Genomic DNA, 72,089 nt, shown 5'->3' on the forward strand with positions numbered 1-72,089 from the left:
GGATTATGATATCACCATTTTGTACCATCAGGGGAAGGCCAATGTGGTGGCCGATGCTTGAGTCGTCGGGCAGAGAGTTTGGGGAGTTTAGCATATCTACCAGCAGCACAGAGGCCATTGGCATTGGATGTTCAGGCCTTAGCCAGCCAGTTTGTGAGATTGGATATTTCTGAGTCGAGTCGAGTATTGGCTTGTGTGGTCTCTCGGTCTTCTCTTTATGATCGTATCAGGGAGCGTCAGTATGATGACCCCCATCTCCTTGTCCTTAAGGACACGGTCCAGCACGGTGATGCTAAGGAGGTCACTATTGGGGATGATGGTGCATTGAGGATGCAGGGCAGGCTATGTGTGCCCAATGTAGATGGGTTGCGTGAGTTGATTCTCCAGGAGGCTCACAGCTCGCGGTACTCTATTCATCCGGGTGCCGCAAAGATGTACCAGGACTTGAGGCAGCATTACCTGTGGAGGAGGATAAAGAAGGACATAGTGTAGTATATAGCTCGGTGTCTAAATTGCCAGCAGGTTAAGTATGAGCATCAGCGGCTAGGTGGGTTGCTTCAGAATTTAGAGATTCCGAAGTGGAAATGGGAGCGGATCACTATGGATTTCGTTGTTGGACGCCCACAGACTCACCGGAGGTTTGATACAGTTTGGGTGATTGTGGATAGGCTGACCAAGTCAGCTCATTTCCTTTCTATGATGAGTACCTATTCTTCCGAGCAGCTGGCTCAAATTTATATCCGTGAGATTGTCATGCTTCATGGCATACCGGTATCCATCATCTCTGACCGGGGTACGCAATTTACATCACGGTTCTAGAGGGCCGTACAAAATGAGTTGGGTACTCGAGTGGAGCTGAGCACAACATTTTACCCTGAGACATACGGACAGTCCGAGCGCACTATTCAGGTATTAGAGGATATGCTCCGTGCGTGTGTGATAGATTTTGGAGGTTCTTGGGATTAGTGCTTACCACTGCGGAGTTTGCTTACAACAACAGTTATCAGTCGAGCATCCAAATGGCAACGTATAAGGCTCTGTATGGTAGGTGATGTCGGTCTTCAGTGGGTTAGTTCGAGCCGGGCAAGGCTAGATTATTGGGTACAGACTTGGTTCAGGATGCCCTGGATAAGGTGGAGGTGATTCAGGATCGACTTCACAAAACCCAGTCCATACAGAAGAGTTATGCAGATACGAAGGTTCGGGATGTTACATTCATGGTTGGAGAGCGGGTCTTGTTCCGGGTTTCGCCTATAAAGGGCATTATGAGGTTCGGGAAGAAGGGCAAGCTGAGCCCCAAGTTTCATTGGTCCCTTTGAGGTGTTGCGGCATGTTAGGTAGGTTGCTTATGACCTTGCCTTACTTTCCAGTCTAGCAGGAGTTCATCCAGTATTCCATGTTTCTATGCTCCGGAAGTATCACGGTGATCCGTCTCATGTGCTGGATTTTAGCTCAGTCTAGTTGGACAAAGATCTATCTTATGTTGAGGAGCCAGTGGCTATTTTGGACAGGAAGGTCCGAAAACTGAGGTCCAAGAATATGGCTTCAGTGAAGGTTCAATGGAGGGGTCAGCCGGTCGATGAGGCGACTTGGGAGACCGAGCAGGATATGCGCAGCCGTTATCCCCATCTTTTCACCACTTCAGGTATGTCTCTATGCTCGTTCGAGGACGAACGACTCTTTTAAGAGAGGGAAGATGTAACGACTCGGCCGGTCGTTTTGAGAGTTATAGCCCCGATCCCCTGTTTACTGCTTTCCTTGCGTCATTTTCTGCTTATGTGTCTTGCCGGGAGGTGTCGGTTGTGTTTTCAGAGTGTTTTGGGACACTTAGTCCCTAAACGGAAGCTTAAGTCTTAGGATTTTTTTACCGTAGTTAGAACTATGTGAAGACGACTCCGGAATGGAGTTCCGTCAGTTTCTTTAGCTCCGTTTGGTGATTTTGGACTTAGGGGCATCTCTGGATTGTGTTTTGGATGTTTGTGGCTCATTTAGGCTTAAAATGGCAAAAATTGAATATTTGGAGATTTTGACTGGTAGTGGACTTTTTGATATCGGGGTCGGATTCCGATTCTGGAAGTTGGAGTAGGTCCGTAGGGTTGAATATGACTTGTGTGTAAAATTTGGGGTCAATCGGACGTAGTTTGATAGGTTTCGACATCGTTTGTAGAAACTGGAAGTTTAAAGTTTATTAAGTTTGAAACGGAGGTTGATTCGTATTTTTAGCGTTGTTTGATGTGATTTGAGGGCTCGACTAAGTTCGTATGGTGTTTTAGGACTTGTTGGTATCTTTGGTTGAGGTCCCGGGGGCCTCGGGTGTGTTTTGGATCATTATCGGATACGTTTTGGATTTTGAGAAATGGCTGAAGTTTTGTGATCTGGTGCATCTAGTTTCCTTATACGCAATCGCGTAGGCTTAACTGGGCAGAGAAAGTTTTGCTCTTCGTGTTCGCATGAAGAAGGATGCAAATGCGTAGTGGTGCTTCGCGAACACGTGGCCAAGGTCGCGTTCGCGTAGAGTTAATGAGGCTAAAGCTAGGCCACGCGCTTTGCTCATCGCGAATGCGTGAGGACGTTCGCGATCGCGTAAGTCTGAGATCCAGTACATCGCATTCACTTGGTGTTTTAAGCGTTCGCGTAGGGTTAAATCCTGGGGCAACGAAGTTGTTCTTCGCGATCGCGAGGCTATTTCCGCGATCGCGATTAAAGAATCGCTGGGCAGCCTTATATTATTTCAAAACGAGGGTTTGACCATTTTTATCAAAACTTGAGTTTGGGAACTCGGATTTGGAAGGGATTTTGAGGAATTTTCAGAGACATCGATTGGGTAATGATTCTACACTCCATTTTGGTTATATCCCACCAATCTATCATTAATTAATTCTTTAATTTCGGATTTGGGGTTGAAAAATTGGGGAAAATGGGAAGAAGTTCTTCAACAAAAATTTCGAGTTTTGAAAGGCGATCTGAGGTCGGATTCGAGTAATTCTTATGTGGTTGGACTCGTGAGTGAATGGGTGTTCATATTTTGTGACTTTTACCCGATTCCAAGACGTGAGCCCGGGGAGGCTTTTTGGGACAATTTCCTAATTTCTTACTTTAGCTTAGATTTCATTGATTAGATTAGTTTCTTATAGATATATTTATGGTATGTAACTGATTTTGGCTAGATTTGGGCCATTTAGAGTCGTATATTCATGGGAAAAGCATTGATACCGATTGATTGAGCTTGGTTCGAAGTAAGTGGCTTGCCTAACCTTGTGTGGAGGAAATCCCCTTAGGATTTGGTACTGTTGTGATATGTGAGCGCCGTGTACGTGAGGTGACGAGTACGTACACAGGCTATTTGTTATAAAACTCGATTTATTTTACTGAGTATCAACATGTTTTTCCTTTAATTTGAGTTATACCGTTTAAATGAGTATTAGTTTGTTTTCATTCTTAATTGAGCTATTCAAGTATGTGTAGTTATCTTGTTTAGTCTAGTATCGCATGTGTACGTGCTTTAACTGCTTATTTGAACTCTGTAAAGTATGCCTAGTTGATTTCCTGCTTTTCCTTGTTCTTTATCAGTATAACTATAGAAATTTTATTGTTAACTATTGTATTTATCGGTTTGAGCCGTGTATTTACTTTTGAGACTACGAGGCGGTTTCTCAGGAGTTCTCCCTGCACATTTACTTTTGAGACTATGAGGAAGTTCCTCGAGAGTTCGCCCTATATATTTACTTTTGAGACTACGAGGCGGTACCTCGGGAGTTCTCCCTGTATATTTACTTTTGAGACTACGAGGCGGTACTTCGGGAGTTCTCCCTGCATATTTATTTTGGGACTACGAGACGATATCTCGGGATATCCTCTGTTGTTTACCCGTGTGTGTTGTACTATTGCCTTGCCGTATTTCCTTTTGTTAAATTCTAGTCTCTTATTATACTGTATATATTCTCCTGCCTTATTTATTATTTACCAGTAGGCCTAACCTGACCTCGTCACTACTCGACCGAGGTTAGGCTTGGCACTTACTGGGTACCGTCGTAGTGTACTCATGCTACTCTTCTGCACATATTTTTGTGTGCAGATCCAGGTACTTCTTATCAGCCCCGCTATTAGCTGAGAGTGCTTGCTGCTATACGGAGACTTCCAGGTACATCTGCCGCATCCGCATACCTAGGATTCCCCCCTATATTCTCCCCTATGTCAAACATTTCCTGTATTCCTTTTATTAGACTCTGGTGTATAGAGATGTTATTTTCCTTCTGTAGCTTGTGACTTTTGGTGTTCCGGGTTTTGGGAAGATTGTGTATTTCTAGAGTATTGATGATTGTACATGCCGAGCGGCATTGTTACTAGTTATCCAGTTATCTACTGCTGTTACTTTCCAAGTTTTACTTTCATTTGTTTATTTTTTGCAATTTGTTAGGCTTACCTAGTCATAGAGATTAGGTGCCGTCACGACGTTATACAGAGGGAGTTTGGGTCATGACATTAAGTTCCTTAAGTTTGAATTAGGGTATGATTCGTGGTTTTAGTTCTGTTGGATGTGATTTGAGGTTTTGACTAAGTTCGTATAATGCTTTTGGACTTGTTGGTTTATTTGGTTGAGGTCCCGAGGGCCTTGGGTGAGTTTCGGATGGTTAACGGATTGAATTTTTGACTTGGAACTTTGCTGGAACTTTTCTGATGTAACGTATGGTTTCCTTCTTCGCGTTCGCGAAGAGGAAATAGAGGCAAACGAAATTTACTCTTCGCGTTCGCGAAGGGTAATGGGCAGTGCTCATCGCGAATGCGTGGGAGTGTTCGCGTTCGCTTAGAAGGGCGAGGCCTGGCTGGGTACCAGGCGATACGGCTTCGCGTTCGTGAATGGAAGACTGCATTCGTGAAGGCCAAGCTTGGCAAAGCATCACGTTCATGAGACTGCCCTCGCGTTCGCGAAGAAGAAATCTCTGGACAGTAGAACTTAAGTTCTGGAAATGGGATTTTGTCCTATTTTTCATTATTCACAATTTTGAGCTCGGGTAAGGCGAGTTTTGGGCGATTTTCACGGGTAAACATTGGGGTAAGTATTCCTTATCCTATATTGATTATATTTCATGATTCCATATTCATTTACATCATGAATCCTTGAATTTATGGAAGAAAAATCAGATTTTTATAAAATCTTCCAAAAATGTAAAATGAAGATTTTAAGGTCAATCCGATATCGAAATTCGATAATTTTTGTATTCTAGAACTCGTATCGAAACGAGTGTTCGGATTTCGTGAGTTTTTTCGGAATTTGAGACGTGGGTCCCACTATCGATTTTTAAAATGAATTTCAGATTTTAATCCGGAAAATTAGTAATTTCATATGAAATTAATTCCTACAATTCGTTTTGAGTATATTGAATTGTTGTGACTAGATTTGAAACTTTCGGACACAAATTCGCGAGGCAAAGGTTTATTGAAATCTTGAATTTGGTTGCAAAGTGAGGTAAGTGTCGTGGTTAACCTTGACTTGAGGGATAGAACCCTTGAATTAGTTGTTATGCGAAATTCATGTGAACAACGCATAGGCGAGGTGACGAGTGTCTATACGTCGTCAAATTAATTATTTATCTAATTATTTAAAAATCATAAATTATTTTAAATCATGAATTAATTATTATATTGATTGTTTTTCTCATATACCTTGCTCAATATTATGCATTGAATCCATGCTATAATTGCTACATGCTTATTTGATTTATGTGACTTAATTGCTACTTGACATTTAGTATACTAATTATTAAATTGCCTATTTCCTCCTTAATTTCCATAATTAATTGCTACTTGTCATCATTTTTTTCTAAATAAATCATAATTATTGTATACTTGTTGTCTTATAATTATATATTAATTATTGCATTTATTGGAGTAATTTTTTTTATAAGAATTGGTAAATTATATTATTGGAGGAGCGGGTTGCACGCCGCAACAGAATTGATTGAAATGAATATATTGGGGGAGCGGGTTACATGCCGCAAGAGAATTGATTGAAAAGATATATTGGGATCAGGTTGCACGCCGCAACGGAATTGAATATGAATATATTATGGGATCGGGTTGCACGCTGCAATGGAATTGAATATGAATATATTGTGGGATCGGGTTGCACGCCGTAACGGAAACTGATTGAAATAATAATTGGTTATGACTGCCGAGTTGGCTTCAACTGTTGAATTGAGTTACCTGTTTTTTTATTATTGTTGTTATTATTATTATTATTGTGCACAGGTTAATGTAAGTGACTTGCCTTAGCCTCGTCACTACTTCGTCGAGGTTAGGCTCTGCACTTACTGGGTACATGTGGTCGGTTGTATTCATACTACACTCTGCACTTCCTGTGCACATACCGGGGTTGGTCCCAATGGAGTATAGTAGATTTTCTCTTATTCAGCTATTCGCAGGAGACTTGAGGTATAACTGCATGACGTTCGCAGTTCTGAAGTCTCCTTCCACTTTATCATAGCTATATGTTTCTTTCCGACAACATCATTTTCATTCAGACCTTTATTTGTATTGTTCTAGTAGCTCAAGCACTTGTGACACCAGTTCTGGGATGGTAGTTAGACATCGCTATTATTATAGATTATTCACTATATTTCAGACTTTACTTCCGCATTTGTTTCTTTGTTATTGTCACGACCCAAAACCTAACCCGTCGTGATGGCGCCTATCGTGATACTAGGTAAGCCGACCTTTCCAAAATACTTTCAAAAATTAACAGAAATGAATTAAGACATTTAAAATAACCGGAGTTTTTCATAAAAACGGGGGTAAAACCCAAACAAAACATAAGCGTGGAAAAATAGCCCGATATCGGGGTGTCACTAAGCCATGAGCATCTAGATATCCAGTCTAATACAAACTGTGTCTAAGTATCAATACAGAAAAGAAAGAAAACATAGAAGGAGAGACAAGGTCTGCGGGTGTCGGCAGCTACCTCGTAGTCTCTGGTACTCGATCGCGCACGAACTCAACGACCTCCGTGATCAAACACACTTGGATCTGCACATGAAGTGCAGAGTATAGCGTGAGTACAACTAACTCAGCAAGTAACAGAAATAAATAAGGAACTAAGAAAGTAGTGACGAGCTATACAAATACAGTTCATTTTCAATAATTCCAGCAAAGAATAGACATGCTTTCAAATCCGATAGTTCAAATCAAATCAACCTTATACAATTACAATGAAGGTAAATCCAGATATAGAATCCCTTAGAAATTTCATGACGATGATAGATAGCAACTAAGTGCATCAATAAATAAAAAAGCAAGTACAACCTCTCAGGGCAACAGTCACTCAACTCATCACAACAGCTCAATCACTCGGCTCTCAACCCTCAATACTCACACTCAATAGGTACTTGCGCTCACTGGGGGTGTGCAGACTCCGGAGGGGCTCCTTCAGCCCAAGCGCTATATCGCTGCGGCATGTAACTCGATCCCATATAAATAGCCATAAGGCTCGTTGCGGCGTGCAACCCGATCCATATATATACACAACCCTGAGGCTCGTTGCGGTCTGCAACCCGATCCATATATACAGCCCTAAGGCTCTTTGCGGCATGCAACCCGATCCATATATACACATATAGCTCATAGCTCGGCACTCAGGACCTAACATAGTCACCAACCGCTATAGTCTCTCGGGCTCTCAGAAATCATAAAGATCAGCCTAAATAAAAATAACATAGTGTATCAACAAGAATCAAGAAGAGATTGAAATATGATACGCAAGTAAAACCATGACTGAGTACAAGACAACAATTAGCAAATACTTCAATAAGTACGAGACCTCTGCTGGTCCCAACAGTACCATCACATAGCCTAAGCATTATTTCTAATATGATTTGCAGTCAAATTTCTATAACACAGAGAGAACATGTAATTAACAATAGGCTATTCGACTTTACAGTCTCACGGGACAGACCAAGTCACAGTCCCCCACGGTGCACGCCCACACGCCCGTCACCTAACATGTGCGTCACCTCCAAAATAGTCACATCATACCAAAATCCGAGGTTTCGTACCTCACGACCAGATTTAAAACTGTTACTTACCTCAAACCGCACAAAATCCTACTCCGCAATGCCCTTGCCCCTCGAATGAATCCCCAAACATCCCAAATGTATCCACAAGTATTACAATACAATCAATATAGGCTAAAGGGATCAATTCCACAAAAAAGTACTAAATCATAGCCAAAAATCCGAAATCGGCTCAAACCGGCCTCCGGACCCACATCTCGAAATCTGACAAAAGTCACAACACCCGAAATCCCATTCACTCACGAGTCTAACCATACCAAATTTATCAAAATCCGACACCATTTGATCATCCAAATCCCCAAAATTTACTCTCCAATTCTCAAGCCCCAAACCCCCAAATTTCACTTCAAAATCTCACTAATTAGATGGGGGAAATCAGTTGGAAAACAAGTTTTATGATCCAAAATGAGTACAAGAAGTTTACCTCAATAATCACCTCAAAAATCTTCTCCAAAATCGCTTAAGTCCGAGTCCAAAATGTTGAAATAAGACTAAAATCGCGAACCCTTGCTTTTAAACCTTCTGCCCAGACTTTTCGCATCTGCGGACCTATTGTCGCACCTGCGATGCCACATCTACGGTGAAACTTCCGCTTCTGCGAAAGTCACTTGCACCTCTAGGGCCCGCACCTGCGCTCCAGGTTCCGCACCTGTGAACGTGCATCTGCGGCCCTGGCCTCACTTCTGCGGAGTCACGCTCTCCTAGTTGCCCCTGCACCTGCGTCCACTTGTCCGCATCTGCGCTACCGCAGGTGCGGGAAATTCTTCGCACTTGCGACCCCCGTCCTTCATGGCCTTGCCCGCATCGCGATTCATGCAACGCTTCTGCGTGCTCGCACCTGCGGTGCCCACTCCGCAGGTACGGTTACACCAGTAGCAGCAGCTCTTCAGCTGCTTCATCAACTTAAAAATCAAGTCCGCTAACCACCCAAAATCTACCCGAGGCCCTCGGGACCTCAACCAAATATGCCAACAAGTCATATAATCCAATACGAACTTAGTCGAACCTTCGAATCAGTCAAAACAATACCAAAACACTGATTACACCCGGATTCAAGCCTAAAGAACTTTTAAACTTTTGAATTCTACAAATGATGCCGAATCATACCAAACCACACCCGATTGAACTCAAATTGTGCACACAAGTTATATTCAACCTTACGCACATACTCCAATTGGAATCCGACCCCGATATCAAAAAGTCAACCCCTCGGTCAAACTTTTGAAAATTTGACTTTCGTCATTTCAAGCCTAAATCAGCTACAGACCTCAAATTCACAGTTCGGACACGCTCCTATGTCTACCCAACAGAGCTATCGGAACTAACAGAACTACATTCAGGAGTCATCTTTACACACTTCCTACTACGGTCAAAATTCTGAGACTTACGCTTCCGTTTTAGGGACTAAGTATCCCAAAACACTCCGAAACCAAAAATAAGACCTCCCGGTAAGTCACATAAGCAGAAATAGATACGAGAAAAATAGTAAATAGAGGACCGGGTCTAATACACTCAAAATGATCGGCTGGATCGTTATAATTATTAATTAATTTAAAATTATTTAAAAATAGCTAATATTATTCTAACGTTGACTTGCGTAGCAAGTGAAATGTTAGGCGCCGTCACGGTCCCGAAGGTAGAAATTTTGGGCCGTAACACAATCCCAATTTTAGTTGGTCTATTAATTAATGAGAACAAGCAACATAAGAGAATTCGTAAAGAACTTTCTAATTCTTTAATATTTACCCATGCGAATTCTCCTTTTTTTTTTGCACATCATACTTAAATTGATATAGCTAAACTAGTTATGCCAACTGGATAAATTATCAATATTGATAAACTTCAGGTTTATACCATGACGTGTGCAATTATCAATAATCTCTAAGTTTATTATGATATAGGTTTTCATATCAATAAACTTTTACTTTGTTGTTGCATACTTTTATTTGTGTAGTACAAACTGGAGAATAAAACAGGTAGTTTTTTACATACATATTAACCCGCTACAAGTTATAGTAATAGAAGATATTAAATATTTCTTATATTTATAGTCTCAATATAACCAACCGCTTTCGCGAATATTCTAGAAACTAAATAAGTTTCTTTGAGACTTACTACGACACAATACTTTATTGATAATCAATTTTATTTCTCCAAAATAGCATAATTGGCTCTTCCAGAGCTTTCAATTAATTTTGTACTACTACATATTCATCAACATCTAAATGGTGAATATCTCTTTCAAGGAGAAAGTTATACTATTATAGTCATGATCAAAATCATTATAGGCATGATATATCGCTTCTATTATTTTTGTCTTGTAATAATCACATTGCCATAATATTTCGGCATAATCACAATAGGTACGTGATCAATGACCAGTCATGCCATAATAATGAAATTATTTTCTTATTTCATCTCAAACCTCTTTCTAGAGGTTAGTGTAGTATATCCACTACTACTAGCACGTTCATATTCTTCCTAGAATGAATATGTATTCATAAATCACATGTTGTCACATTCACATCATGAATGGACCATAATCATCTATATGTGCTTTACAAAATCTCATGTCAATCAATTACAAATATTACTATCACAGAGTGAAGCATTATTTTGAGAATCCTTATTATTCTCATTACCATAATGACGACAATTATAATTTTATCTATTGCCACGTCCACATCCATTGATACCTTCACAGTAATAATTTTATCTTCTTTCAGACTTTTTACATATTGCTACCACATTCTCTTAAAGAAATGAGAATGAAGCAAATTCAATGGGTGGGTTTCCACTTCTTGTGCTCATAATCATACGTGAATTTGATCATGGCAAGACATATAAATTTTACCACTTCGGGCGGTTATAATTTCTCAAAAACTCTATTAGAATTATAATCAAAATTTATTGTCTTTGTTTGTATTTAAAATTAAATTATAGAATTTCAAGAATTTAAAAGAGAAAAATAAGGTAAAATACTTACCTTAAATCCAGAATTTATTCTTGAAAGAAGTTCATGGAACAATTGACAATCATTATGCTCAATATTATATACAAGTTGAGCACCATGCACACATCCCAAAGCCTGGCGACCAAAGCAGATACCTCTACTCAATTGGTTAGAGTCTCGTGTAGATAACGTGTTATAAAACAATAAAAGAAGAAGAAGAGTATTGTAGAAAAAAGTAGAGAGAGAAAATTCTTATTGAATTAGGATGATTTACAATGGAATAGAACCAAGGAAAGAGTGACTTAGTCATAAAGTAATAAACCCTAAAATCTCTCTAAAATATAGACATTCACCTTAAATATAATTCTATTTATAAGATTTTCTGTTTTCTTTGGAAATTTTTTAAATTTACCCTTTTACGATATATAACAATTTAATTTATCTTCCGTTATATTTTGAAATCATTCATATTCTTATAGTTAACAAATTGTCACGTACTTGTCCTTGACTTCATGAAGCTTCAGCGTAAGAGTTGGTGGATTCACATGCCAAAATAACTTGAAAAAGGTTCACATTTATTCTTCCACTTTCGATTATGAATGAAAATCACGCGTCATTATACTTCACTTTAGGGTCCAAATAAGAGTTTTGTTAGTATTAAGGACATATACGAAACAAAAGTATGAATTGAAAACAACGAATAAAATTAAAATATTTGTATAGTAGAAGGATTTTCTATCCTCGGTAACATTGTTGATGGTTATAGCAAATTCTAGCTCTGTTTCTCGATAAAGAGTACCACATATATATATGTATGAGGTAAAATTGGTTTATAATAAATGGTCGAATGATAGCATGACACGTGGAACCGAAGACAGATAAAAGGTATGTCAAGTAACATTTAGTATCGGGGTCAACAACTACAATCGACATCGGGCAAATCCCAAAGGTTGCGTAGTCAGTGGGAGCAGATCGAGTATTTGCCATCGGATAGAATTCAATGAAGAAATACTCACTAACAGTAAATGATCAACCGTTACAGAGAATATTTGCATTCATGGCATGCCGTTACATATTCATCAATGACTCCTTTATTATCATTTAAGTGGAGTTTTATCCTAGGATCTGATTTCCCTAGGTATAGATATAAATAGCATACTCAACAACCATTGTAAGACACGAAATTCTTGGCAAAACATATGCCATATTTTACTTTCGCTCTGAATTAAACAACTTTATTTACTCTTTATCATTGCTTTCATTTTTGTCCTCGGAAATATCACGCTCGAAGCCAGGCTTGTCATCTTCTTCAATTTCAATAACTAAGTCTCATTCTTAATCTTATTTCTTTATTATTTTTGGATCAAATCAGTTCACTTGTCTATAAAACACGTAACAAATTTAACTGTACCACTTTACGTATAAACAGTTTGGCGCCCACCGTGGGGCTTAGATAGTTGCATAATTACTTTGATCCTTATGTTTATTACTAACGTGTTTGACTTTTTCCTTAGAAAGAAATCACAAATGACAGCTAATGATGTCAACATCACACAAAACATTGAGGGACGCGAAGATTTGCCTTAGCATGAAGACTCGATCAGCGACTCCCGTAATGAAGGGGACGAAGCAACCCTAGTTCGTGAAGGGCAGTACCCCCGGCATGTGCGGGAGCCAACTCCTGATGATGCGAAAGAGGTACATGTCGTGGAAAAGGTGAAAATCTTAAGAGAACAACAAAAATCAATCATGAGTCACTTCTCAAGGTAGGCTCGGATAATGACGGAGTTGAAACAAGCATTGCCAGGCGCTTCCTATAATGCAGACGGAAGGGGCTCAGTTCCTCTCGGCGTTCTCGCAAATCAAACGGTTTAAAGAGTCGATAATAACACCCCAAGGGGTGAGGTAGGTTTTGACGGTGTCAGATGGATCGATAGCGGATCTGGTAATGACTGCGGGAATGATCCCTTCAAAACTGAGCTTATGAGGTTTATGAGAGAAATGAACGAACTAATGGATCAAAATGCGAAGGAGTTCTACGCTCGAATGGATCAGATTTTGGGGGTACCACCAATACTAAAAGGCCTAGATTCGAAAAAATACACACAATTGCCATTTAAACCGAGCGCAACACTAGAGTTAATTCCAAAGAGGTTCAAAATGCTGGAATACCAAAATACGATGAGACTTCGGATCCGCAAGAACACATCATGGCCTACACCACGATTGTGAAGGGGAGCGATTTGGCTCAACATGAGATTGAAGCGGTCTTACTGAAGAAGTTTGGTGAAACCCTCACAAAGGGGCCCCTGACATGGTATTAACTCTTGCCCGAGCATTCAATTGTCTCTTTTTAAATGCTTGTAGATTCATTCATTAAGGCCCATGCCGGGGCAAAAAAGGTCTAAGCCAGGAAGACTGACATATTCGGGATTGCACAAGGTGAGTCAAATTGTTGCAAGAATTCGTGATCCGGTTCCAGAAAAAGAGGATGTTATTACCGGTTGTACGATATGAGTGGGCAGTAGAGGCGTTCACAAAGGGTTTGAATCCACAAAGCTCCGACGCCTCCCCAAAAGTTGAAGGAAAGCCTGCTCGAATTCCAAGCAACCACATGGGCGGATGTCCATAACCGTTATAAGTCAAAAATAAGAATAGAAGATGATCAGCTCGGGTTCCCAACATCAACCAAGGGACGGGACCGAGACAAAAACTAGGACAAGTTTAGAACTGACTTCGATGCGGATCGAAGGTCTTCTAAAGGTCGTTACCTACCGTATGAAATAGACGAGGGACAGAGAAACAAAGGGTTTCAGTCCTCGGATAGGTTCACTTCCGATAGAAGAACCGACCTTAGCCAAAATAATAGGTCATTACAAGAAAAAGAGGTACCAGTAGCCTGTGACTCCACATATCCCAGGTTATCGGATTATAACTTCAACATCAACTTAGTGGATTTGGTATCGACGATGAGGAATATCAAAGAAGCAAGATTCCCAAAGCCAATCAGATCTAATCCCAGCCAGAGGGATCCCAATCTATAGTGTAAATATCACGGAACTCACGATCATAGAATTAGAGACTGCCAGCATCTACGAGAAAATGTAGCGACATTGTTGAAGAATGACCATCTCAGAGAATTTCTAAGTGAACGAGCTAAGAACAACTACGACCGAAGCCGGGACAATACAGAGCCATCGACGGCAGCAGAAGACTCCCCTCGGTTGACTATCAATATGATTTTGGAGGGAATGAAATTAACGGTATGACCTTCTCGGTGGCCAAGAAAATAAATATATTGGTTACTCACAATAAGAGACTCTGGGAAGTCACGGAAGATGATATCACCTTCACGAAGGAAGACGCCGATGGACTTCTTATGCCACATAACGACGCTCTGGTAATTTCTCTTAATGTTCTAGATTTCAAAATTAAGCGTGTTTTGGTTGACCCAAGAAGCTCAACCAACATCATCCAATGGAGAGTGTTAGAACAAGCAAAGCTGATTGGAAGCATCATTCAGGCGACAAAAATCTTAGCTGGATTCAACTTGACGAGTGTGACAATCCGAGGAGAGATCCAGCTACCCATAAATGCCAAAGAGGTAACCAAGACCACCTTATTTGAAGTGGTAAACGGCGACATGGGCTACAATGTAATCCTGGGAAGGCTGTGTATATACGAAATGAAGGTTGTGACCTAAGCATATCATCAACTATTGAAATTCCCAACCCCAGAAGGAATCAAGCAGATAAGAGGATATCAACCAACAATAAGGGAAATGAACGCAGTAACAATTTCCAGCAACAAGAGGAAGGAGCCCAACAAGTAGCAATTATAGGAAACAATGCTTTCTCCCTTGCCGAACCAAGAATATAAAGGCGAGGAGTCATTGGAAGCCCACCAGGTACCGAGATACTTTCAGGTACCGGAGAAGACGGATACGACCAAGTCCACTGCAGAAGAACTCGAGCAAGTGGCCCTATTCGAAGAGTTTTTGGAAAGAAAGTTTCACTTGGGAATATGACTTAATCCCCGAACTTAGGTTAGAATTTATGGATTTCCTTAAAGCTAACACATATTGCTTTGCATGGTCTCACTCAGATATGACAGGTATCCCATTAGAAGTGGCCATGCACAAACTAAGCTTGGGCCCAAACTTCCTACCGGCAAGGCAGAAAAAGCGTGCAATCGCCGAGGTTAGAAACATATTTGTTAAAAAAGAGGTAACTACTCAATATCGGTTCCATAGGAGAGGTAAAATATCCAAAATGGTTAGCCAATATAGTTGTAGTACCAAAAAAGAATAACAAGTTTAGAATGTGCGTAGACTATAAAGATCTAAATAAGGTGTTCCCTATAGACTTGTTGCTATTACCAAATATTGATCAAATTATTGATGCTACGGCCATGCACGAGTTAATGAATTTCCTTTATGCTCACTCCGGGTACAATCAAATCAAGATGAACCCGGAGGATCAGGAAAAAAACTTCGTTTATAACGAACTTTGGCATATATTATTATAATGTGATGCCACTTGGGCTTAAGAGCATCGAAGCCATTTACGAGAGACTCGTTAACAAAATGTTTGAAAATCAGATAGGCAAACGAAGGAGGAATACATTGATGACATGTTAGTCAAGTCTTTGAATACAAGAGATCATCTGAAACACCTTCAAGTGACTTTCGATGTCCTAAGGAAACATAACATGAAACTCGACCCAAAAAAATATGCGTTTGGAGTTGGGTCTGGTAACTTCTTGGGGTTCCTAGTCTAGCAAAGAGGGATCGAGGTAAGCCCCGACAAAATCAAACCATCAAAAATATACCGGACCAGTTGACGAGCATGAAGGAGGTGCATAGATTAACTCGAAGGTTAGCAGCCTTAAGCAGGTTCATCTCAAGATCCTCAGAAATTTGCCACCACTTTTTCTCACTTCTCAAAACGAAGAACAATTTCGAATGGACTCCGGAATGCCAACATGCCTTGAAATACTTTCAAAGGTACCTATCAAGTCCCCCGTTACTGTCAAAACCGGGGGAAGGCAAGCAGTTGCTACTATATCTAGCAGTCTCAGAAGTAGAGATAAGTGCGGTTTTAGTCGGGGAGGAAGAAGGACTTGAACTGGCCCGGGGACTTGGCTCTGCATCGAGATAAAATGCGATTTCCAGCAGGTAGTAAACCAAGTGTATGGGATTTTTGACACAAAGGAAGAACGTATGAAACAGTATGTGAACAAGGTTCAAGCGTTACTTGCACGATTCAGGGAATGGTCGATCATACATATCCCAAGGGAAGAAAATGTGGAAGCAGATGCATTGGCCTATTTAGGGTCATCTACGGAGATGAAAGGATCTGACTCCGGAAGTCGTTCAACTTTTACATTTGGTATTAGATGTGGATGGTTAAAGCGAGGTCAATTCAATCAACCTAGTTTGGGACTGGAAGAATGAGTTCATCTAATATCTTCGTCATGGCAAATTACCCGAAGACCCGAAGGCGTCCCGGGCACTACGAACCAAAGTGGCTCATTACTGCCTCATAGATGGGCAGTTAAACAGGATATCATATCAAGGACCATTGGCCCGGTGTCTAGGGGCCTCGGAGGCGGACTACGTGATAAGAGAAGTTCACGAAGAATTTGCAGAAACCATTCTGATGCAGATTCTTTAGTTCTAAAGCTGGTTAGGGCAGGTTAATATTGGCCTCAGATGGAGCAGGACTCAAAGGCATTCGTTCAAAAAAACGACAAATGTCAACTCTATGCACAATCGTTACACCAACCGACAGAACTATTGCATTCAGTACTGTCCCCATGGCCATTCATGAAATGAAGGATGGGCATAGTTGGTCCACTACAATCGAGTCTCAGAAAGGTAAGATTTCTTTTAATTTTAACTGACTACTTCACTAAATGGGTTGAAACATGTCCTTACCAAAAGACCGGTGAACGCGAAGTGGTCGACTTCATATGGGACCACATAATCTATCGATTCGGAATACAGAAGGAGATTTCCTGCAACAATGGACCATAGTTCATAGGCTCAAAAGTCACAAAATTTCTGGAAGATTTGAAAATCAAAAGGATTACATCCTCAGTGTATCATCTAAGTGCTAATGGATAGGAAGAATCAACCAACAAGGTAATTATCCAAAACCTTAAAAAGAAGTTAGAAGCTGCTAAAGCCAAATGGCCCGAAGAGATACCGGGTGTGCTGCGGGCATACTGGACGATGGCAAAATCGAGAAAAAGAGAAACACCTTTCTCTCTCGTATATGGTGCAAAAACTCTAATACTGGTAGAAGTGGAGGAACTGACTGTACGGTTTTCCTAATCAAACAATAAGGCGTTGGTGGTGAAGCTGGATTTTCTTGATGAACACAGGGACTTGGCGTATGTGAGGATGGTGGCTCAAAATCAAAGGATGGAAAGATATTATAATCGGAGGGCCAATCTGTACAACTTCAAAGAAGGAGATTTGGTTTTAAGAAAAGTGACTTAGAGCACTCACGAAGTCAACGCCCAAAAACTAGGTTCAACATAAGAAGGTCTTTACCGGGTTTCAGCTATCACCGGTAAAGGGTCGTACGAGTTGGAAAATCAAGATGGAGTCAAATTGCCCAACAATTGGAATGTGACTCACCTCAAAGATATTATTGCTGATGGATCCTATAAATACTGAAAGTATGTGCTGCACTATTTTTCCCTTCGACCAGTTTTTGTCTCAATCGGGTTTTTCTGGTGCAAGGTTTTTAGCGAGGCACCAACGGAAAGCATACTATGAAAGGAGGGCCATCGGCAAGGATAAGACCTTTAAATGACAAGGCATTGAAATCTTCACATCAATGATAAACCGCTATGGGGATGGTTAAATAATCTTTGGTTCGATGGCAAATCGCTGATGGGAATCAAAGCTTGCCATCGAACCAAAGACTATTTAACCATTCACAAGTTGTTCCCACTAACGAAGCAAGACTTCCAGTGTTCCAATTCGCATACTTCACATTCGAACACTGGGGGGAGGGGGACAGTATAAGATACAGCAACGAGAATGCCACGAAAAATCAGGGACTGCTAGAACCAGGAATAATAATGCCTTATCGGGACCGGGGACTACATGACCAGCCCCGTAGAAATAAGTTGTATAAGTTAACCACATGTATTGACAATTTCTTTTTTAATTTAGCAAATGAATGCTCGTGTACTTTTAAAGATAGAAGGAATAAAATAAAGTCCTTTTATTTTTATCTTGTTTCTTGTCCAAATGATGAGTCAATTTTATCATATGAAAGTTAACAAAAACATCAAATAATTATGCCGGAATGAATAGGAGACGTTCTCTTCAAGAGAGCCGTAAATATAAAAGGGCCCTCTCTTATGAAACCCTCATAGTAAAGGGTTGATTCCAGAAGAATTCATGCCCGAAATCAAAAGCTATAGGATGAAAGTATACCCGAAGCTTTAATTAACCAACACAAAAGGAATGTATTTTGCACAACACTTAAGCAAAAAATATTCTTTATTTATCAAAGTTCCAAACTCGATGAAAAGTTTGGCATAATTACAGAGTACAAAAATAAAGAGAAAAAAGAAACTAAGCATCATTACCACCAGAGCCCGAAGGGAGAGAGGGATCTGCGGTTCCCCCGGTGGAGGAAGGCAGATTAATTGCCGGTTCTTGGCCTTCATCGTCATATTCCTCTATCCCCCATTCGGTCCCCGAATACTCTGAACCAATACTCGAGGAATCGGTAACGGGGGGCCGAGCGGGAAGGCATTCCCGAGTTGATAACTCCAGTTCTTGGGCCTAGGCAATACAATCATCTATATTAGCAATGCCTATGCTGGCCTCTTCCAAGGTTTTCCTCCTCATATGATATATGTCATAAGTTTTTTCGAATACGAGGGAATCCCCTTGGTCCTGGATCTTTGCTTGGAGCCTATCAATTTCGGGTTGAAGGGCATCTCTTTCAGATCATAAGGCAGTAAGGAGAGAATCGAGCTCAACATTTGTAGTTGAGTGAATCCGATTTTGATCCATGACCCTCTTAAGACTCTCTTCCATATTGTCCATCTTCTCCTCGGTAACCTTAGCCTCATCGGTGTTTGGAGCTTAAGCATGCGTTCAAATTATTTATTTGCTCTTCGAAGGCAGACTCGCGCTAGGCAGCATCAAGCACAACGTCGTGGAGTTCAGCCCACTTAGCCTTAGCCTCTTGAAGTTGCTCGTGTAATTAAGTGGCTTCTTGGCTGTGGGCCATTATCTTGCTCACTCTGCTGCAACTGTGCCTCAAGCTCGCCCGTCTCAGTAATTTTTTCCTCCAACACCAGGAGGCGCGTGATAAGTTAGTTCCTTTCGGCCAATAGTTGATCCCGCTCAGAAGCTAGTCCTTGCTTATCGAGGATCAATATGTGCATGCCTTCAGAAGCAAGAAAGTTAGCATGTAAAAAAAAGTATCAAGATTAGGATTTCTATTGCAACAGGAAAGTAGAAAAGAAGTTGTAAGAGAACAAATGCGGTACTGCTGCCGCGTTGTGCATGTCATTGTTTAACAAGCATTCTCCCAAAAAAGAATGCAATTTCTTCCAGTCTTTTCTGAAGCCAGCAACTTCAGATAGTTCGCAAGCTCCACCAGCTTGGACAACAATTGGCACTCCTTCGAAATCGAAAGAGTAGCATTTCTCCTCCCCCGAGGATTTGGGGAAGGGGGTGAGTAATTGTGACCTAAATTCTCATGATTGGGAGACTGATAAGGAGAAGCAACCCTTTCTCTAATGTCTGTTGCCGGTGAAGGAGATGCAGTTGGTGCAAGTGGCGAAGGGAAAGCTGGTGTTGAGAGGCGTGATGTTGTTGGTGTGGAAGAATGAGAAGCAATTGCGGCAGAGGCAGTGCTGGTTGTTGTTTGCTCGGTGGTCGAAGGCAGAAGAGGCCTAGGTTATGAACTTCTTGGACCGGAGACAACAATAGGGACTGAAAAACGAGAATCAGCGTTTTCCACCAAGTCCATCTCGCCCCAAAGTGCGTGGGTTTCTTCTGCGGACGGGTTTTGAAGCTCCCCCGGATGAGCATCTGGTTGAGCTAATGAAGATCTTTTCCTCCTTTTAAGGGAAACCACTCCATCATTAGCTTCCCCTTCATCATCGTGGACCACTGTGACTGTGGCCGACTCGGTCGTTGTTTCCTTTATCTTCCTCTTTTGAGCCCCAGTTGAGGAAGAGCGTCTTTTTGGTTGCTTGTTATCGGGCTGGGGACTTCAAGAAGAGATGCCCTCACCGGAAGCAGATCCGCGGGCACCGCTTCGAGCAAGGGTCACTTTGCAGCACCCTCCGAGCCTCTTCGGGGTCAGCCAAAATGTCGACATCGGGGCAAGTGAAAAATCCCTACGGAAGTCCTGGATCAAGCAAGAAACGAACTTAGCAACTTTTCGTATAGTTACCTATGTTCAAGCAAAGATAAAAGGAAGAAGGACTCGGTTTATCATGATTCTTGGCCTTCCACCCATATTTGAGGGTCGTGTCCTTCCACCGGCGGGATTCCGATGTTGTGATTTTCGGAATTTTTTGAACTCACTGGTCCAAATCTTGAACCCGTGGAGATTCCCACCGTGTAGCTGGAACAAAAGAAACAAAAAGGCCAGCAACAACGAAAAATAATCTTTTCGCAAAGGAAGGAAATGAATATATCGTATACTTACAAAAGCGATTCCACGATTCAGGAAAGGGCAGAGTTGTGGCCGACATGATGTCCCTAATAGTGATGATGACAAATCGCTTCATCCACCCGCGGTCATTGTCATCATCCACGCTGGTGATGATGACAAATCGCTTCATCCACCCGCGATCTTGTTTTCCTAAGTATAGCTATAAATAGCAGGCTCAGCAGTCATTGTAAGACACGAAATTCTTGACAAAACATATGCTATATTTTACTTTCGCTCTGAATTAAACAACTTTATTTACTCTTTATCATTGCTTTCATTTTTGTCCTCGAAAACATCGTGCTCGGAGCCAGACTTGTCATCTTCTTCAATTTCAATTACTAAGTCTCATTTTTAGTCTTATTTCTTTATATTTTTGGATCAAATCAGTTCGTTTGTCTATAAACCACGTAACAAATTTAACTGTATCGTTTTACAGGTAAACAATACGTATTTAACGTAACTTAGAGTGAAATTTCTTTGACACAATATATTTCTCTTTGTTGAAATTTTGAGTTTGCCTCAACTTCATCACATTATATGTACCGTGACAAATCAAGAGAATAGGTTGTTATTTCATGTATGACATGTGCCAACAAAAGTAAAGCTCAAAAACTCGGTGATCTTTAATAGCAGTTAACGGATCAAAGTTTACTATTATAAAAAGGGTTGTAAGCATCTTCATGTCCTTTTCTTTTCTAATAGATATCCAATTTTTACCTGATGGGTTTTTTTGACAGTCAATAATGAGATGTAGAGAGTAGAGTTGTCTTGGGAAATAATTGGTGTAAAGTAATGGTAAAGCTACCATGGAAGCTACGGAGACCTAGGTGTTCTCGGGAATGAGTGTCTTTGACCAAAATTAGTGGGTTGCTTGACTATTCTTTTTCCATTTGTTACACAATCGATTAAGAAAATTATAGGCCTTATCAATTTAATTTGAATCAGTTATAGCACACTGTAATGCTAGACACAAAGTAGTTCAAGAATACCCCTCGTTATATTATTGATTATTTATATCTTTACAGTCATATTTTGGGTTCAAAACTTCAAATATACCCCTCATTTAAATGGAGGGACACGTGTCATCGTCATGTTGCTCAATTCTAAATATCTCATAATTAATTAAAAAGATCAATTATCCATACCCGAAAAATAATTATTTTTTTTGTAAAAACTAGAAAAAACTAAAAAAATATTTTTACTAAAAACTGGAAAAAAAACAAAAATATTTTTTTTCCAGTATTTACAAAAAACTGCTTTAAAAAAGCTGAAAAATATTTTCTAAAATAATATTTTTGTAAAAACTGGAAGAAAAAAAACTGAAAAGCAATTTTATAAAGCAATTAAAAACTGAAAAAAACTGAAATATTTTTAACTAAAAACTGAAAAAAAAAAAAAGAAAATATTTGTTTTTTCAGTTTTTACAAAAACACTGCATTGACTTTCAGCTTTTTGTTTTCAATTTTTACAAAAATATTGTTTTAGAAAATATTTTTCAGTTTTTTCTAAAGCAGTTTTTTTGTAAAAACTGAAAAAAAAATATTTTTATTTTTTTCAGTTTTTAGTAAAAATAATTTCAATTTTTACAAAAAATAATTCCTTTAGAAAATTGATTTTCAGCTTTTTTTCAGTTTTTTCAAAAATATTGTTTTAGAAAATATTTTTTTCAATTTTTTCTAAAGCAGTTTTTTTGTAAAAACTGAAGAAAAAAAATATTTTCTCTTTTTTCAGTTTTTAGTAAAAATAATTTTAGTTTTTTCTAGTTTTTACAAAAAAAATTGCTTTAAAAAATTGCTTTTCGGGTATGATTAATGAGTCTTTTTAATTAATTAGAAGATATTTAGAATTGACCAACAGGATGATGACACATGTCCCGCCGTTTAAATGAGGGGTATATTTGAACCCAAAGTATGACTGCAGGGGTATAGATAACCCAATAGTATAACGAGGTATATTCTTAGACCATTTTCGAAAGTAGAGGGTATATTTGGCCCTTTGCCGATAACTAAAAGCCTACAGTCTACAATAACCTACTCCCTCCGATACACTTTAATTGATATTTTGGATTTTTTTACATATTAAAAAAATTATTTTTTTGCATTAATTAACAATCCAAATAACCGTATTAATCTTAATTTGTTCATTGAAAATATAACAAATACTCTTATGCTCTTTACTCCAAGGACTACTTTGGAAGAAAAAAAGTTAATTCTTTTTTTGTATTTGAAAAAATCAAATATTATGGACCATAAGAAAAATGCCAAAAAATCAATTAAAATAGACCCGAGGAAGTAACTTTTTGAGGTAATGACAAAATTAAATATGATAAAAATTTTAGATAAAATTGCCACATCATTCAACATTTTGTTGATTATCGATATCTATTTATAATAGTTAATTATGATTTAAATAAAATAATTTGATAATGTGACGAGTTTTTAGAAAGTGCAATGTATAAAAGAGAATGACCCAAATAAAAGCTTGTAAGGAGTGAGCCATTTTAATAAATATTCAGTATTTTGTGTAACTTATATTGAAATATTTCTCATGCAAAAAATATGTGAGAATTAAAGATACTTGTTAGTTTTTTAGTAATATGGAAATAATAATATTCAGTAAATCCAAATTAGTCACTTTAACTGTTATATGTGGTTTAATCTATATTTAGTTTTTTTTTAAAAAATAATTTATTAGTTTTAGAAAGACCCTAGTTTTTGAAGTATGCATGACTCAAACAGTCAAATTCTGCTGTGAAAAATGATTTGACGTGAATACTAAGTAGGTGTTTGGATATAAAAAATTTAAATTTTTGAAAAAAAAAATAGTATTTCGAGTTAAGTTGAAAATTATTATTTGAAATTATGTTTGGACATGCATTTTACTTGAAAAAATATTGTAGTTTTGTGAGTGGGGAAACAATTCTGAAAATTTTGAATAAGTTTTGAAAAACTCATTTTCGAAAAATTTCCAAAATCTTGCAAATTTTATGGACAAATATATTTTTGAATTTATTTTGAAAAAAAAGAAAGAATTTATTTTATGGACAAACGGGGCCTAATTGTATCATCAGAGCTCTTTTTTTGTGGTATAACTATAGTAATTTGGTACTCAGAATTTACTTGTCCGGTTAATTAATATTTGCATTGCGTGTGATCCTTTAAAGGGGAAGAGTTTTCCATTTACATAATTCAAAGCACGAGACATCTAATTAAGGGTGAATACTGATACTAAAGTAAAGGGACTTTTTCCGTATATATACGAAATTTAAAATTTATTTACCCGGCTTATCTAAGTTTTTTTATATACAGAAAGTAACTAACTTTTTTTTTAAAAATATATACAAATTCGGTCAAAATCTATAATTTATCTACAGCTTACGTACAATTTTTTTTGTTCAGAATCCGTTCAAAAACTATAATTTACATACAATTTATAAACTAACCAAAACTACTTCGAATCTTCACCAAATTCTCTCAAAATTGAGATATAAACTCCAAAGGATATTTTTAATCATTTGCAAGAACGCTTAATCCAAACAAATAAAAATTTCTCATAATTCAATTTTCGAATTCAAAGCTTCGAAACTTTTTATTGTTGTCAATGGAGTTTAGACTCATGTCTTCACGTTTCGTTCGCCCTTAAACTAAACCGGCATCCAAATTAGCAAAAATTAGAGAAGATTTTGAAGGTCTATTTCATATTTTCTTATGAAAAACGGAAAATTCAAGGAGTGCATTGAATTATTCAAATAGCTAACACTGTTAATTAGTAGTTTGGCAAAATTAGTACATTAATATATTGTATTACTATTCACGAATATCCAATCTATTTTTTGCGGATAGATTTCATCTTGAAGCGACAACAAATTGACGGAGCAAAGGAAATTTGATAGCAAATAGCAAAGGCAAGAAAATGGGGAGGATTAGGGTCTACATTACTTTGTATATAAATGATAAATTGTATATTAACTTATAACTAAATTAAAACCTTAATATTGAGGGTAAATAAGTATCAAAAGTAGTATAGATAAATAAAAATCAATATCATTCTCTAAATATAGATTTCTATATATGTTATGCCATTAGTATTATCTATGTAGAATACAAAAGTCGAACTAATATTGTATTTATAATGCAAAATTGTGTATTAATTTTAATTACACGAAAAAATAATACGAGCTAGAACTTTGTGCTTATGTTCAATGAAACCATTCAAGGACGCGATGGGATTCTATGAAATCCTTCACCTTTAATTAATGATTTCAAATTTCAAAAGCCTTAAAATAAAAAAATCCCTTACAAGAAACACTTTCCTCTAAAACGATCCTAAGCAACAGAAATTTGATTGAGTCAAGCCATATGGTCAATGAATATAAGACTATTGTCACGGACCGTTTTCTAAGGGCTCCATGCGGACAACAAGATAGCCTGACTCCTACTATTGCTTCAATCCTACCCAAGAAATAAGCATAATGTTATGCTTGAATCAAGGCAATCACACAAACTCAAAGGTGGAAAGATAATGAAATGAAAGACACACAAAGATTGGGAGGTGTCACGACCCAAAACTAACCCCTGTCGTGATGGCGCCTATCATGGAACTAGGCAAGCCGACTCATTTCCAAAACAAAACGATATTTTCATTTCAAAGATAATTTCAAGGTTATTTAACATAAAACCTCCATTTAAAGAGTTCAAATTAAAGAAAAACAGAAGTGCGGAAAAGAAAAGCCCGACATCGGGGTATCACTAGTCATGAGCATCTACTATAATCTGTCTAACAATATCAAGGCTAACTCAGTCTGGAAAATAGCTAAATACTACTAGAGGAAGATAAGAGGGAGAAGAGCACGGGCTACGATCGCCAAACAGCTACCTTGCTATCTCCAAGAAAATCTGCAACCAGAACACTCAATAACCGCTATCGTGTCCAGCTACACCTGAATCTGCATACAAGGTGTAGGGAGTAACATGAGTACGCCAACTCAGTAAGTAACAACAATAAATAAAGACTGAGCAGTAGTGACGAGCAATAAAGCATATAACGTTCATACCAGGAAATCTTAATAAAATACCACATGCTTTTAAAAATCAGGATTTGAATCAAACATCTTGCTTAAAACCAGTTCGAGTAAAAATCATTTAAAGACATCTTTCCAACGGTTTTTCAAACGAAGGCTCAATGCAAAGGTGAGCAAAATGATGAAATCATAAACAGCCCCTCGGGTAAAACATCACTCATATACAGCCCCTCGGACAAACCTCACAGTCACTCGTGCCACTCGAGCATACCTCATAATTACTCTTGCCACTCGGGCATACCTCACAATCACTCTTGCCACTCGGGCATACCTCACAATCACTCTTGCATCCCAGTCACTCAGCACTCGCACTCAGTAGGTACATGCGCTCACTGGGGGTGTGTACAGACTCCGGAGGGGCTCCTTCAGCCTAAGCGCTATAATCTGCACGGAAAACTCACGTGCGATAATAATAAAGTATGCTGCAGGCGGACAGCCCCGATCCACACTCATCCTCACAAATCAGACCCTCGGCTTCACTCAGTCATAAAGTATGCTTCAGGCGGGCAGTCCCGATCCACACTCATCCTCACAAATCAGGCCCTCGGGCATTTCAGTAAAACAGGGCATTCGGCCCAAAATATTTATATGCATCAAAAGAGTCATAAAACTGAGTTATGCGGTAAACAAATATAAACATGACTGAGTATAGATTTTCAATCAAAAACAGTGAGAGGATAGTAAGAAACAACCCCTAAGGGTCCAAACAGCATTGGCGCAAGGCCCAAACATGGCATTCGGCCCAATTTACAGAAATTCTTTCTAAAACATATAAGTATCAAATGGTTTCAACAAAATATGCAACTTTACAGTTGCTACGGGACGGACCAAGTCACAAATCCCCAACAGTGCACGCCCACATGCCCATCACCTAGCATGTGCGTCACTTCAAAATAATAGAATGATACGAAATACGGGGTTTCATACCCTCAGGACTAGATTTACAATCGTTACTTACCTCAAACCGGTCAAATCTCTACCCTGCAATGCTCTTGCCTCTGGACTCCGCCTCCAAATGCTCCAAATCTATTCACAATTAGTATAATACCATCAATATACGCTAATGAAATGAATTCCACAAGAAAAGCTTCAAAATTAGTCCAAAACCCAAAATTAGCTCAAACATTGCCTATGGGCCCCACGTCTCGTAACCCGACAAAGGTTACAAAATCTGAAAGCCCATTCAACCACGAGTCTACCCATACCAATTTTACCAAAATCCGACCTCAACTCGACCCTTAAATCTACAAATCTTATTTCCAAATTTTCTAAGTTCCAATCTTTTATTTACACCTCAAAATCATGTAATCTAGTCGGATTATTCGATGATAATTCAATATTATGGAGTAGAAATGATCACAAGGGACTTACCTCAAGTTTTACTTGAAAATATATCAAAAATCGCCTCTCCCCAAGCTCCAATTTGTCAAAAATGGCAAATGGGACGAAGTCCCTATTTTTATAATTCTGCCCAGACATCCTCGGTTCTGCCTCGATCTTAGCCCTCGATCTTGGCCTTCGATCAAGGTCCTCGATCCTGGCCTTCGATCGAGGTCCTCGATCCTGGTCCTCGGTCCTGGGCTCGATCATGGCTTCAATCGTGGCCCTCGACCCTGAGCTCGATCATGCCTTCGATCGTGGCCCTCGACTCTGGGCTTGATCATGGCTTCGATCGTACCCTTCGACCCTGAGCTCGATCTGGGTTTCGATTGTGGCCCTCGACCCTGATCTCGATCTGGGCTTTGATTTCTGGGCAGAAGCAATTTCCAATAGAAGGAAATTGCAGCAGCTGTTCTAGTTTAATTTTTGATCCGTTAACCATCCGAGGCCCTCGGGACCTCAACCAAATATACCAACAAGTCCTAAAATATCATGCGAACTTAGTCGAATCCTCAAATCACCTCAAACAACGCTAAAACCATGAATTACACCCCAATTCAAGCCTAATGAACTTTGAAATTACTAATTTCTACAAACAACTCCGGAACCTATCAAATCACGTCCGATTCACCTCAAATTTTGCACACAAGTCCTAAATGACATAATAGAGGTATTCCAATTTTCAGAATCAGATTTCGACCATGATATCAAAAATTCAACCCCCGATCAAACTTCTCAAAAATAAAACTTTCGGCATTTCAAGCCTAATTCCTCTACGAACTTCCAAATAATATTCCGGACACGCTCCTAAGCCCAAAATCACCATACGGAGCTATTGGAATCATCAAAATTCAAATTCGAGATCGTTTACATATAGGTCCATATCCGGTTTACTTTTCTAACTTAAAATTTTCAATTATGAGACTAAGTGTCTCATTTCACTCCAAGTTCCTTCCGGACTTGAACCAACTAACCCGATATAACATAATATAGCTGAATAACACAAAAAGAAGTAGGAATGGGAAAAACAGGGTTATAACTCTCGAAACGACCGGCCGGGTCGTTACATCCTCCCCCTCTTAAACATCCGTTCGTCCTCGAATAGGCGTGGATATCTGCTCCGCATCTCCCGCTCGGTCTCCCAGGTGGCCTCCTCCACAGGCTGACCTCTCCATTGCACCTTCACTGAAGCTATATCCTTTGACCTCAACCTTCGAACATGCCGATCCAAAATAGCCACCGGCTCCACATCATAAGTCATATCACCCTCTAACTAAACCGTGCTGAAATCCAAAACATGGGACGGATCTCCAATATACTTCCGGAGCATGGAACCGTGAAACACTGGATGTACACTCGACAAGCTGGGTGGCAAAGCAAGCTTATAAGCCACATTTCCTATCCTCTGAAGCACCTCAAAAGGCCCAATGAACCGGGGGCTCAACTTGCCCCTCTTACCAAACCTTATAACACCCTTCATGGGTGATACCTTCAGCAAAACCTTCTCCCCAACCATAAAAGACACATCACGGACCTTCCTATTCGCGCAGCTCTTCTGCCTAGACTGCGCCGTGCGAAGCCGATCCTGAATCAATTTCACCTTATCTAATGTGTCCTGGACCAAGTCTGTACCTAGGAGCCTAGCCTCACCCAGCTCAAACCATCCAACCGGAGATCTACACCTCCTCCCATATAAAGCCTCGTACGGAGCCATCTGAATACTCGACTGATAACTGTTGTTATATGCAAACTCCGCGAGTGACAGAAACTGGTCCCATGAACCCCCAAAGTCAATGACATAAGCACGCAACATGTCCTCCAATATCTAAATAGTGCGCTCGGACTGCTCGTCTGTCTGAGGGTGAAAAGTTGTGCTTAACTCAACCTGAGTATCCAACTCTCGTTGCACGGCCCTCCAAAACTGCGATGTGAACTGAGTACCCCTATCTGAAATGATGGAAACTGGGACACCATGCAGGCGAACGATCTCTCAGATGTAAATTTCAGCCAACCGCTCTGAAGAGTAAGTAGTACCAAATGGAATGAAGTGCGCAGACTTGGTCAGCCGATCCACAATAACCCAAATAGCGTCTAACTTCCTCGAAGTTCGTGGGAGTCCAACTACAAAGTCCATAGTGATCCTCTCCCACTTCCATACTGGGATCTCTAACCTCTGAAGTAAGCCACCCGGTCTCTGATGCTTATACTTAACCTGCTGACAGTTTAGACACCGAGCCACAAACCCAACTATATCCTTCTTCATCCGCCTCCACCCATAGTGCTGCCTAAAATCCTGGTACATCTTCGCGGCACCTAGATGGATGGAATACCACGAGCTGTGGGCCTCTTCAAGAATCAGCTCTCGAAGCCCATCTATATTAGGCACACATATTCGGCCCTGCATTCTCAACACCCCGTCATCACCAATAGTCACATCCCTAGCATCACCTCTCCGAACCATGTCCTGAAGAACGAGCAAGTGAGGGTCATCATACTGACGCTCCCTGATATGGTCATAAAGAGAAGACCTGGAGACTACATAAGCCAATACCCGACTAGGCTCCGAAATATCCAATCTGACAAGCTGGCCTGCCAAGGTCTGAACATCTAATGCCAAAGGTCTCTCTGCTGCTGGAAGATATGCTAAACTCCCCAAACTCTTTGTCCGGCGACTCAAAGCACCGGCCACCACATTGGCCTTCCCCGGATGGTACAAGATAGTGATATCATAGTCCTTAAGAAGCTCCAACCATCTCTGCTGACGCAAATTAAGATCCTTCTGCTTTAACAGATACTGCAGACTCCGGTGATCCGTATAGATCTCACAATGAACTCCATACAAATAATGACGCCAAATCTTTAAGGCGTGAACAATGGCTGCTAACTCAAGATCATGGATAGGATAGTTCTTTTCATAGGTCTTCAACTGGCGCGAGGCATAGGCAATCACCCTACCCTCCTGCATCAAAACACAACCAATGCCTATCCTCAAGGAATCACAATACACGGTGTAAGAACCTGAAGCTGATGGCAAAACTAACACTGGAGCTGTGGTCAAAGCAGTCTTGAGCTTCTGAAAGCTCTCCTCACATTCATCCGACCACCTGAATGGAGCACCCTTTTGGGTCAATTTGGTCAAGGGCGATGCAATAGATGAAAATCCTTCCACAAAGCAACGGTAGTAACCTGCCAAACCAAGAAAGCTCCTAATCTCCGTGGCTGAGGATGGTCTGGGCCAACTCTGCACCGCCTCTATCTTCTTCGGATCCACCTGAATACCCTCACTGGACACCACGTGCCCCAAGAATGCTACTGAACTGAGCCAAAACTCATATTTAGAGAACTTTGCATAAAGCTTCTCCTCCCTCAATCTCTGCAATACAACCCTCAAATGCTGAGCGTGCTATTCCTGGCTACGAGAGTACACCAGGATGTCGTCAATGAATACAACGACGAATGAGTCCAAGTAGGACTGGAATACACTGTTCATCAGATACATGAATGCTACTGGGACATTGGTCAGCCCAAAAGACATCACCAAGAACTCATAATGGCTATATCGGGTTCTGAAAGCTGTCTTGAGAATGTCTTAATCCCGAATCTTCAGCTGGTGTTAACCGGACCTCAAATCAATCTTGGAGAACACCCTCGCTCCATGAAGCTGGTCGAATAAATCATCAATACGAGGCAAATGATACTTGTTCTTGACTGTGACCTTGTTCAACTGCCTATAATCAATACACATTCTCATGGAACCATCCTTTCTTTTTCACAAATAGAACAGGTGCACCCCAAGGTAACACACTAGGCTGAATAAACCCCTTATCAAGGAGTTCCTGAAGCTGTTCTTTCAATTCCTTCAACTCCGCCGATGCCATACGATATGGTGGAATAGAAATGGGCTGAGTGCCCGGAACCAAATCAATACCAAAGTCAATATCCCTGTCAGGCGGCATGCCCAGTAGGTCTGCAGAAAATACATCTGGAAAATCACGTATCACCGGAACAGAATAAATGACAGGAGTCTCTGCACTAACATACCTCACAAAAGCCAAATAAGATAGGCAATTGATGTTTGGCATATTTCGATATGTGTTGATGTTACTTTACCCATGTTTTAACCACTTCTTGATGTTATTTAATCTTTAAAACTCCCAACATGGTGTAATTATTGGTTTGATGACTAATTAAGTTATGTGTGACGATTTAAGGTGTTCGGAGTGCAAAATATGAAGAAAAGGTGGTTTAGCCAGAGGAAGAAGGGTTGGATGCGTCGCATCCAACCTAGGAAAACATCATCCTGCGTGCAACCTTAGCAGTGAAGTTGGGCCATAGCATTCGCCATCGCGTGCGAAACTGGGAAGTAAAAGAGAAGGCTGGATGCGTCGCGTCCACCCTAGCATCAATCCTTGAAGCTGATTTGGATTAGAAATAGGAGAACTTTGGCCCACGACTTTGGTACGCAATATATAAGCCAAAAATGCCTCTTTTAGGTCATCTAACATATTGGGAAGAGGAAAAAAGCCACGACAAAGCTGTGGAGGCCGGAATTCATCAAGTTCCATCTTTCTCCCACCAAACTTAGTAATTTTTATGTTTCTTTATATGATTTGTTGTTTGGCTACCATGTCTATGTGGAGCTAAACTTCACGTTCTAGGGTTGTGGTTCTTTCATGACTATTGTTATTCGGATATTGATTTTGACTTCTTGATTTATCATATTAGTTTATTTATTCAATCTTGCACTTAATTATTTAATTGCTTGATCACCAATTGAATATTATCTACGAATCTAGAATTGAACTCGAAAGTGGGAATTCTATATTGCATATAGGATTGAGTAGGGCAAGTTCTTGAACTCGGGCATCGGGGAACGGATTCGTAGTTAGGATAGACATATACCTAATTGCCTTGCTTGGTTGATTTACAGGAATTATAAATGCGTTCTTGTTGATTCTAACTCCATAGACATATAGGCGTTAGGTTAGCTTGAATAGGCGAGTAAGAACTCGACAGATTCTTATGAGCATTAACCCTGTCAACCAATAAGCTAGATAAATTAGTCGGTCAATTCAATTGAAGAATACAATAGGATTGTTAGATAGCCCATAACCCTAGATCGTTTTCATTACATTGATATCATTAAAATCTGCTCTTTCTCTGTTCAAAGTTTATTATTTATATTTTTCTTATTTAATTAGTTTAGAATAAAATATTTTTAAATTTAATTCTTGTTTAGATAATTGGGATAGTCTAATTTAGTTAATAGTTAATCATAAGTCCTCGTGGGTTCGACATCCGACTTTTAGTCACTTTATTACTTGACGACCGCGTATACTTGCGTGAGTGTGTTTGGTCGCAACAAGTTTTTGGCGCCGTTGCCGGGGACTTAGAAATTAACTATTTTTCTATAGTAGGCTTTTACTTTTATCTTTACAATTTTTTTTTTCCTTCTCTTTTTGTAAATATTTTATTTTTGTAACTATTTGATTTTTCTCTTAGTGTGTTTCTAGTTCTTTCACCATGACATCTGGGGATGAAATATATGGAGGTAAGGTTATTGAGGAAGACTCTTGGTTGACAGAAGACTTATATGGCCCGTCATTTTGGGCTTGTCATGACCTGAACTCTTGGAAAACTGAATTTGAATATGGGAGTAAGGGTTGGTATTGGGACGAATATTCTCGATTAAGGGAATATGCGGAACGATATTGTCTTTTGACAACGTTGGTGAATGATTGGTCTAAGGAGAGAGATGATCTTGCACATAAAATTGATAATTTTGGCTTGGCTGTGCATAACCAGGATGCAGATTTGAATGAAAAGTTTGATGCGTGTAATGGCCAACAATTTAATGATGAGTTATGTGAAGCTGAAAAAAATCTTCTAGACCAAATTGAGGAGCTAAAACGAGAATACCAATCATTAGACCATGTTTTTCTTGAGGATGCCAATGTTGAGAAGAATGCTCTAGAGTCATATGAGGGAATAGATAACATTACTTTGGGAGACTTGAGTGTGTGTATACATGAGGAATGTAAATAGTAGTACAATTCATGAGTTAAGGCGCATTAGACCTTATTCCAATATTTTTTCCATATTGTGTTTAGATAGTAAGATAGTAATCGAGCCATCTGAGCCAATGAGGGGGTCAAAGGGTGAGGATGAGAGTGCCTATATTCTTGAATTTGTCGTGCCAAAAAGCAAAAAATATATTCCTGGTCTAAAGGCCGAGAAGTGTAGAGTAAAAAATTTATTACTTGGCCTGGTTATCTTTGTAGCCCCACCACTGGAGCATAGCTGCAAACTGGATGCCATGTTAGGGGCTCAATTCATAAGTTCGAGGTGGAGGCAAAAAGTGATTCACATCGTGCCGCGACGTTAAATCAGGCGTTTGTTGGGAGGCAACCTAGCTTTACTGCTTTCTTTTATTTTTGTTTACTTTTTATTTTATTTTATTTTTATTATTTTGCAGTATTTATTTTTGTTTTGTAGGATTATGAGCATAGGAAGCAAAGCCATTAGAAGAGTGCAAAAGCGAGCTAGATGGTGAGGACTAAGTGTGGGGTGCCCACACAAAGGACGATGTCTGGGGAAAGTCTGAGTACCTCGTGAGCCGCTATTGCTTCGGCCTTTGGCCTACCAGGGAGTCTCGTTTACCCTCTTATTATTTATAATGTGCATTGAGGACATTGCAAAATTTTAAGTGTGGGGTGAGGAGATCGTTTGGATGAGTTTCTGTGCTATTTTAGCTTAGTTGTAGTACTCATTCTTAAGTGTAGTAGCTTTTGTGAAAAAAAAAAAAGAAATTAAAAAAAAAAGAAAAAAAAACGAAAAAAGTAGAAAAATTGGACTTTTCCCGACGATTGATCTCCTAGACAGTTTTCTTGAGGGATTAAAGTCTAAACAAAAATCCAAAATATGTCTTTTAGCTTTCTTTAGGTAGTAATAATCCCCTGTGGTTTTTCTTTGTGCCTCGGTTCTTTTCCATGGGATGTAGTTTGAACCGGGTAGTTTTTTTCTTTCCGAGTAGATTAGGAATTTAGGGAATAAAAGGAGCAAGAATGATGAACCTAGGCGCCCTTGACTTGTTTGATAGTAACATATTTATACTTTCGCATGTGTAGTATCTTCTGTATGATTTGAATTTATTGATGATGCCTTGTTAAATTGGATAGCATGTTTTGTGGCGCCTATGTCTCGTTTACATGACTTATGTTCACCTTGTGTTTAATACTTAATATCTCGTGGCTCCGTGAATACTTACATTGTTTGAGAGTCGGAATGTGATCGTCCTTAGTGAGTCATGTGCCATGTGTGGTGAGGTTTTTGTGTAGTCCATATATTGTACTTGTGTCTAGAACTTGCCCGGTATGTGAGTTGAAGCGAAATTTTAGGTGATGCTCGGTTTGAAAAATGATTTTAGGCTTTCTTTGATCTTTTTGAGCTTATTGCTTATCACAAATAAAATCTATCCCTAGTTAACCCTTTTGAGCCTGTAGACCTTTTATTTGGTACCCACATTACAAGCCTATACCCTTTTTATTTTTAATTGACATTGTTTTGATCCTTTTACCTCTTAAAGCACTTTAATTGTTAGATGAGCGCTAAAAGAAGTAAGAAGGGACTAAGTGTGGGGTGACTTTTGAGTGGAACCAATGAAAGAAAGAAGGGTGCACTTATTTTGTAAAATAATACACCACTAGCGGAAATTGAAAGAAAAAAAAAAGAGAGAAAAATCTGGAAAAAAAAGAAAGAAAAATATAAATGAATAAATTGTTATCTTGTTCTTGCTAGTGGGTATGAACTAAAGTAGTGCTTAAAGAAAAAGGGACTGTTTTGGGGGTGATATTGTTTGTGAAATTGAAGTGGGGTTGAAGAAAAAAAATGCTTAAAGTAATTTTGTGATGTATTAAAGTGCTTAGGAGGGTGAGTCACTATTCCTTAAATATATCCTACCCGTCCCTTAGCCCACATTACAACCATGAAAAAGTCCTAATTGATTTTAGATCGAGCGAGCTTACATTAGTAGAGATTTACATTAAGGGCAAGCCTATGGTACCAATTACATGCATGTGACTTCTTTTGTGAGAGTGAGCAATTTTCTTTGTGAGCATGAGATTCGAATGTGTGGATTGATTTTACTCTCTCTGCTTTTGTTGTGAGGGCACATGGTTTCACGAGGGATAGGTAACGTTATTAGACTTCTCTATGATGTTGGGTGTTCAAGCCATGAGTGCATAGTAATATTGAGTTGGTTTTTGAGGTTAGGATTGTTGTGAGCATGTTCTCTTTGTTCGAATATGTTTAAAGAAGGGCATAAGAAAAGGGAAGTGGGTTGATGCATAGTCTAGAGCCTAATTGTAGCAAATAACCATGGTCATAGATGTAGTGTGCTTTGAATGATAAGAGCTTAATTTTATTTTGTTTACTATAGTGATGGTTTGTTCGAGGACGAACAAAGGTTTAAGTGTAGGGTAGTGATGTTTGGCATATTTCGATATGTGTTGATGTTACTTTACCCATGTTTTAACCACTTCTTGATGTTATTTAATCTTTAAAACTCCCAACATAGTGTAATTATTGGTTTGATGACTAATTAAGTTATGTGTGACGATTTAAGATGTTCGGAGTGCAAAATATGAAGAAAAGGTGGTTTAGCCAGAGGAAGAAGGGTTGGATGCGTCGCATCCAACCTAGGAAAACATCATCCTGCGTGCAACCTTAGCAGTGAAGTTGGGCCATAGCGTTCGCCATCGCGTGCGAAACTGGGAAGTAGAAGAGAAGGCTGGATGCGTCGCGTCCACCCTAGCATCAATCCCTGAAGCTGATTTGGATTAGAAATAGGAGAACTTTGGCCCACGACTTTGGTACGCAATATATAAGCCAAAAATGCCTCTTTTAGGTCATCTAACATATTGGGAAGAGAAAAAAAGCCACGATAAAGCTGTGGAGGCCGGAATTCATCAAGTTCCATCTTTCTCCCACCAAACTTAGTAATTTTTATGTTTCTTTATATGATTTGTTGTTTGGCTACCATGTCTATGTGGAGCTAAACTTCACGTTCTAGGGTTGTGGTTCTTTCATGACTATTGTTATTCGGATATTGATTTTGACTTCTTGATTTATCATATTAGTTTATTTATTCAATCTTGCACTTAATTATTTAATTGCTTGATCACCAATTGAATATTATCTACGAATCTAGAATTGAACTCGAAAGTGGGAATTCTATATTGCATATAGGATTGAGTAGGGCAAGTTCTTGAACTCGGGCATCGGGGAACGGATTCGTAGTTAGGATAGACATATACCTAATTGCCTTGCTTGGTTGATTTACAGGAATTATAAATGCGTTCTTGTTGATTCTAACTCCATAGACATATAGGCGTTAGGTTAGCTTGAATAGGCGAGTAAGAACTCGACAGATTCTTATGAGCATTAACCCTGTCAACCAATAAGCTAGATAAATTAGTCGGTCAATTCAATTGAAGAATACAATAGGATTATTAGATAGCCCATAACCCTAGATCGTTTTCATTACATTGATATCATTAAAATCTGCTCTTTCTCTGTTCAAAGTTTATTATTTATATTTTTCTTATTTAATTAGTTTAGAATAAAATATTTTTAGATTTAATTCTTGTTTAGATAATTGGGATAGTCTAATTTAGTTAATAGTTAATCATAAGTCCTCGTGGGTTCGACATCCGACTTTTAGTCACTTTATTACTTGACGACCGCGTATACTTGCGTGAGTGTGTTTGGTCGCAACAGCAATCACAAACAAAAAAGGTGATAAAGGATCACCTCACCCTACTTGGTACATAATCTATAGAACCGTTCCACTCAACCCTCGGAATTCCCGGCATAGCCAACGTCACCGTCTTAGCGTGATAATCTAGAACAACATGACATAGAGATAACCAATCCATACCCAATATCACATCAAAGTCAACCATACTGTGCAATAATAGATCTACTCGGGTCTCCAGACCCCCAATAGTCACCACACATGACCGATATATGCGGTCCACAATAATAGTATCGCCTACAAGAGTAGATACATGTACAGATAAAACTAAGGACTCACGGGGCATATCCAAAAAATGGGCGAAATACGAGGAAACATATGAATATGTGGAACCAGGGTCAAATAATACTGAGGTATCTCTGTGGAAAACTGAGACAATACCTGTAATCATAGCATCTGAAGCAATAGCATCTGGTCTGGCAGGGAGAGCATAGAAACGGGCCTGACCACCCCCTAATCTGCCTCCCCCTCTAGGGCGACCCCTAGCTGATTGACTTCCACCCCGAGGTGACTGGGCGGATGGTGAGGTAGCTGGGGCTGTAGTCGGAGGCTGACTCCTCTGCTGAGATAGACCTCCATGACGATGAGGACACTACCTCCACATATGCCCAAGCTCCCCACACTCAGAACAACTCCCTGGTGCTGGCGATAGAAACTGAAGGGAACCCCTAGCACCGGGATGACTGGTAGAAGAACCTGGCATGGAAGAGCCCTGAACAGGTGGAGCACGGGACGAACTCTGAATTAGAAGGGCACTAAGTGATGAGTGGCCCTAATGAGAACTGTGAGAACAATGGCCAGATGATGCACCCCGATGAAATGGCCGAGCTGACTGAGCCTGTCTGAAATGACGACCTCTACCGTGCTGGAACTGACCCCCAAAAGGAGCACCGCTGAATCCACCCTGACCACGAGGCCTCTTGGCCTCCCGCTCAACCCTCAACTGATCTCAATCTGCCGATCAATGTCGACAACCTCATCAAAGGTAGCACCCGAAACTCGCTCCCTGGTCATGAGCAACTGTAGCTGATAAGTGAGGCCATCAATAAACCTCATGATCCTCTCTCTGTCCGTGGGAACCAACCAGATAGCATGATGGGCCAACTCGGAGAACCGCATCTCATACTGCATCACAGACATATCACCCTGGCGTAGCCGCTCAAACTATCTACGCAGCTCCTCTCTGCGGGATCGAGGCACGAACTTCTCCAAAAAAACCACGAAGAATTGCTGCCAAGTAAGGGGTGCTGCGCCAACAGGCCTATGCCTCTCGTAAGTCTCCCACCATCTGAGTGCAGCCCCAAAAAACTAAAAGGTAGTAAACGAGACCCCACAAGTCTCCAAAATACCAGCAGTACGGAGTATCCTCTGATACCTGTCCAAAAAGTCCTGAGTGTCCTCTCTCTCTGTGCCATTGAAATGTGGTGGCTGAAGTCTACCAACCTCTCCAACCTACGCTGATCATCCTCAGGCATAGCAGGAAACACATAATCCTGAGCAACAACAACTGGATGGGCTGGTGGTGCCTCTGGTGTCTGAAGTCCCTGAATAACCTACTCGGGTGTGCGAGCGACGGGAGTCTGAGTGCCTCCCCTGGCCTGAGAAGTGGTTGCGACAGTCGAAATAGAGACCGCCTGAGCAAGGCCAGTACACATTGTCAGAATCTGAGCTAGGGCCTCCTGAAGGCCTGGAATCACAATAGGCACAGGTAGTGCTTGAACTGGTGCATCAACTACTAGAACTTGGTCCTGATCTGGGACAACCGGTGGATCTGTAGGTACTGCCCCAACTGCTATATGGGCTGCACCTCTGCCCCTACCACAGCCTCTACCACGGCCTCGGCCTCTCGCGGCCCTGGCTGGTGGTACTGGTAGTTGGCCCTCCTGACCGGTAGCACAAGTCCTCACCATCTGTGAGAGAATGAAACAACAGATGTTTAGTTACTAGAATCAACAGATTCGCACGACAAGAATTCAAGAATGTGGAGTTTCCTAAAGGTTCTGCAGCTTCCTGAAGATAAGTACAGACGTCTCCGTACCGATCCGCAAGACTTTACTAAACCTGCTCATGACTCGTGAGACCTATGTAACCTAAGCTTTTATACCAATCTGTCACGACCCAAAACTAACCCATATCGTGATGGCCCCTATCGTGGAACTAGGCAAGCCGACTCATTTCCAAAATAAAATAATATTTTCATTTCAAAGATAATTTCAAGGTTATTTAACATAAAACCTCCATTTAAAGAGTTCAAATCAAAGAAATATAGAAGTGCGGAAAAGAAAAGCCCGACATCAGGGTGCCACTAGTCATGAGCATCTACTATAATCTGTCTAACAATATCAAGGCTAACTCAGCCTGGAAAATAGCTAAATACTACTAGAGGAAGATAAAAGGGAGAAGAGCAGGGGCTGCGATCGCCAAACAGCTACCTTGCTATCTCCAAGAAAATCTGCAACCAGAACACTCAATAACCGCTACCGTGTCCAGCTACACCTGAATCTGCACACAAGGTGCAGGGAGTAACGTGAGTACGCCAACTCAGTAAGTAACAACAATAAATAAAGACTGAGCAGTAGTGACGAGCAATAAAACATATAACGTTCATATCAGGAAATCTCAGTAAAATACCACATGCTTTTAAAAATTAGGATTTGAATCAAACATCTCGTTTAAACCCAGTTCCAGTAAAAATCATTTAAAGACATCTTTCCAATAGTTTTTCAAACAAAGGCTCAATGCAAAGTTGAGCAAAATGATGAAATCATAAACAGCCCCTCGGGTAAAACATCACTCATATACATCCCCTCGGGCAAACCTCATAGTCACTCGTGCCACTCGGGGATACCTCACAATCACTCTTGCCACTCGGGCATACCTCACAATCACTCTTGCCACTCGGGCATACCTCACAATCACTCTTGCCACTCGGGCATACCTCACAATCACTCTTGCCTCCCAGTCACTCAGCACTCGGCACTCGTCACTCGGCACTCGCACTCAGTAGGTACATGCGCTCACTGGGGGTGTGTACAGACTCCGGAGGGCTCCTTCAGCCTAAGCGCTATAATCTGCATGGAAAACTCACGTGCGATAATAATAAAGTATGCTGCAGGCGGGCAGCCCCGATCCACACTCATCCTCACAAATCAGGTACTCGGCCTCACTCAGTCATAAAGTATGCTGCAGGCGGGCAGCCCCGATCCACACTCATCCTCACAAATCAGGCCCTCGGGCATTTCAGTAAAACAGGGCATTCGGCCCAAAACATTTATATGCATCAAAATAGAGTCATAAAACTGAGTTATGCGGTAAACAAATATAAACATGACTGAGTATAGATTTTCAAAACAGTGAGAGGATGGTAAGAAACAGCCCCTAAGGGTCCAAACAGCATTGGCGCAAGGCCCAAACATGGCATTCGGCCCAATTTACAGAAATTCTTTCTAAAACATATAAGTATCAAATGGTTTCAACAAAGTATGCAACTTTACAGTTTCTACGGGACGGACCAAGTCACAAATCCCCAACAGTGCACGCCCACATGCCCATCACCTAGCATGTGTGTCACTTCAAAATAATAGAATGATATGAAATTCGGGGTTTCATATCCTTAGGACTAGATTTACAATCGTTACTTACCTCAAACCGGTCAAATCTCTACCCCGCAATGCTCTTGCCTCTGGACTCTGCCTCCAAATGCTCCAAATCTATTCACAATTAGTATAATACCATCAATATACGCTAATTGAATGAATTCCACAAGAAAAGCTTTAAAATTAGACCAAAACCCGAAATTGGCTCAAAAATTGCCTGTGGGGCCCACGTCTCGTAACCCGACAAAAATTACAAAATCCAAAATCCCATTCAACCACGAGTCTACCCATACTAATTTTACCAAAATCCGACCTCAACTCGACCCTCAAATCTACAAATCTTATTTCCAAATTTTCTAAGTTCCAATCTCTGATTTATACCTCAAAATCATGTAATCTAATCGGATTATTCGATGATAATTCAATATTATGGAGTAGAAATAATCACAAGGGACTTACCTCAAGTTTTTCTTGAAAATATATCAAAAATCACCTCTTCCCAAGCTCCAATTTGTCAAAAATGGCAAATGGGACGAAGTCCCTATTTTTATAATTTTGCCCAGACATCCTCGGTTCTGCCTCGATCTTGGCTCTCGATCTTGGCCTTCGATCGAGGTCCTCGATCCTGGTCCTCAGTCCGGCCCCTCACTCCTGGTTCTTGATCCTGGGCTCGATCATGGCTTCGATCGTGGCCCTCGACCCTGAGCTCGATCATGCCTTCGATCATGGCCCTCGACTCTGGGCTCGATCATGGCTTCGATCGTGCCCCTCGACCCTGAGCTCGATCTGGGATTCGATCGTGGCCCTCGACCCTGAGCTCGATCTGGGCTTCGATCGTGGCCCTCAACCCTGAGCTCGATCTGGGCTTCGATTTCTGGGCAGAAGCAATTTCCAACAGAAGGAAATCGCAGCAACTGTTCTAGTTCAATTTTTGATCCGTTAACCTTCCGAAACTCACCCGAGGCACTCGAGACCTCAACAAAATATACCAACAAGTCCTAAAACATCATACGAACTTATTCGAATCCTCAAATCACCTCAAACAACGCTAAAATCATGAATTACACCCCAATTCAAGCCTAATGAACTTTGAAATTTCAAATTTCTACAAACAACTTCGGAACCTATCAAATCACGTCCGATTAACCTCAAATTTTGCACACAAGTCCTAAATGACATAATAGAGATATTCCAATTTTAGGAATCGGATTCCGACCCCGATATCAAAAAGTCAACCCCCCCGGTCAAACTTCTCAAAAATAAAACTTTTGGCATTTCAAGCCTAATTCCTCTACGGACTTCCAAATAATATTCCGGACACGCTCCTAAGTCCAAAATCACCATACGGAGCTATTGGAATTATCAAAATTTAAATCTGAGGTCGTTTATATATAGGTCCATATTCGATCCACTTTTCTAACTTAAAATTTTTAATTATGAGACTAAGTGTCTCATTTCACTCTGAGTTCCTTCCGGACTCGAACCAACTAACTCGATATAACATAATATAGCTGAATAACACAAAAAGAAGTAGGAATAGGGAAAACAGGGTTATAACTCTCGAAATGATCGGCCGGGTCGTTATAGGAGGCCAAGGCCAATTTTTGAATTTACTTCATATACAAAAGAAGGAATTACAAGTGTATGAGATATGCCCTCTAACAAGAAATATACATGTCTATATATACAATGAATGTCCATTGCACAGTTGCTGGCAGTGGACCTGTCCAGCTGTGTAGTACTGCTTTATGCTGGCATCATATGATCTTCATGATTGTGTTGGCAGCCCATGTGCCAATGGTCTTGCCCAGCTATTGTGCCCCAGTTCTTGCTGGCAGATAGTTGCCTCCATGATTGCCCAGACATGCTGTGGTCCTACCCAGCTATGCAGCACATGCCTTTGCTGGCAGATAGTTGCCTCCATGAATGTCCTGGCTGGCTGGGGTCCTATCCAGTTGTGCAACATGTGTTCTTACTGGCAGAGTGTGGCCTCCATGAGGGCCCGGACAGCCTGTGGGATTGTTGCCTCCATGTGCAAAGACCTTTTAGTCTTTGGCAGCCAAGTTTGGCTCGACTTGCAGCCCTTTAGGCATGAAATTCGGTCAAAAACTATGCTCGGCGGTACACTCTCCACCACTTGAAATGGCGACGACCGTGGCGCCACAAAGTTTCAAGTAATTATGAACTTGATCTTTGAACGGCCATAGCGCCTCATATTTTTCCCATGATGCCTTCTCGGGTGGTTGTCCCTTCCACTGGAAAAGAAATTGGGTGCTTGAATTGCCCCGACCTACACCTTGTACCACTCGATGGTTGATAATGGCCTCAACTTCCTTATCGACGGCCGAAGGGGTTATGAAAACTTTTGGTCGGCTGGATTTGTCCCCGCTCCACATCACCCTTGTCTCCAAAGGGTACCTTTGACTGACTGAAATGCCCCGACTCAAGCAACTCTTCCGGTTGCTTCGTTGAATCCTCCAACTCTAAAGGTGCCATTTACGAACCCATGGCAGATGGCTTTTCCCCCGGTATGAAGTCCTTCTCCTTAATGACTCGTTGTTCCCGCGGAGGCAAGGCTTCGTCAACCTTGTCCTCCTTAGTCCCTGTCCTGACTGCCAAAACTGTGGCTTCTTCTTCCTTGAAGCCTTTCACGATTTGCATCGCGGACAACTAACTAACAACTTGTGGCACCCGAACTGTCGGTACCACACATGGACCCTTCGGGTCATAAGTGTAGATCTGCTTCAGATATGGGTAGATGAAGGCCTTCACTTCATCCCAATATTCCAGCCCTAGTACCAGATCAAACACATCCAGGGGAGCGATAAAGAAACTCACATTTCCCCGCCAAGCTCCTAAGTTGAGTTGCACATAGCGGGCAACTCCTTTCATGTTGGTGGTATTGGCGTTTACGGTCTTCATTACGGAACTGCTAGGACCAAATGCAAGGCCAAGTGACTTAGCCTTTGCTTCGGACACAAAGTTATGTGTCGCACCGATGTCCACCATGATACAGATAGACTATCCGTTCAATCTTGCATCCACAAACAGGGATTCTATCTCCCTCGATCGGGGCTCTTTGCCAATCACATCGTTGCCTAACGAGTGAACTAGTTTGGCAATGCCATGCTTCCCTTGGGCAGCAAGCTTTTATGCTACTACCGCGCCCAATATCATGTTGCCAAGATGAGCTGCTTCCCCGGCTTGTTTAGCAGCTTGGACTCTCTCCTCTATTAGCCTCCGCTCGGCCGCAATTAAGGCACCAAGTTTCTTTAAAGAAGGATAATCCTTGTAACCATGACTAGGGTCCTTGCAGATGTAACAACCATTGCGGGGACCAAATTCCTTCTTCCTTTGGTTATACCGGTCGCGCCAATGAGATGCCTTGTTGCCTTCTTCGTTGGAATTACAGTGAGGGGCAGCAACTTGCTTGCCCTTGTCCCAATATCTATGGTCTACACCCGGTTTGAAGTTGGTGTCCCTTGCCTTTGTGGCTTCTGACCTATAATCATTTAAGGACTCAGCCACCGCGATAGCTTCATCGACGTCTTGGACTTGACACCGCTGCAATTCCTATTTGGCCCAATTTTGAAGGCCATCTATGAAAGTGAATAGCAAGTCATCGCTTTCCATGTTCGAAATCTGCAGGATGAGTTTAGTGAATTCCTTCACGTACTCACTAATGGAAGTTGTTTGCCTAGGCTCTCTCAACTTCCTACGTGCCTCATTGACAACGTTTTGGGGGTAGAACTCTCGCTTCAGTTTGAACTTGAATTATTCCCAACTTTTGATGGAGCAGGTTCCCTTCTCTATGTCGGATTTCTTCCTCCTCCACCATAGCATAGCGGTGTCGGCTAGATATATTGTTGCTGCCCAGATCTTGGCAGCCTCATCAATGATGCTGAGGTGCTCAAAGTAGTCTTCCATCTTCCAGATGAAGTTCTCTACATCTTGAGCATTTCGCTCACCCCTAAACACCTTCGGTTTTGGGCCCTCGATTTTGGTTTCACGCACTGTTACATGTCCAGTGCCACCAGCTAACCTTGCTTCCTGCAGTTGTTGCTTTAGGGATTCAACTTCCCCGTGCAACGATGATACAACCTCGGCCAGTTTAAGCTCAAGGTTGGTCAGTCCATCCCTGTGCTCCTTGAACACTTTATCTAACGTCTCTTTGACGTCTCCTAGCTCATCTAGGACAGTAGACTCAAGTGAGCAGAAGTTGTGTTCAACAACTTCAATACGCCGGTTTAATACAGCTAAACCAGCCTCGGTGAGATCCATTCTCACGTCTAAAAGATTTGAGGCAGAAGCCTCACAATCTTCACCACGACTAACTTGTTGTAGGGGTAGCTCAAAAGCTGGCACCTCACTTGTTACGACTATGGCGGGATCTCGTGCTTTGCTCGTCCCTCTCTTCTTTGGTTTCGGTCTCCTTGTTGGTGATTCGTCTCTCCCACGAATGTTGTCTAAGGTAACATTATCTCCATCAGTTGCCATGGTAATAACCTTTTGCTCTAATACCACTTGTCACATGACCGTTTTCTAAGGGCTCCGTGCGGACAGCAAGATAGCCTGACTGCTTCTGTCCTACCCAAGAAATAAATACAATGTCGTGCTTGAACCAAGGTAATCACACAAACTCAAAGATTGGAAAGCTAATGAAAGGAAATACACACAAGGATTGGGAGGCCAAGACCAATTTTCGGATTTACTTCATATACAAAAGAAGGAAATACAAGTATATGAGATCTGCCCTCTAACAAGACATATACATGTCTATATGTATAATGAATATCTACTGCACAGTTGCTGACAGTGGACCCGTCCAGCTATGTAGCACTGCTTTATGCTGGCATCATTTGATCTCTATGATTGTGTTGGCAGCCCATGTGCCAATGGTCTTGTCCAGCTGCTGTGCCCCAGTTCTTGCTGGCAGATAGTTGCCTCCATGATTGCCCAGGCAGACTGTGGTCCTACCCAGCTGTGCAGCACATGACTTTGCTGATAGATGGTTGTCTCCATGATTGTCCTGGCTGGCTGGGGTCCTACCCAGCTGTGAAGTATGTGTTCTTTCTGGGAGAGTGTGGCTTCCATGAGGGCCCGGATAGCCCGTGGGATTGTTGCCTCCAAAGACCTTCTGGTCTTTGGCAGCCAAGTTTGGCTCGACTTGCCGCCATTTAAACGTGAAATTCGGTCGGAAAATATGCTGGGCGGTACACTATGGTGCATGAAAATCTCATACTCCTGTCTAATCGTCACTTAGGATACCTTTGAATAATGACTAGAATAATCGTGGACTTCTCTTAACTGGAATAAAGGAGAAAGATGATTAATTTCCGGTGACAAGATCGATAACATCGAGGTTGGCACGACATCATAAATCCTAGGCACTTTGAAATGTCCTTATTAATTATAGCAACCATAGTACGAAATAGTCATACCACTCCAATTTAAAAATATGGTGGCAGAAAAAATAAAGTGTCATCGAGTACTGGGAGACCACCATTACAGAATCTAATCTGAAAAAAAATACAACCCCATTACAGCTAAAGTTCTGTTCCATCTTACAGGTACCTCTCTTATTTTAAAATTACTATAGCAAAAAGAAAGTAGGAGAATCCTTCTTCCTTATTCCTATTACAATATTACCATTTCACATTCCCAAATGTATCATTGAACTTCTGTATATCCTGTTGACAAATTTATATTTTTGCTCTCTTTTATAAGCTAGTCTTACCACCAGATATGGAGGAGCTCCGCCCGAGTTTCCGGTGCTCCGGCGACCGAAGACTAGAGATCGTAAGCGGAAAAGGGTTCAGCAGCAACCAGGTAAGCGTTACGCATATTAAATTTCGAACTCATAATTTTTAAGAACCTTAAAGTTGAACTATTAAGTTTAAATTTTAGATTCGCCTCAGCAGGGAAGTCGGGCTCGCTCACCGGATCTACCAGTAGTAACGAGCAAGGGAACTTGGCCGAGCCAGGTGGCAGCAGCAACTTCATCGTCAGCTAAGCCCTGGGGATTCAATGATCCAGAGATGAAGAGACGAAAGAGAATAGCAAAGTACAAAGTGTATACTATTGAAGGAAAGTTCAAGACTTCCATTAGGAATGGACTGAGGTGGTTCAAGAATAAATGCTCTGAAATCATCCATGGCTATTAATTAGCTATTGTTACTGTATAAGGTGCTTTTCTTTTTCTCAATATGATCTGTTGTGAGTTCTGAAGTTGTAAGAAATTTACAAAGAAAGGTGGGAAACATAGAGGTGACAGGTCTAATTAATTTCATAGTACTTAGAATGTTTTGCTTCATTTTTCAAATTGAAATTCTAATTTGTTTGCCTGTCATTTATCAACATTTATTGTTCTGACGTTTCATGCCTCTTTTGCATATCAAACCCATGGAATTCAAATTGCCAGTGAATTCAAATTTCAAGTTTTGACAGAAATTATGTGTTCAACTCTGTCAAAATTTGAAATTGATTTATCCTTTTTCCAGATATGGGTAACTTTAATAGGTTAACTTCATTACTTGATTGGTAAATGCAGTGATTTTCTCAATTTAAAAAAAAAAATGGACGGACATTTGCCATTAATCTCAGTAGTCTTTTTTTTTCCCTCACAAACAAACCGAATTGAAGATCATTACACCCAACACTGGGCTAAATTTGCTGTATATTTGCAATATGTTTCTCATTTGATCTGAACCTGGCAATGAATAAGATTTTGATTCGCCACCTTTTTCTTAGTAATTGGTTGGGAATTCAAGTTGACCAAACTGGCCATGGATTGGGTGGATCAAAGGCAACTCTGATTTTAGCATTAAATTTGTTTGCCAGGTTATAAGCGAAACAGAAGAAGTTGCATTTCCTAGATTTCTCTTACATCTAAGTCAGCAGATGGGGACATTATCACTGGACATATGTTTGTAAATCAATCAACATAGTTTGACTCATAACTTATTGCTCTTCATTAATGGACTGCAAAACAAAGTCGGACTCGAATCGCATGATACATTAAGGCCCAGTTTGGGACCTGAATTTCCTAAAGCAAAAAAAACGTAATTCCATGGAATTTCTTTTCTTGTGCCTGGATATATGAGAAAATATATATGAAGGAAAAGAAATGGAGAAAGTTGAGAGGTAAACGTGATCAAGTGTTGAGGAATTTGGAAGAAATTTACCTCAAAGTACTAATCACTCTCTTCTACTTTTTTCTTCAGTTAACCTATATGAACTCAAAGCTTAGAAAGTTATACATTTATTTTCGTTCTAAACTCTTCTTAATTTTCGTTTCGTTCTATTCACCCATTTGGTACTTAGGATTGGACAATTATAGAGTTGAGCCTTTACTATTCGTTACCCAATGGTATGTAAAGAATAGAAAGACGTTAACCTTTTTTAACTTTCTATTTTTATATTACGAACTTAACATGTCATAAAATCGGCCTTGGACATTTGTATCAACTTATCTCTAGTTTATCTTTATTTGGTTGCTATATCGGAGTAGTTTAAAGGGAAAAAGCCTCGTAAAATTAGAGAGAGAATGATGTCGAAATACGTATGTAATAAAATAGGAGTACAACTTTTATATCTTAACAAAAAAATGCTCTTGCATTCAGATACATATTCCTTCATTACAATGTAATCCATTGCATTTTCCGTAGGCACATTTAGAACAAACATAATGAAAGAATTCAATATACTTATTTAATTTTCCTTCTTTTTCTTTCACTATTTTCTTTGTTCCAAACGAAGTGTAAGTTATAAAGGTAGAGAAAAACCTGCTCCCTTTGGAGCTAATCAGTAAAAACCTAAGAGACATCAGAGCAAAAGGCAGAGACATTTCTACACTATTTCTGAGATATAATGCCTTTGCAAAAATTAATTAAATAGTTAATACTACAAAATGAATGAAATGAAATTAGACGTTTACGTGCATGCCTTGTATGTGTTTGATGAGTTGCCATCATTGTTGACGCCTCATTTGTTCGTAAAATTGAGCTATGAAATTCTCTGCTTTTGCATCAATCATCTCGTCTGCTCCAATTGCATCAAATACCTGGTCCGGATCTTCCTCTTCATCGTCGCTGCTTTCACCGTAGAGTTCTTGGAGATTATTTGCTGAAGCATACTGACTCATGGTTCCCGCGGAGGAAGTGGAAGGTGATGGAGAGGACACATTTTCACAGCATTCTACCGTCGGCGATGGAGATTTCACCGGCGGCGGCTGGTGGTTGGTTGGCGGTGATTGATTGTCTTGGAGATGTAAAGGCCTCATTGAACCCACCAGCTTCTTCCAATTATCTCCTTTTGAATCCACAGTAGGCACCGCTTCCTTTAGTATTCAGAATTTAAAATCAACCGGATGTTAGAATATGATACGTAAAATATGCGTTTTGGTGACAGAACTAGAATGACACAGAGGCGGAATTTGAAGTTTTTATGTTTTGAATTTGCCAAATCCATAGCTCATCTTAGTTACAAGGTTCGCAGTTAAATATTTATACATATATAATGAATTTTCTAGTACAAATACTATATTTAAACAAAAGTGATTAGGTATACGACCGAACCTGCACCTAATAGGTTAGTTCCGCCTCTGAATTGACATATATACATATGCTTAATATATTTTCGGCCGATTTTTATGTAAAAGCTAAGAATTAGTTCATCTTCCTCCTATAAAGAAAGCGATTTGTCGACCAAACCAGAATGAAATATTGGTGTTAAAAAGGTACAGTATTAAAAGAGTTTGCAGTGTCGATAATTAAAATTATGTAGTCAGATGATTATGATGCATAAAATGTACGTGCACTTATTAATGTTGGATTTCTGTAGGCGTACCTGAGAAATTTTCTGATGCTTTAGATCAATAGATCGACGGCGCAGCTTGAGCGATGCAGCTCTGAGGAAGCTGAAAGCACCTTGCTTTTTCTTCTCCTTGGTATTGGTTATTTTCTCTCCGTTATTACCATTGACACTTAATTGTGGTTGTTTGTCAATGTTATCATTAAGTGGAGATTTATTGTTGTTGGTGGTGGTGATTGTGGTGTTGATTACCTCTTCCTCCGTCATTCTTTTGAGGAGATGTTCCACGAAATAAATTGGCTACGCTCTGTCCAACGACGTTAATGTGATTTAATTTGCCCTCCCTGCAATGCAGGGCGAGTTGTTAAGAGAGACGTTGCGAACAAATGAAGCTTCTTTTGCTGTATATATATATACAAGAGAAGCGATAAAAAAGGGATCCTAGAATTTCTGTGTTTGGTGTTGTTTCTTTGTTGGACAGTTACGGTTTAACTATATAAGCACCTCAGGATATTTGTGCGGTTCACAACGTAGTTTGGAATTGAAGTTGAAACATATATAAAAGTACGAGAATGCCCATTCTCATGCACATTTGTTATGATAATAACCAAGTTGTAAAAGAGAAGAAGATCTAAATTTATCAGTAATAAACAGATTTTAGCAGGTCGAATGCATTTTCTGAATTGGCGCAGGTTTCTCTTCGATTTCCACCGCTCAAAGTAGAGAGTCAAACCTTCTAGTTATTTGCTTCAATTCATACATTATGATCTCTTCATATTGTAAAAATAAATTTAGTGTAGTTACAAGCTACATAAAAGAGCTATAGATTACAACTTTTTATGGTTAAAAATATTCAACCATACATGACAAAGTTGTAGTCGAAGAAAAAATTGTTTCACTCTGTAAATTGTTACAGTGTCATCCAAAGTAGCACTAGAACATACTGACGAGGCTATTTTGGTCAGTTTGGTATTTTCTATTTGCCTATTACAGGGTTATTTCAGAAAACATATATAGTAACTATTTTCCTGATTCGTTCGTCTTCAGCTGCGGTATCCGTCGGTCTGCAGATCTGGGGAAAAAGAAACAGAAATAACGTGTAAAATAACAATAAAGAATCAAGCATAATGTGTTGGAATTTTATAATGTGTTAGAGTTCCAATATAATATACTGAAAGTTTATACTGAAATTTTCGGTGTTTCAATTCAAATAGTGACTATTTTTTAATAACTTTACAAACGCAAAATATTTTCTATTATCAGCCCAAAAATTAGCTAGCTCATGCTATTTTGATACAGTTTCTTAGTTCCATTTTCCTCTTGGGCTTTGCCTTGTGAATATAGATAGGATTGAATAGTGAACTTGGACCTGTAAACCAAATGTAATGCATCTTTATACGGGTGATTTGCTCAAATAGGACACTTCAAGTGCACATTTGATATTTTGATCCCACTAGTCTCATGGATAGAATTTTAAATTTAACAAGAATTTTCTCTTATTTACTTCATGAATAATACTTTTAACTTTTAACGTTAGATCTATGGGTTGGGTCAAGGGAGAGGTACATTGCTTGGCTATTCACATTAATATGAGGAATCAGTGAGGATAATATTAGTAAGACATCTGGCACCAACACAGACAGAGTTGTCATGTGGTGGCACTGCATACTTAATAGTTTTTTAATAGGTTTGGTTTCTTCATAGTTTCATAATTAGTGATAGTTAGTTGAAGATGAAGGTGGGAGCCACTGAGAATGAGAACAGTACACGGAAGGCTTTGAGCAGGGCTACTTCTCTCTCTTACCGAGTGTACGAATGATTATACGGCGAAGGTCCAAATATAGTTCTATATTTTCGAAAATAATTTAAAAATATCACTCGTTATACTATTAGGTTATTTATACCTCTGCAGTTATATTTTGGGTTCAAATATACCCCTCATTTAAACGGAGGGACACGTGTCATCGTCCTGTTGGCCAATTCTAAATATCTCATAATTAATTAAAAATATTCATTACCCATTCCCGAAAAGTAATTTTCTAAAACAATTATTTTTGTAAAAACGGGAAAAAAAAACTGAATTTTTTTACTAAAAACTAAAAAAACGAATTTTTTTTTCCAGTTTTTACAAAAAATCTGCTTTAAAAAAAACTGAAAACTATTTTCTAAAATATTTTTTTTGTAAAAACTAGAAACAAAACTGAAAAATAATTTTCTAAAGCAATTAAAAACAGAAAAATATTTTTTTGTAAAAACTAGAAACAAAACTAAAATAATTTTCTAAAGCAATTAAACTAAAAACTGAAAAAAAAAAGAAAATATTTGTTTTTTCAGTTTTTATAAAAATATTGCTTTAGAAAATTGCTTTTCAATTTTTGTTTTTTAGTTTTTACAAAAAGAATTGCTTTATAAATTATTTTTCAGTTTTTTCAAAGCAATATTTTTCTAAAAACTGGAAAAAAATATTTTCGATTTTTTAAGTTTTTAGTAAAAAAAAATTTCCAATTTTAATTGCTTTAGAAAATTTTTTTCAGTTTTTTTTTAATTTTTACAAAAATATTATTTTAGAAAATATTTTTCAGTTTTTTTAAAACAGTTTTTTTTGTAAAAACTAGAAAAAAAAATATTTTAATTTTTTTCAGTTTTTAGTAAAAATATTTCAGTTTTTTTCAGTTTTTACAAAAAAAATATTACTTTAAAAAATTACTTTTCGGGTATGGGTAATGGGTATTTTTAATTAATTAGGAGATATTTAGAATTGGCCAACAGGATGATGACACGTGTCCCTCAGTTTAAATGAGGGGTATATTTGAACCCAAAGTATGGCTACATGGGTATAGATAACCCAATAGTATAACGAGGGGTATTCTTAGACCATTTTCAAAAGTACGGGGGTATATTTGGACCTTTGCCGATGATTATATATGTCCTGTAATCTTTTAATTTACTTGGTCAATCCCTTAATAATATCCTTTTCGTCTGCTTTTATTTGTCTACAATACTAAAAATATATTGTTACTTTTACTTGTCTATTTTAATATATCAAGAGAAAGACAAATTTCTGCCTAATTTACCCGCGACATTAACTTATTATTCCTCGAGACTTTTTAAAATGCTGTCATTATTATAGATATTAAGACAAAATATGTACTTTATTTATTCATTTTAGATAAGTTTAAAAGATTATCTATTGAGTTAACTTTTATACATTAATTTTTATACACTGATTAATTCATTTTTACAATATCAAATTACTTAAAAAGATAATTGTCGATAAGTGTTGATGATTAGTGGAATAAGTTACCTAGAAATAAAATAATTACAGTCAAACCTCTCTAGTCTCTGGTCACAAGTGAGAACAACAGTGGATGATCATATCGTTGTTTCATCTAGTCTTTAGTTTTACCATACAAATTCTCTAATAACAAAACCCAATATTTCTTCGTTTAAAGAATCATTATATCTTCAAATGTGTAATATGACCATTAATTTGGCTTATTTTCAAATGGGAGCTAAATTTTCATGACATTTTTCATGACATAATATTCACTATAACATAATTTGTGGACCAAGTTTTCATGACATTTGCCATGACATAATATCCATTATAACACAGTTTGTGGACCAAGTTTTCATGACGTTTGCCATGACATAATATCCACTATTAGGCCAAGAATTTATTGCTATAAATAGAGGAGCTTCTCCTCATTTGAGAACACACCAATTAAAGAATTTTTCACTCTTGTCTTTCTTTCTCCTCCTTTATTATAGAGTATTTTGTAAGAGAGTGAGTGTTGGGAAACACTTGTGTGAACTTTTTCTTTAGAGTGATCTTGTGAGGTTATTCTCTTGAGGTATTTGGGAATTAGAGTATTTACTCTAATTTTGTACTCTCTTTTGTACTCTTATTGGTATAGTAAAATTGCTCATCTCCGCTTGTGGACGTAGGTCACCTTGACCGAACCACGTTAAATTTGTGTCTTCTTTATCTTCTTTAATTGCTATTATTATCAACTTGCATTGTCTTTGTTATTGTCATTATACCGTTATTTGGCTAAATTTCGCACTACCCGGGTTCTCGATCCTACTAAATTGGTATCAGAGCCAGATTTAACCGGGTTAGTTTAAATAGCCAAAATGACTCTAACAAAGTCTTATGTTGAGAAATTTGACCGAAGTGCAAACTTCGAAATGTGGCAATTAAAGATGGAAGCTATCCTAATTCAGGATGGCTTAGATTTGGCACTGCAAGGAAAGGAGAAGATGTTGGATAAAATGACGGACGAGGAGTTTGCTGTCATAGACAAAAAGGCAAAAGCAGATATTATTTTAAATCTTTCAAATGAGGTTTTGCGTGAAGTTGCAGCAGAAAGCTCAGCCAAAGGCATATGGGAAAACCTTAAAACCCTATATATGAAAAGAACAATAGAAAACAGGCTTTACCTAAAGCAAAAACTCTACACTTTTCGTATGGCTGAAGGTACCTCTATACTTACACATCTTGATGCTTTTGATTCTCTTCTTATGGATTTAAGTAACATAGATGCTGAAATCAAAGATGAGGATCAAGTTGTGTTATTGCTTGTTTCATTACCCCATTCGTTTAAACATATAAGAGATACTATACTTTATGGAAAGGATAATATCTCTTATAAAGATATCAAATCTATTTTGAAATCAAAAGAACAAATAGATAGAGATATTACTGGAGAAACTAGTGGGTAACCAATGGGAAGGCTTATCCATAAGAGGTAGATCCAATAAGAAAGATTCAAGTTGTGAGAAACCTAAATCAAGGTCAAAATTCAGATACAGAAATGTCATGTGCAAATTTTGTCATAAGAAAGGTAACATTTTTTCTCAATGCTTTAAATTGAAAAATAAAGAAAAGCATACAGAAAAGAAAAATGAGCACAAAAATACTGACACTGCCGAAGCAAGTGTAGCTGCTGATAAGACTGAGGGAACTATTTTTTTAGCAACTAATAATAGTTTCAAATCTAACAATGAGTGAATTTTAGATTCGGGTTATTCTTATCATATGTGTCCCAATCGGGATTTATTTACCACATATGAATCTATTGGAGATGGAGTTGACTTGATGGGCAACAATGCTGCCTGCAAAGTTATTGGAAAAGGTACAGCCCGAATCAAAATGCACGATGGTGTGATGAGAACTCTCACCGATGTTAGACATGTTCGTGACTTGAAGAAAAATTTTATCTCTTTGGGCACTCTAGAATCTCTTGGGGCAAGTACACAGGTGAAGGTAAAGTTCTAAAAGTTTCTCATGGTGCTCTTGTGATCATGAAAGCACGCAGATCTGGTACGTTGTATACTCTTTTGGGATCTACTGTTACAGGTGCTACTGCAGTTTCAATATCAGATAAATCAGATTCTAACATGACCAAATTGTGGCATATGCGATTGGGGTATATGAGTGAAAAAGGTCTTCCCATCCTCAGCAAAAGAGGTCTCTTATGTGGCCAAAGTACTGGAAATATGGAGTTCTGTGAACATTATGTGAAGCAGAAAAGAGTCAGCTTCAAATCTCCAGCGATTCATAGAACAAAAGGTACTTTGGATTACATTCATTCAGATCTTTGGAATCCTTCACGTACCCCATCAAAAGGTGGTACCAGGTATATGTTAACTTTCATTGATGATTATTCAAGAAAAGTTTGGGTTTATTTCCTGAAAAATAAAAGTGATGTTTTCTTAAATTTCAAACAATGGAAAGTTTTGATTGAGAAGCAAGCAGGAAAACAGGTTAAGTGGCTTAGAATAGATAATGGCTTGAAATTTTGTAATGATGAATTCAATAAATTTTGGAAGAATGAAGGAATTTTTCAACATCGTATTGTGAGAATGACACCTCAGCAAAATGGTGTGACAGAAAAGATGAATAGAACTCTTTTGGAAAGGGCTCGTTGTATGATTTCAAATGTTGGTTTGACAAACGCCTTTTGGGCAGAAGCTATCTCTACAGCCTGTTATATTGTCAACCGAGCTCTTTCTGCACCTTTGAACTTTAAGACTCCAGAGAAAATGTGGTCAGGTACTCCTGCTAATTATTCTGATTTAAAGATATTTGGTTGCCCTGCATACATGCATGTAAATGATGAAAAATTAAAGTCAAGGGCTAAAAAGTGCATTTTTCTTAGGTATGCATCTGTGGTGAAAGGATACCGACTATGGTATCCTGATCCCACGACACCAAAATTTATAATTAGCAGAGATATAACCTTTGATGAATCCTCTATGTTACATTCTAGAAAAGAGTCTTCTAGTTCTTGTAATACAGATAAAGGAAAGAGTACACATAAGTAGGTAGAGGTTGAGATTGGCATTCTTTCTGAGCCAAGCTCATCAACTTTGGAGCAAAATACAGTTGAAACTCTTGAAGTTGAGCCAGAAGCTGAAATTCCTGAAGTTGAGACTCCTGAAGTTGAACTAGAAGAAGAGGAGTATTCTATAGCCAAATATAGACAAGGAAAAGAAGGTAAACAACCATTAAGGTTTGGAGATTATGTTGCATTTGCTTTTTCAGTTGTACAGAAAACTGAAGAAATTGGAGAACCATCAAAATATTCAAAAGTAGTTTTTGGTGCTAACTTAGCCAAGTGGCTGATTGCAATGAATGAAGAAATTGAGTCTCTCCACAAGAACGGTACTTGGTCTCTTGTGAAGCCGCCATCAGGAAAAAGAATTGTTGGTTGCAAATGGGTCTTCAAGAAAAAGATGGTATTCCAGGGGTTGAAGATGCGAGGTATAAGGCACGATTAGTTGCAAAGGGCTATAGTCAGGTACAAGGAGTTGATTTTAATGATATTTTCTCACTTGTTGTTAAACATAGCTCTATTCGTGTCTTGCTTGCCTTCGTTGCCATATATGATTTGGAATTAGAACAACTTGATGTTAAGACAACTTTCTTACATGGTGAACTTGAAGAACAAATATACATGCATCAACCCGAAGGATTTGAAATTGAAGGAAAAGAAGATCATGTTTGCTTGTTGAAGAAATCTTTGTACGGATTAAAGCAGACTCCAAGACAATGGTATAAAAGGTTTGATTCCTTTATATTTGGTCATGGTTATTCGAGGAGCATGTATTATAGTTGTGTTTACTTTCGGAAGTTAAATGATGGTTTATTTGTGTACCTATTATTATATGTTGATGACATGCTCATTGCTGCTAAGGATTTAACATAAATTCACAATTTGAAAAGTCAGCTGAAAATTGAATTTGAGATGAAAGATTTGGGAGCAACTAAGAAAATCCTTGGCATGGAGATCAAAAGAGATCGAAAAGCCAACATGTTATTTCTGACCTAGAAGAAGTACTTGGAGAAAGTCTTGGAGAGATTTGGCGTGAAAGATGCTAAACCAGTTAGTACCCCTCTTGCTGCTCATTTTAAGTTATCAGCTGCTCAGTCCCCGCAGTCAGAGGAATAAGAGAGGTACATGGCGCAGGTTCCTTATTCTAGTGTAGTCGGCAGTATTATGTATGCAATGGTCTGTACACGTCCAGACATTTCACAAGCAGTGAGCGTGGTAAGCCGATATATGGGTTGCCTTGGTAAAGCACATTGGTATGCTGTGAAATAGATTCTCAGATATTTGTGAGGTATTTCAAACACATGTTTGGAGTTTGGGATAAATACTAACACTTTGGTTGGTTTTGTAGAATCAGATTATGCAGGTGATCTTGACAAAAGAAGATCACTGACAGGCTATGTATTTTGCATTGGTGGTTGCGCTACTAGTTGGAAAGCTACATTACAACATGTAGTAACTTTATCTACTATCGAAGCAGAATATATGGCAGTGACCGAGGCGATCAAAGAAGCTTTATGGTTGAAGGGTCTATTTGCGGAACTCAATTCATCCCAAGGTGGTATTACCATTTTCTGTGATAGTCAAAGTGCCATTCACTTGACTAAAGATCAAGTGTATCATGAGAGCACGAAGCACATTGATATAAAGTATCATTTCATCCGAGAAACCATTGCTGAAGGAAAAGTCTTTGTTCAGAAGATCAGCACTAGAGACAATCCTGCTGACATGTTCACAAAACCTCTTCCAGTGTCCAAGTTCAAGCTTTGCCTGAACTTGATTGGCATTTATGAAGAATGATTTTGCCCATTTGGGTTTTTACGGAGAGAGTGGAGCAAATTTACTATATATAAGCCAAAATTAGGCCAATGTGGAGATTTGTAATATGACCATTAATTTGGCTTATTTTCAAGTGGGGGCCAAATTTTCATGACATAATATCCACTATAACTCAATTTATGGACCAAGTTTTCATGACATTTGCCATGACATAATATCCACTATTAGGCCAAGGATTTCTTGCTATAAATAGAGGAGTTTCTCCTCATTTGAGAACACACCAATTCAAGAGTTTTTCACTCTTGTCCTTCTTTCTCCTCCTTTATTATAGAGTATTTTGTAAGAGAGTGGTGTTAGGAAGCACTTGTGTGAACCCTTTCTTTAGAGTGATCTTGTGAGGTTATTCTCTTGGGGTATTTGGGAATTAGAGAATTTACTCTAATTTTGTACTATCTTTTGTATTCTTATTGGTATAGTAAAATTGCTCCTCTCCGCTTGTGGACGTAGGTCACCTTGATCGAATCACGTTAAATTTGTATCTTTTTATCTTCTTTAATTGCCATTATTATCAACTTGCATTGTCTTTGTTATTGTCATTATATCGTTGTTTGGTTAAATTTCGTACTACCCGCAGGTTCTCGATCCTAACAAATTGGATGCTACGGTCTTAATTACTACTTATTTATAAACTATTTGAGGATACGATTTCCGGAGCATGAAACACTTTTACACGAATCCACGGCAAAATTAAAATATGTTAGTATTTCCCCAACGTAAAACAAGCAAATATATATAGCACCGGGCAGGAAGAAGCAGCTTCCGACGGGCCAATGCATACATTCCACGAACTTGACAAAAACCACAATCAACTCCATATTCTCACTCTCCAACAAAACAAAAATCAATACCCTCATTTTCTTCTTTTCTGGAAAAATATACTACTATATTTAAGTGTTTCAACAAATTATATTAGATCTATTAGTCTATTTATATCATCTTGGTACTTCTATTCCTGGAAGCTTCATATGACCACTTAGATTCGCGTTAAACACCTATTTATTTTCTTTTAATCAATCGCCGCAGGTATTTCTCGTCTTACTACAAGACAACAATAATGCCAGTATATTAGTATATCATCACAAGAGAGAGAGAGGGGGGGGAAAAGAATATATTTGGTTTATAGGTGAACCAGAAAGAAAAATTTAGTGGCCTGTTTTCAACAAATTCTTAAAACAAAATTCAAAATTGTGCTTTCGAACAAACAATGAAAAATAGTAGAGTAGTATATGCCGAGTTAAAAATTGTGCATACACTAGGAGCGGGAGCACTGAATTCGCTTGTCACCAAAACTATAAAGTTTTGTGATCTGTATAACTTAGTTGAGGGTAGTAGGAATTCTTTTAAGAGTAATAAATAAATAGAAGTACAAATGACTGCATATTTGTGCTGATATAAGAAATGCACCGCATCAGAATTTAGAGGCCAAATATGTCAGCCAACAACTGTCAATAAGCAGTAATTGGGGCTACCTGATTGATACAAAATGCATTCTTATTCAAGTACCTTGTATTAGACAAAGATTTAGCTGGCACCACTTGGCTTTTAAACTTTCCAACCTCAATTTGAAAATCCCATCTAATAGTAACACAAACAGCTGCGGCAGTGCGTGTCTTAAATTTTTTTCGTTTTCGAGAATATTTACAGTGATTACTCCCTTGACCTGCAAAGCTGTTTCAACTCTAGAGACATAAATCATGAGTGAGAGATTCATTTTCACTTGTTTTTATAATAACACAATATTGGCAAAAAATAGAAAAGTAGAAGTTGTTCTTGAAGTCGTTCTTATTTCTTTTCCATCACATCCTCTACACTAGTCTGGAAGGATTTTGCTTTTTTGGTCCTTGGGCGGCCTTCCATAAAGCAAGTAAAACAATTATTTTAGGGCTCATATTTATGGGGGCTTATTTTTTGTTACACCTAATAAGCTATGCATAAGTTTAAAAAAGGTTCGGTGAAGTGAAAAAGTTTGATTTCTTTCTTTACAACTATAGAGAAGAAGGATTTGCAATTGCTATAATTTTTGCCACGAAAAATTGCACTTGAAATGAATATCGAACCCGAATTTCGTAAAAAATGTATGATATATAGGAAGTAACAATTTGATGAGAATGTTGATAATAAAATCTCAAAATATTTCGAAGAGTCCTTTGGAGTTGATTACTTTATACATAGTAGACAAATCTATTTTTTTCACTTCAAAATAGATTTAAATAATTCGAAGCATATGAAAATATTTTTAATTTTCTATTTAGCGGTAAACATTAAGATCATTAAAGCATAATAATCAATTCGATATTGATGGTTTAGATTTATTTTTGGAATTAAAAATATTAAGAAAAATAGTATAATTAGAAGATAACAGTTTAATTGATAAACTCGATCAACTAAAAGATTTGATTCTTTTTCCAATGCCTATGTTACTTATGGAATAATGTTAATAACTCTTGTTAACGCCGCTTCAGCGAAAAGAAATTTTCAAAATTAAATTGATAAAATCTTACCTAAGATCAACAATGTCTCAAGAAAGGTTAAATGGATTGGCTATTTTATCAATTAAGAAAGACTTATTAGGAGTTATTGATTATAAAAAAATTATTAATAACTTTGTATCTAAGAAGGCTAGAAAAATAGACTTCAAATAAATAAATAATTTTATTAAAAAAAAATTAAGACACCTCATAAAGTTTGGCTTTAGGCCACAGAACTCGTCGGGCTGCCCCTGGTCCTTACTGGAAGGATTAATATAAACTGGTTTGTCACTTACTAGTGAAAAATATTTACACAATCATATCATTTAAAAGATAAATACAGACATCTATTGAATAACATTGACAGGTAACCTAAAATAATGATAATTCATCTTTAATTAATGAAGGTGTATTTTGCTCAAACACTCTCACTAGATAAGCAACATTATGATATATTACTCATAATATATGATTAAAGAAGTAGAAATGAAGGAAATGATTGGAAGCGAAATGCTGGGGGTTGACTCCTGCCGCGTACAGGCGTTTCTCCCACGAGTTCACACCGCCCACTGTACAAACAACCAACACTAAGCCCTTGGAGTTTTGTTTAGGACAACATGGGTCCAGCTTATTCCCTCAAACCGCGTTTCTTTGAGTTTACTCTCATTTCTCAACTTTTAACTTGTACTGCTTGCCCTGTTTATATATAGCTTCCCCTCTCCCTCTACCAAACATAACCCACTCCAAAAGCTCTTTAATCATAAAAATTATTAGAACAAAAAGAGAAACTCTTTCTCATAGTTTGCTGCCACTGCCACTGCCATCTTCTTTTATTTCAATTGTTGCTATCTACTACTTTTATACTAACCATGCAAGAAAAAACAAGAATGCAGAAGAAGAGATCTGTGGTTGGTCGTAGAGCTTGGAACATTCTTCGCGTTGCCTTGTTATGGGCAAGAAAAGGTGGCATTTTCAAGAACAGACACCTTATGTCCGATCTCCGTTTGCTTCCTAAATATATTAAAAGTCTTCGTCATAGCAACGACTATGGGTATGGCAGTGCACTACATTATGGAGAGCGTGAGCTTTCCTTTGATGACACCCCTATCATTCACGTTAAGATGCATCGCCCTCCTTCCCTTCGTTTCAAGATGCCTAACATCCCCTGTATTAAACCACAAGTCGATTTTGACTTTGAAAATGATCGTGATCATGATCGTGAAGAACATGAAATGTTCAATGGTAATGATGATGATGTTCCTAGGAAATGTTTCTTGAAATGTGTGGACGATGATAATGAAGAGGACTCATATGCAAGCTGCGAGGTATCTGAGGAGATTAGTTGTCCCGGTGATGAAGCTATTGATGTGAAGGCTGAGGAATTTATTGCAAAGTTCTATGAACAAATAAAGTTGCAAAGACAAATATCATATTTACAATACCATGAGACGACGCTCGCTAACTAAAGGTGCAAATAGACAGACACTTGCAGGCGCTTTCCACTCGCCAATTTTCATTCTTTTTGGATGTCATTATTCTTGTTTCAATTTCATACTGGCTAGTAGTATTCTTTCTGTATAGGATGCATTACGTTGCGGATTATTTGTATATAGAAGAGGTATTGATCAGTATTCTACTCCTCACTGCAAAATGAGATCAGCTCAAACTTTTTTTTATCTAAAATAATTCTGCATCAAAATGTCCACTTGTTGAACCGGTAAAACAAATGTTGACGAGAAATAAAGGAATGAGTTTAGATTTTTCTTATGAGAATATAAGTTAGAACTAAATACCATCCAGGTATGAGGCACCAGCCAATCTCGAACCATGACCAATTTAACTCAATGGGCTTGTTTTCAGTGGATATTTATATTGTACTCCTAGTATTTATTTATTTCAGTAGTAAATTCATGCGTGACTGAATTAACTTTGTACTTTGAAAGTTCAAACTTTTTGCTTCTTGTTCAATAAAATGGAGATGAGTTCCAGATTCAGGGAATAACGCCTGGCTGTAATTTTGTTACAAGAAACACCTAAAGAGGGTTTTTTTTTTGGCCTTACAAGGGCTTCAATTTTATCCTTGAGAAGAAATGTGTATGTTTCACATTATGAAATCTGCAGGCAGCAGTGCAATTTATCTACATGATGTATCCCTGGGATCATATTCAAAAGAAAAATATTTCTACCTTTTTATGGAACATATTATATTTACATTTCGACTCTAAAATGGAAATAAATTAAATTCAAACACTTGTAAAAATCTCTACGCTCAATATGTGCCAATTTTTGGTTATGCATTTAATCATTTCTAGACTAGTATGGGTATAATGTTCCTTCAATCATGATAAGGTTTTAGATGAATCCAAGATGGCTAAGCTGACAAAATGAGGAGGGATATATATAGTACCCCAATATAACAACACAGGCTAGGCAGCGGGCAGGAAATTAACAATTGAAGAACCAGCTCCTGCAAGCTACGTCCAATGGGCGACTACATTCAAATTAAAGGGAAAACCAACATAAATGCTCATGCAGTAAAAAGTAAATATTTGAAAATATCTATTAAGAAAAGATAGTACTTATTAAAATTCATATTATTTATAATATATTTAGCAATTGAGTACGTTGTATAATTCCAAGTGCTACTCATGACTTTGTTCGTTTTTGTTTTATGTTGGTACTCTGTACTTCTGGGAAGCTTCACTCTACCCCTTAGATTCTTTATATAAACACCTTTCATTTTCTGATCAATCAATAGCGGCAAAGCATTCCTAATCCTACTACACGACAAGAATACCAGCATGTAGTTGAATAGTAGGCAAACCAAATAGAAAAGTTCAGAAAATATTTGAGCTCCCGTTTGGACATAATTTATTTATTTTAAAATATATATATATTAAAAATATTATTTGTTCATGGAATTTGATTAATTTTTAAATGTATTTTGAAGAAAAAAATTTAAGTTCCAAAAATCGGTGTGGGCTAGTTTATGGGTGATATTTTTTTTCACTACAAAACTTCAACTTTCTTTCACGTAAAATGCATGTCCAAACTTTTAAAATTTATTTTTCAACACAATTTTTCTTTTTAAGTTTCAACTAAATCTATGTCCAAAAGCTAATTAAGCAACATGTTCTCTAAAATATCTCTTCTCAAAGGATTTATAACATTATATATGCACTAATATTGTAAATATATTTTTACTTTATCAGTAAATTTTAACATGTGATAACATGTTAGTTACTATTTTTATTAGATTATCAAGTATCAACTAATGTTTATTATTTAGTAATATGATTGTACAAATATTTTTATTAGTACATAATCTCAAAGTCATTTTCAAAATAAAACTTATTGTTGTGTCGGACAATAATTAGTAATGGAACTGTTTCTTGGAGGAGAGAACTTTACTGGGTTGTCTTGCTGTTAAAACAACAAAATGTCTATGGTGAAAGAAAAGTTTCAACTAAATCAAACCTAACAAATGCTTTAAAAGTCACATGATCATCAATCCTGGGTCCCTAAGTTAATCATTCCCTTTGATCTACAATGCCCAAAATGACCTCTCCAGAAATAGTTTAATGTATCTGTTTACAATTTGAATAAAAGAAATGACCTTACAAAGATTTCTTCTAAGTCATTTCTTCTGTTTTATTTTCATTTTTTGATTTCTTAAAACATAAAAACCAAATTATGATGGGCCACAAAGACAATGGGCCTTCGTTATTATTTTTTTTAAACCCCTCCCAATTTAGGAGGATCTATAATGTTTCCATACTTTTCCTCCAGCGTGACTCGAACCAGGCACTAACGGTCGTGGGTGGAGGTATTCTTACCAACTGAGCAAGCCTCACTTGTCACCTTCGTTATTTACAATGTTAAAATTAAGAAAGTGTCATTTTAAAATCTCTGATCTATAAAATATAGATCTCTTATGTGTAAAAATAAATCTCATATGTCTAAAAAAAATACAGGATCATAAAACTAAAAACAAGTTTGTAAAGACCCACACAACTATTTGACTCGAATAAATATATGTTTGTCATTCGATTGCTTAATAAATGTACGTAATTAGTAGGCGTTTGGACATAAAAATTCTAATTTAAAAAAAAAGTATTTGGAGTTAAGTTGAAAAATGGTACATGAAATTTGAAATTATGTTTAGACATGCATTTCACTTGAAAAATATTATAATTTTGTGAGTGGAGAAAAAGTTTTTTCTGAAAATTTTGAATTTCGAAAAACTCATTTTTGAAAAGAAAAAAAATTAGAAAAAAGAAATTTTTTTTTTATGGACAAACGGAGGCCTTAGTGTACAAAGAGCTATTACCTAGTTGTTTTATGGACAAACTGGGTCGTCCCTTCGTGTTAACCTGAGCGGTTTTGGTTTTGATGATTGATAAAGGAACACATGCATGAACCAGGTCCATAGACAGTGTACACAAGTGACGGGCAGAATCGAGCAAAAGGCATGCACGTGAAAGGGATAAGTATAAGTGGTTATTTATGATAATCCCTGAATGAAAATGTTGCATATTTGATAAGGAGCATGATTCCTTACTTGAAAAGAACTCTATCCAAGATAAGGAAAGAGTTAGAAGTTGAAGATAACTAGAACTCTTCCACCAAGGAAGAGTAAAGCATTAGACTTCTAGTTAATCTTTATTTACTAACTCTATATATATCAGTTCTGTTCTCTTTTACAGGCGATGAACACATACTGAAGTTAAGCACGAATTGAGAGTAAAATAGCAAGGCATTTTGTGAGCAGTTCCTGTGAGATTTAAGAGTGCGATCCTGAAGCTACACGAACCAGATTGAAGAACCAGCTCCATAAAGAGTTTTATGTGTCTTTTTTTATTTTTGGTTCAAAGTATAGTAGGCGTTTTGAGTTGTACTTTTCAGCTTTCTTAGAAGCAAATTGTACTAGGTACCCAAGTTGTATTATTCAAGTCAGACTTAACTTGAAGTAGTTGCAACAGCCTGCGGCGTGTTGCTATAAGGGTTAGAGTTAATCCTTAGGTTTGCAAGAGTTTGTAAACTTTATTGTTGGCTCAGATTTGTAGTGAAGTATTTGGAGAAAATCCTACTGGGTAGTAGGTCGTGGTCTTTTCACCTTTTGAGTCGGGTGTTTTTCACGTAAAAATACGTGTGTTCTTTACTTTTTGCATTTATTATTCTGCAACTATAGTGTAAGGAACACATAGAAGAACCAGATCCATCTATAATCAATGCACGCGAAAATTGAACACCACATAAATCACCCCCCTCTTGTGTGGCACTAAAGTATAAAACATCAATTGGTATTAGAGGGAGTTATCCTTGAAGAGGCTAACACCTTAGTAAAAGATCAAGATGAGTGCACTACCTGGAAACTGTAAAGAGCAATCCACCACTAGGCCACCACTATTCAATGATCACTACTATTCTTTGTGGAAGGAGAGGAGAAGAGATCAGTTGTAGATCACTGATGGGTGCTTCAAATGTGGTAAAAAGAACTACATGATCAAGAACTGTCCTATGTGGGAAGTCGAGTGGAAAAAGGAGAAATCTGAAAGAAGGAACAGAAAGAAGGAGCAGGTTCATGACAAGAAGAACTACAAAAAAGGTCATCCAAAGCAATGATTGTTACTTGGAAAGATAGTTCAGATGAGGACACTGATGATAATGTTGAACGAACTCTCATAGAAATTCTAGAATCTGAAGATGAACCTGATGAAGAATCTGAGATAAGTTTTCTGGACCTTAAGGATAAAATAATACTCCTTTCTAAAGATAACTATAAGAATTGTTGCTAACTTTAATTGATGAATTTAAGAATATAAGTTCTGAAAAAGAACAATTGTCAAAAGAGTGTAACTTTTTAAAAGCAGAATGCAAAAACCTGAAAATAAACATTTGTAAAACTGAAAAGGAAAATACTGCTTTGAAGAACCAGGTTCATGCACTTGATACAGTTGTTTAGAACTGAGATCTGAAAATATAAAGTTAAAGTTAGGGACAGGAAAAGAAAATGTAAGAGTTTTGAAAGAGGACTTAACAAAGGTTAAACATGAGCTTGATAGAACATGTAAATGGAACAGGTGCTCCAATGCACTTTCATGGCTACAAGAACACCATAGTAGCAACAGAAAGGGACTTAGCTTTGGGAACTCTACACCTGAATGGGATCCCAAAAATAAGTACCTAACACTCCCTGAGAATAAGATTTACACACACTGTGAAAACACTGGTCACTACAAGAGTGATTGCACTGTGAAAGAAAAGACAGATCAAAAGAACAAAAATTTTGTTCTAGGGAAAAATAGGCTGCCAAGTTGGGCTAAAAGGAATTTGATTCATCCTTTTGCCTATAGAAAGGGACCCAAACTAGTTTGGGTTCCTAAGACTAACCCTTGATTTCCTTTTGCAGGACCAAGTGAAGGGGAGCAACCAAATATGGTATATGGATAGTGGTTGCTCAAAGCATATGACAGGAAGCAAGAACCAGTTCCTTTCACTTGAGGACCTTAAAGGAGGTAATATCTTCTTTGGAAATGGAAAAAAGGTGAGATCATTGGGGTTGGAAAGGTAGGTAAGACTAACTTGATAGATGGACTGAAGCACAGTCTAATAAGTGTATCACAATTGTATGATAGAGGTAACATGGAAGCATTCACATCTACCAAAAGCTTTGTGATTAATCTTACCACTGACAAGATAGTTTTACAGGGAAAAAGAGAGAACAACATATATGTTGTAGATCTGTCCATACTTTCAGAAAATGAACTCACTTGCTTAAGTGTGTTGGATAATGATCCCCTCATTTCGCACAAGAGACTTAGACATGCCAGTCTAATTCAACTAAACAAACTAGTCTCCAAGGATTTGGTGATAGGACTGCCTAACATTAAGTCCAAGGAAGATAAAGTTTGTGAGGCTTGTGCAAGGGGGAAGCAGGTAAGATCCTCTTTTAAAAGCAAGAAAGTGGTAAGCACCACCAGGACGATGAAACTGGTCCATATGGATCTTTGTGGACCAATGAAAATATTGAGCAGATATGGTAAGATATATGTGATGGTGCTTGTTGATGATTACTATAGGTTTACTTGGACATTATTTTTAACATCTAAATATGAAGCATTTGACATGTTCACTTCTTTTGTTAGAAAAATTCAAAAACAACTAGGTAATTGTCACGACCTAAAATCCAACTAGTCGTGATGGCACCTAACCCAACCCGTTAGGTAAGCCAATTATCAACTATCCAATTCCAATAACAATTATTAAAGAAAATATATGAAATCTTATATATTCCTCTAGAACTTGTAGTACAAATCATGAGCTTCTAAGAATAGAATTTACAAAACTGGTATGAAATAATACATCATCTGTTCGAAATGTACATGAACAGATTGTTATAAATCTAAAGCTACCATGAACAAGAGGCAGCTACAACCGGAACACAGGTACATTTTTAGATCCAGCTCCCAACGAACACAGCAACATCAGCAGCCAACATCTGCACACAAGGTGAAGAAGTGTAGTATGAGTACAACCGACCCCATGTACTCAATAAGTAACAAACCTAACCTTAGGATGAAAGTAGTGACGAGCTTTTACCAAGATCGGGTCCAAAACCAATAGTCCACAACAGTCCATAACAACGTAAAGCAAATAATACAAGAAGTAACTCTGAGATAAAATGCTCAGCTAAATCATGATTTGTAAAAATAGTTCTTCCTTTCAAGTACATTAGTGAAAACCCAAATCGTTTACCGAAGTTGCCAAAAAAAATATGAATAAGTTCGAAAACAATAATTTTTTCCAAAATACTTTCAATAATAAATGAGATGTTTCATTTTCTAGATAACCCGTGTAAAACAAATGCATCGCTATGTCCATCTGTCAACATGTGCGAGAAATCATGAATGATGTGATACTGTACAGCATGAGGAAAAATACATCTCTATGCATGTATGTCATGTGTGCATGTCAATGCGATACAACTCAGTGATAAAATCATATGCATACTCTCAGAGTATCATTTCACTCAGTCCTCCCAGTCACTCAGTCCTCCCAGTCACTCAGTCCTCCCAATCGCTCGGCACTCGGCACTCGCACTCAGTAGGTACCTGCGCTCACTAGGGGTGTGTACAGACTCCGGAGGGGCTCCTTCAGCCTAAGCGCTATAATCTGCACGGACAACTCACGTGCTGCACGGACAACTCACGTGCTATAATAATAAATCTGCCCTGCTGCGGCGTTCAGTCCGATCCCATAATAATAAAGAATATAAAGCTAATATGGCCTACTACGGCGTGCAGCCCGATCCCATAATTATCCTCAGAATCAAGCCCTTAGTCTCACTCAGTCATCAATCTCTCCAGTCACTCTCTCATGGGCTCACAATGTCATGAAAATAGACCGAAAATGATGATATGATGTATCAATAAATAATAACAGAGACTGAGATATGATATGTAATGAAATGAACATGACTAAGTATGAATTTTCAATTTAAAATAAATAACTCATAGCAATATGACCTCTGTGGGTCCCAATAATACTGGCACATAGCCTCAACATAATTTTTAATATGATTCTCCTCTCAATTTCTTTAACACATAAAACTGCATGGAAAATGCCAAGATTATTTGACTACAAAAATTCCATGGAACAATTACGTCACAATTTCTATGGTGCACGCCCACAAGCCTGTCACCTAGCATGTGCATCACCTCCAAACAATTCATATAATACGTATATCCAGGGTTCATACCCTCAGCTCCAAGATTAGAAGAGTTACCTACCTCGAACAAGCCGAATCTAATGTCAAGCAAGCCAAACAATGCTCCAGAAATTCCATTGTGCGCGTATCAACTTCTGAACGGCTCGAATCTAGCCACAATAAATTTGATTCAGCTCACAAAAATTATAGGAATTAATTCCATATCAAAATACTAATATTTTCCCACAAAATCCGAAATTACACTAAAAAATTGCCCGTGGGGCCCACGTCTCGGAACCCAATAAAAGTTACAAAATATGAACTCCCATTCAACCACACATCCAACAATCCAAATTTTACTCAAATCTGACATCAACTCGACCCTCAAATCTCCAAATTAAACCAAGAGGGTTTTCACAATTTTCCAACTAAATTCACCAATTAAATGTTAAAAATAACCATGGATTTGGGTAATTTAACCAATATTAAGTTAAGAACACTTATCCCGTTGTTTTTCTTGAAAAACTCCCGAAAATCACCTCTTCCCAAACTCCAATCCGTTAAAAATGGAAGTCCCATTTTCAGAACTTAAACTCTCTTCCCAGTCATTTGCTCTACGCGATCGCGGACAAACACACGCGATCGCGAAGCACAATTTTTCCACTGCCCAAATTAACTCTACACGATCGCAGATATCCCATGCAATCGCAAAGCACAGAGTTCCCAGCTCTACGTGATCGCAGCCCTCTTCACGCGATCGCATAGAGCAAACGCGTGACCTCCACTTCTGCTCCGTTACTCTACGCGAATGCAACCGTCTTCACGCGTTCGCGAGTCACAAAATCCCAGATCTACGCGATCGCATCCCTCTTCACGCGATCGCGTAGAACAATACTCAGCAGCCCCCAATTAACCATACGCGATCGCGGATATCCCCATGCGATCGCATAGAACAAAACCTCCACTGCCCAACTAAGCCTATGCGATCGCGGACATTCTCATGCGATCGCGTAGAAGGTAACTAGTGACAGAAAACCAGCATTCTTCAGCTCGAATGCCAAGTCCAAAATTGATCCATTAACCATCCGAAACTCACTCGAGGCCCCCAGGACCTCAACTAAACATACCGTCAAGTCCCATAACATCATACGAACTTAGTCGAACCCTCAAATTACCTCAAACAACGCTAAAACCATGAATCATACCCGAATTCAAGCCTAATAAACTTTGAAATTTCAAGTTTTCACAAACGACGTCGGAACCTATCAAATCAAGTCCGATTGACCTCAAATATTACACACAAGTCATAAATGACATAACGGACCTATTAAAATTTTCAGAATCGGATTTCGACCCCGATATCAAAAGGTCAACTCTCCGATCAAACTTTTCAAAAATTCAACTTTCGCCATTTCAAGCCTAATTCCTCTACCGACCTCCAAATAATTTTCCGGACACACTCCTAAGTCTAAAATCACCATACTGAACTATTGAATCATCAAAATTTAAATCCGAGATCGTTTACACATAAGTCCACATCCGGTCAACTTTTCTAACTTAAAATTTTCAATTATGAGACTAAGTATCTCATTTCACTCTGAATTCTCTCCGGACACGAACCAACTAACCCGGTAAGTCTTAAAACGATTGTAAAGCATAAATTAAGCAGTAAATGGGGGAATGGGGTTGTAATATTCAAAACGACCGGTCTGGTCATTACATTCTCCCCCACTTAAATATACGTTCGTCCTTAAATGTGCCAAGAGTTGTTCTTAACCTTTAAATCTCTATTCCACCTTACCACGCACATACCCGGGGGTGATCTTGATCTCACGTCACTCTATTCTACATAGGCCTGACTACACAATATAACAAGAAAAATTATTAATTTAACCTTAGCCCAAAAACCTTGGAGCCAAATTTCTAACATCCATAATTCTTTTCAAGACCCGAATCTCACATCTACCCACTGTAATAGCCTGAACAAGCTGTATCCAGCCATAACCATAGTCCCAAATATAATCGCATAACATACTACACAACTCGCATACTCGTAACACCATTTCTGATCACAATAACTACTCAAAACCAACCAAGTACTAGTATAAAACCCCGCATTCAATAGAACCTCATTCCAAAACCTTCGTACCCTGCCAATGATGAAAGAAACAATCAAAAACTCATAACCACTCATCATATCAACTAGCCATGGAGCTCTCTCACCCCTACCAGAACCATAATCCTTTCGAATATAACATAATCAAGTCTGATAGTACCCATTCTAGGTCCAATGATCTTATATTACTAAACACAACTATTCCACAGACACGCCACATCAATATAACTCCAACCACCACTGCGCAATCCGTGTACCCAAATATGGGAGATGTCTCAAGGAAGAGAACCATATTGCAAGTTTAACAAGTACCACCACAACCACAATGTTACAACCAACTCCTCAAATTTCATGAAGAGGATAACCATAGGCGCATGTGCACAATTATAGAGGAAGAAAATTAATGAATCATATAAATTATCATAGAAATAAAATTCCCACACACGGCACGAACAACTCACGTGCCAAAAATATGAATCGCCTGATATGGTCACAGGCCTCCAGTCCCAGCATATCATACAGGAGAAATTAAACAAGTACACTTGTATATGATAATGAAATAAGATTCTCATGCTCCTGGACTGGTATAAATAGCACGCCATAGTGTAATCATGTGTAAAGTCTTCTATCACACTTCAAATTGGCAAATTTTTTTTAATGCAAAATAATTAACTACCGCATTTATTTAGGGAATCATCTTCTTTGTAACCTCAAGTATAGTCCAGATAGTTCTCAATAAAGGTACGAATACGGTAAACGTTATAACTTTACACTTAACAGTCAACTCTTGGTATATTATAGCCTAAGCATTCTTCCGAGTATGAATACTTGCTCTAATGCCCGCACAATGGCTCAAACCTCACATATATGCATACTTATAGCACGTAGCTATCACCAATAATTAACGCAACTAGTGCCTCCACTGATTTTTAAATAAAATAGTCACCTCAAATAGGTCGTAACCCCGAAACAATATGCTTCTGAGAACTCCCAGCCTCCAATTTCATAGAACACATGAATCACCGTAACTGGTCCCAACTCCAACACTCGAATGACTAACACATCTTTCATGCACAATCGTCCCACTAGGAATACTTTAAAAATTCATCTGTGCCATATAGCAATAATTTGAATATCAACAGTCTATCAACCAGGTGAGTACCACAATGCCGATGAACATCTGTAAGTCAAAACACAATGCACCTTCTGAAATG

The 72,089-nt window shown here is 38.6% G+C and overlaps 2 protein-coding genes and 1 long non-coding RNA gene across 3 annotated transcripts; 2 read left to right on the forward strand and 1 right to left on the reverse strand.

Moving 5' to 3' along the window:
• The first annotated feature begins 46,169 nt into the window (after nucleotides 1-46,169).
• LOC107766822 (uncharacterized) lies at nucleotides 46,170-46,929 on the forward strand. Its single transcript, XR_012703120.1, has 2 exons — nucleotides 46,170-46,422; nucleotides 46,515-46,929. It is a non-coding gene; the product is annotated as an uncharacterized LOC107766822 (long non-coding RNA).
• A 1,228-nt stretch (nucleotides 46,930-48,157) lies between these two features.
• Nucleotides 48,158-49,794, reverse strand: LOC107766823 (uncharacterized). Its single transcript, XM_016585697.1, has 2 exons — nucleotides 49,441-49,794; nucleotides 48,158-48,931 (listed from the first exon to the last, which is right to left on the reverse strand). The coding sequence occupies exons 1-2, from the start codon at nucleotides 49,669-49,671 to the stop codon at nucleotides 48,563-48,565; spliced, it is 600 nt and encodes a 199-aa protein (XP_016441183.1). The 5' UTR covers nucleotides 49,672-49,794; the 3' UTR covers nucleotides 48,158-48,562.
• Nucleotides 49,795-60,772: 10,978 nt separating this feature from the next.
• On the forward strand, nucleotides 60,773-61,814 carry LOC107766824 (uncharacterized). Its single transcript, XM_016585698.2, has one exon. The coding sequence runs from the start codon at nucleotides 60,919-60,921 to the stop codon at nucleotides 61,513-61,515; it is 597 nt and encodes a 198-aa protein (XP_016441184.2). The 5' UTR covers nucleotides 60,773-60,918; the 3' UTR covers nucleotides 61,516-61,814.
• Nucleotides 61,815-72,089: the final 10,275 nt, after the last annotated feature.

The sequence above is a fragment of the Nicotiana tabacum genome, chromosome 19 (assembly GCF_000715075.1).
Source record: "Nicotiana tabacum cultivar K326 chromosome 19, ASM71507v2, whole genome shotgun sequence".
NCBI classification, from domain to species: domain Eukaryota; kingdom Viridiplantae; phylum Streptophyta; class Magnoliopsida; order Solanales; family Solanaceae; genus Nicotiana; species Nicotiana tabacum.

What these genes read in the sequence shown, in the direction of transcription:
- LOC107766823 (XM_016585697.1), bottom strand. Translation starts at nt 49,671, where the DNA reads ATGACGGAGGAAGAGGTAATCAACACCACAATCACCACCACCAACAAC. An exon ending in AGCATCAGAAAATTTCTCAG is followed by an intron (nt 48,932 to 49,440) that starts GTACGCCTACAG and finishes TGAATACTAAAG; the next exon opens with GAAGCGGTGCCTACTGTGGA.
- LOC107766824 (XM_016585698.2), top strand. Translation starts at nt 60,919, where the DNA reads ATGCAAGAAAAAACAAGAATGCAGAAGAAGAGATCTGTGGTTGGTCGT.